This window comes from Chenopodium album, chromosome 13 (assembly GCF_948465745.1).
Source record: "Chenopodium album chromosome 13, dcCheAlbu1.1, whole genome shotgun sequence".
Classification (NCBI taxonomy): Eukaryota; Viridiplantae; Streptophyta; class Magnoliopsida; order Caryophyllales; family Amaranthaceae; genus Chenopodium; species Chenopodium album.
Window position 1 is genome coordinate 51,436,416 of NC_137846.1, and position 72,089 is coordinate 51,508,504.

Consider the following 72,089-nt stretch of genomic DNA (forward strand, 5'->3'; position numbering starts at 1 on the left):
TTATCCCTACGTTCCCACTTCTGGTGGGAATGTGAATTGTGAAATGACCTCCACGACCTCTACCATATCCGCCGCGTCATTGGCCACGACCGCGACCGCGACCTCTACCTCGACCACTACTGCTGGAATGGTCTTTGTTTTTTAATTTCTTTTCCGTTATGGGTTGTCACAATCGCTTCAGGGAATGGAGTAGAGCCAGTAGGACTTGATTGATGATTTTTCATTAACAGCTCGTTATTTTGCTCAACCACAAGAAGACAAGATATTAATTCAGAATATTTTTGAAAACCTTTTTCTCTATATTGTGTCTGCAGGACAATATTATTAGCATGGAAAGTGGAGTATGTCTTTTCAAGCATTTCTGCGTTAGTAACATTTTCTCCACATAATTTTAATTGAGAATTATTTTAAACATAGTTGAGTTATATTCACTAACAGATTTAAAATCTTGCAATCTCAAATTCAACCATTCATAACGAGTTCTAGGGAGTATCACTATTTTTTGGTGGTCATACCTTTCCTCTATATTACTCCAAAGGATTTGTGGGTCTTTCACAGTTAAATATTTATTTTTTAGCCCTTCATGGAGGTGATGGCGAAGGAATATCATGGCCTTTGCCTTATCTTGAGGTGTTGCTTTATTAGCCTCTTTGATTGTTTCACCAAACCCTTTAGCATCTAGGTGTATTTCAGTATCTAACACCCATGATAAATAATTCTTTCCGGTAATATCAAGGGCCACAAATTTAAGCTTGGCAAGGTTCGACATTTTCACTATATAAAATAATATTCAAAATTAGATCCCATAAAATATCAAACATATACATATCAAAACATAATGGTTGATAATAAAAGTGTAATGGCAAGATAAATAAATAAAATTAAGCATTGCTATTATAACCGAATGATGCATAACATAAAAGCTTTAATAATATTAAGATCCCATATTATTGTTAATTTAACTATGCAAGATAATAAACATATAATTAGAGACCGAAACACTTATTATGAGCAATTCACGAATCAAAAGAAAAATGTTGCAACACCACTAAACATAAGCCATGATAGTAAATTAAATCAATAGTAATCATGATAATATATAGTAGAAAATGCTAGTGTACTCACGATCAGTAATCAAATTATGAATTACAATACGGTCATAGTATTATGAATATGCGAAATGATTACAAGTGCGCATATATATGGACTAAGAAAATAAAATAACAGATCACAAATATGATTTAGTAAATGGAATTGCAACATCAATACAAGGCTAATAAAATTTCAATATCACATGATAGCAATTAGCAAACAAGTAACAAACAAAGATGTTGTAATTTGGCAGTTGGACACTAACGAACAAAAGGACCAATTCTTCTTTTTTTTTTTTTTTTTTTTTTTTTTTTTTTTTTTGTGATTGTAATCAAAACAAAGTGGAGGTAATTACACTTACCTCAACGGGACAAAAACTATTGTGTACCTGCAACAAATTAGCTAGCAATAATGTTTCCTCTGATTCCCGATAACTAAAGCGATGGTGCTGATAACGTATTATAAAATAAGGGCAAAGGGAGATTATTAAAGAGAGAAGTAGATAGGTAATTGTGTTGTCTTTATTCATCCATTTCATGGGCCATCTATATATATACATGATGTGAACAATGTAACCTATGTGGACAATGAAGAGTCCATTCATGAAGAGTTACAATGTGAACTAAAGGAATATGGAGGTTACAAAGGAAGTTATAAAGACACTTAAGATAGTCATATTAAAGAGATAGTTACAAGCTATAATGGGCATACATTATTATTTGTAACAATTTCCTTATCTAAATTCTAGGGAAATTACTTTATTTTGTTTCATTTAGTATTAAAAAAAAAATATAATTCTACTTCATCTGTTTCTAAAAGTTTTTCTCATTTACTCCGTATAATCTAGATACTATTCATATGATAGTATATCTTCTAAATTACTCTTGTTCTATACATATTCATGTTGAGTCCTATTTGATTCGTATAGTATATCTTCTAAATTATTCTTATTCTATAAATATTCATGGTGTGTCTTATTTGATTCGTCTCAACGAGTAAATTTTTAATATTTAAGTGTTATATTTTATTTATACAATATGCAACTAATTAGAAATAGACAATGTGAATTATATAGATGGAGTAGGTAAATTAATTACTCCCATACGAGTATCAATAAATTTCTCAACATGATGAGATGGGTTGGTGCTTGGATAATGATGACCCGTTGGATGATTGACTCATTGGAGGAAGCAACTTCTGGGTTGGTACTTCTCCTTTACATGCGGAGGCTTTGGCGTGCTTGTACGGGCTACAATGGGCTTTTGATCTACGGTTTCATTCTGTCACGGTTTTTACTGATTCATATAATCTTGTTACCCTTATACGGGGGGATGGGCGAGGTGATGTGGCTTACCTTTGGCTCATCTACAAGATTCAACAACTTGGCTTAACCTTTCAGTATTGTTGTGTACATAAGGCGGATCGTCAGTGTTCATCGAGCTCATCAAATTGCGGGAGAAGCGGCGGTTAATTTTATTTGTTTTAGTATTAGTAAGTAATCTGTTTGTATCCTTTGTAAAAAAAAAAAAAAAAAAATTTTTTTTTTTTTAACCCAAACATTCAAGCAACATATCTCTAGTTTAAAAGGCACTCCCTATAATTTTTTATAAAATCATGGAAAAACAATTGTAGAAATAAACTCATTAGTCAACGAAATCAACCCTTGGCAGAGTTGGCACTGTAGCAAGGCTTAAAGAAGGAAAAGATACGGGAAAAATGGGTAAGCAACACGTGTACCAATACATTTCTTTTTCATCATTTAGCCTACTTTTCCCCTTCCTCCTCTACACTGTCTAAAAGTAAGGCGGCATAATTTTTCAGTTTCTACATTTTTTTTCTTCCTTTTTTTTTTTTTTTTGGAACCGCCATTTCTTAAATTAAATAAAAAAATAATTAAAATCTGTTCACATTCACTCTACAGTCAAGACTGCTGCACTGCGTAAGTATTGACATTTGACAAGATTGACATCCCTTTTCTTTATCTTTTCAACTTCTATTTTCTTCTTTTCTTTTTTTACTCGTATCAAAAAAAGTAATCTTTTCAACTTTCTTCCAATCTCAACATTTTCTGCACTACTTTCTAAGAAAATAAATAAAACAGTCAAATTCTTCTATTTTTTCTTTTACGGGAAAGATTTAGTTGAAGAATTGTTCAATATTGTAAGTTCCTTTTGATTAATTCTATATCCTTTCTTTTTTATTTTTTATTTTTTTGTTAATTTTGCAATGATAATTTGATAGAAAATGTTAATTTGCTTTTGATTTATGTTCAAACCCTTTATTTTTTTTTTCAATTTTTTTTTTTGATAAACAGAGAAGATGATTTGATGGTATGATTTGTATTTTTTACCCCATTTAGTTAAGAGAGGTGTGTTAGCTTTTTGCCTATTTTAGTTAATTAATTGATGCATATACTATATTGATGGAGTATATATGACCAAGAAATTGTCTTTTTTCACTGCAATTTGCATATTTGACAAACATTGATAGTGTCATAGTGTCCATCATACACCCGGGTGTAATTTTACATTGTTTCACATTCTCGATGTACCATGGAAACATGTAAGACTTTGAATTATCATGTTTATAAACGTGAATTGTGTTTGACATTCAGGGTTTGATGAATACTGCCTAAAGGCTAAAGGAAACATGGGTGAAAGTACAAGAAAGTGTAAAACTCGTAGAAATTCGAGGGATTCATCCGAAAGCAAAGACATAATCAGCAGTTTACCTGATGAAATATTAGGTCGAATTCTATCTTTACTTCCTACAAATCATGCTGTTGCTACTACTGTTCTTTCATCTAGATGGAAGAACATTTACAAACTGATTAGTGTTCTTGATTTTGATGATTCGGTTTCTTTAAATCTTCGAGATGATTTGGGGAATGAAAGAAGTGATAATGCTAAGTTTAAGGAGTTTGTGAAACAGATTTTGTCCCAATTTGAGAGGTCACACATTAGTAAGTTTCGGCTTAAATGTGGGAAGAATATCGAGTATTATCTGTTATATGAATGGATAATTGCTGCCTTTTGTCACGAGGTTGATGAATTTGAGTTATCAATTGATATGCCAATACCTTGTGTGCTACAACTTCCTCAGTTGTTCTGTGAGAATTTGGTGGTGTTGAAGTTGGATGGTAAATTTATACTGCGCGTCTCAACATCTGTAACATTCCCTAGACTCAGAGTACTCTTCTTTAAAGAAGTTACATTCCATGGATATAGCTCAATTCGTTTCAGTGCATACTATGAGTCTAGTCCGAATTACCATGACTTAAATGGGATGTTGTCGCGTTGTCCATTGCTTGAAGAATTGGTGATAGATGGGTGTGATTGGAATGGTTTAGATCTCTACTTCACTAATCCCTTACTTAAAAGATTGACACTAATTGATGGTTTGAGTGGACCTATTGATCAGCTTAATGGCTCTATAGTTCACATTGACTTGCCGAATTTGATTTACTTTAATTACTCTCAATGCCTAGCTGAACGGTATAGTATCAGGAATCTAAACTCTGTAATGGAGGCTCATCTAGTGGTGTGTTTTAACGATGATGACTATGATGATGAACAAGATCTTTGCAATGCTATTCTTGATCTTATCACCGGGATTTGTAGTTGTCAATCCTTGTACTTGTCTTCGCAATGCTTAGAGGTATTATTTGGAATGTTACTCGTTACTTGTGATCAAGTAGCATTTGCATTACTAAATTTAACCTTTTCTTTTCTTGTTTGAAGGCTCTTACAAGTGGTGATTTCGAACTGCCTATCTTTCGCAATATGACTCTGTTAGACCTCACCCTTGGCCAAGATGTCAGTTGGAGTGAGGTGCTATTAGACTTTCTATATAGCTCGCCATGTCTGGAATCTCTTACCTTGGCGCAGGTTGTACAATTTACTGATATTTTCGTAATAAAAGTTCATATTTTTTCCTTGATTATTTACTAGAGATTCTGATTTATACTCACATACAGGGAGTTGGTAGATGGAACCCTAGTCTAATTGATGGAAAATTCTTGCTCAAAGCTAGAGCAGTGCCTTCTTGTGTTAAATCCCGACTGAAGTTCATTATCATCAATGATTTTAGAGGGTATAAAGAAGAGATACGAATGGTTAAGTATTTTCTCGATAATGCTCATGGTTTGAAGGGATTGGTGATATGCTGGGATCGGCGATCAAGGAAAGGAGACTTAATTTACAAAGCAAAGGAAATATTAGAGCTGCCGAAGTCCTCAAAATCCTGCTCAATTGCATTTGAATGATGCATACTTGGTGTTGAAATCGAGACAACACTAGATGAGGTACTTGGATTATGAGTCTGTATGTCATTATTTTACTACTTTTTGTTTGCTCTAATTTGATCTGTGCAAGTGGTTGCAATGTTTTGTCATGAAATCTGTGAATTAACATTGTAACAACTTACCATAATGTTGTGAGCTTAGAACTATCTACTATTCCTCCCTTTTGGCTAGTTATTCATCCGAAACATATGCTGTAGTGATCTTGGGGGCTGATAGTCGCAAGTATTGGTACCATGTTTTGATGTATACTGCACTAGAGTTGGATTTTCTCGAATTTTGGAAGTATTGGTACCATATTTTGATGTATACAACATTTTAATGTCCTAGTGAATTTGTTCGTTTCATCTTTGAGATCACTTTGGAATCAGTTGGTGTCTATATATGTACATATCTTGGTCTTATTACAGACTCGAGTGGTGGCTTTACGAGTGTTTGACTTGATGCTTCTGCTGCATGGCAGATCACATAATTTTCGTCAAAGTTTTGGATGGAAAATTTTGTTGTTGTTGTTGAGTCTTAAAGAAGTAAGCAACTACTGTATGTTTCCTGTAGTTTGTTCTCCCAAAACGGAATAGAAGTTATTTGTGAAATTGCTCTTTATATTAGTCTAACATAAAAAGAAAGTTTACACATCTAGGGGGGGCGTTTGGTAAGAAATACGGAAATGGAATGGAAAGGATTTTGATAAGAAGGGGAAATGGTAATAAAAAGTGTTACTCTTATTTATTGTTTGGTATTATTATTATTATTATTATTATTATTATTTATTTATTGGAGTAGGAGAGCTAGCTTTGTTGGAAACGGTAATTGTTTCCTTGGGTGTTTGAGTGGAAACGAATTGGAGTGATTTGTTACCACAAAGTAACAATATTTGTTTCCCCACATCACAAACCAAACAGCAAGTAACAACTACTGTTACATAAATTCGTTTCTTTGATTGTAAAATGCCATACCAAACATCCCCTGAGGGTGTTCAGATTCCTCGAATGCAGCTTCAAATGCTCCAACTATGGTCTCATTAGGTGTTTGGATAAGCTATTGCACCAACTTGCATATGCTAGTTTCAAAAGAGTGTAATTACCTGTTAATTTTGCTCATTTAATGATTAAATGAGGAAAAAATACCCTTAGATAGTTGGATGCACGTGAAGAATTTGAATCGTACTTGTAGTCAGGGGCGGAGGGAGGGGGGGGGGGTGTGTGGTGGAGGCCCCTCCTCGGCCCAGATTTGCAGTCCATGTTTTCAATGCTATGGTCCCCCTATAATTATTACATATACTATTAAAGAGACATAAATTTTAGTGTTGAATCTTTATTGATGATTTTGTTATTATGAAAAATCATAGAGTAAAATTTAACTCTTTTTTTTTAGTAACAATAAAATATTAGTACACTAGATTAGACCTGTGCGATGCACGGATTGAAAAAATTATTAGGATGCAATAAATTGTTTCTATTATTTTTCCGTACATACTTATAAATTAGATCATAAAAACATATCTTTCATCATAAATTATTTAGTAGCAAAATATAAATATGAAAGCCAATCTGATTTAATAAAACCATATTCATACGAATTATATATCTAAGAGTCCGAAATACAAATTAAAATACATGTAACTTAAATAAATTGAAGCGGTGTAATATTAAAAATAAATAAATAAATTAAAGCTCCTTGGAAATACTGCGAAACAATGGTAACATTTAACAATAACATTAGTTCATTTTTGTATAACAAACATCCATATTATTACATGACTTCATAGTTAGGTAGCTTGCACAAATGCACAATCCTTAGTTTACACACACATAAATAACAGTAAAACCTTTTAAAAAAAAAGTAAAAAAAAAAACGTCGTAATTACCTAAAATGTTTTAATTCAATATCAATTTTATTTTTCCAACCAAAAAAAAAAATTTATTTATTTATTGACACAGTCAAAGATTGAAATAAAAAATGATTAAAAATAACCAATTCCTTATTTCCAAAAAAAAAAAAAAAAAAAAAAAATTAAAAAAAAAACAAAAATATGTATGACATCATAAGTGCATTAGGCGGGGATTTTTTTTATGAGAGAGCGACACGTATTCACTTTGAGGAAAAGATGATGTCAGCAATTTTCTGTTTTAGTAATAGTTAATAGATATTAATTTTTTCAATTATCTATTAACAGTCCGACCCTCATGACTTGAAAATCCTGGCTTCGCCCCTGCTTGTAATGTAATTTTGTTAAACTTTCTAGCCACCTACCAATTAAGTAAAATTTGCCTCTTTAAATTGTACCATACTTGTACCTCTCTTTTGGCTAGTTGTTCACCAGTTATCACAAGGACCTACCTGTTAAGTAGCCTCTTAAAATTTTTCGATAAGCTTGAGTAATTCAGTAACGAGGACAGCTTGGAGCACTTATAATAGTGGCTCTATTTATAATGGCTATTCCAGAAAGAAAACCATCATGTTTGAGCAGATTAGTCATTGTTCATTGTCTCGAGACGAAGGTGAGGCAGTGTTGACTCATTAATTTCTTACGCCGCACTTAAAAATTTGTTCTAGTCTGGTTGAATAGATTAATAACACAACTTGTAAGATGGATACACAGTGATTTTATAGGGTTACATCAATGACAAGCACCACCAGCGGCCATACCTATAGAAAGCGGGCCTCGTGTAGTCGTGTGTGACACCGTTTGGCATCTGCTACTAACTCTGCATTCTTGTATTGGAATAATGGACTAGGCTACATATGCAGATGACTCATAAAGGATAACTTGGATGTGAATCGCGAGCCCCTTCAAAAGATACACCATAAACGTTTCAAGAAGGAAGTAAGTCCAATGTTTACTCCCAAGATGTAGAAGTAGCCATTTTGGCAAATACATTTACAAAATTATGTGAGAAGCAAAACACTGTTTTTCTGTAATGCCTGCTGCTGAACCTGCAGACAAGATGGGAAGGTCGGAAGAAGTCGAGAATTTTAGATACATATTTGGACGAACATGGTAAATGTGAGAGCTATTTCACCCAGCCCTTGGATTTCCTTCACAAATTACCTCCAAAAAATAAACATGCCCATTACTAAGATACCCACACCACCGAATCACCCAATCATTAGACCATACTAGCAACGCTATGAACCGATAATAAACATTTCTCTAAAAACCAAACAGATCACCCCCAGCCCTTGGATCAACAAATAACAAATGACAATCATATTCAAAAGCAAACGTACTCTTCCATACATGCTCACCAAGCATGTGATTCGCATGAATCCATTCCCATTTCCAAGTTTCAGACTGAAAACACCGTAAAGTCCCATGAGTAAACACAACAAGAGGCTGATAATCCACAAGTAAAAACCTCTCCAAAACACCAGTAGGTCCAAGCTGTGTCACAAACCCAACAGTACTTTTTCATGTTTATCGGAACTGGGGCTATTGGTATTGAAACCCAGTCATGTGTAACCGGATTAACCACATTCAAACTCTGGTTTTTATCAATCATACCCACATTATTCTCTTAACTGGCTTATTCCAAAGGCTCGATTAAGATAGGGTAAGAGTTAATGCTCTATTTAAACCAAATTTGATCGACATGTATAGATAATAGATTGACATGAAATGACTGAAATATAACATCAATTAACTATCCAGGACTCATTCTGAACAAACATCAACCACCCTGGAACCCAAGAAGTAGTAGACATTAGACAATGGCTTACCAGTTACCACCTTATTTAACAACAAACATCAACCATCCTGGAACCCGAGACCCTGGTTTGGAAGTTCGACGGTATAATCATTTTGCCATCTGAAAGGTGGTTTCATTCATATCGACTCAACTAAAATTATCTTTCTACAAAAGAAATATAGAAAGAAGCATGATACTAAGAAGGGGATTCAATTTACATAAGCTCAATTCAATTCTAAGAGCTGAGGAGAACACCAACATTGTGGGTTTTTAAACAGTAGTAGTACAGACAGAACTCTTCTTTATATGGGTAATTCACTGCATTCTCTTACAGCATTGGTAAACCTTTTAGGATGGAACTCTAAACACAAACTAATTTGGTTTAGTTTCATGGAATTTGTCTTAACATGAGAAAACTGAAAAATCGAGCTACTGTAATACCAGATGTCAACATCTTCCACAGCAAATCAATCTGCAGCATCCTTAACTCATGTGCTATGCGGCACCTACATTGTAAGCAAAATCACCTTCTGAGCCTGTATGATGGATGGATCATCTTGAGCTGGTGGAGCAGTTGTCACGGGGTAAGGACAATTTGAGCTGCATTATAATCCAGAACAAAGAGATAACATCAGCCAAATTACTCTCCATACATAGATCTATGACAATCTTAGTCATTCAGTAAAAAAGGTTATAATCGACTTTTTTGATTCAAACTCTAAAGCAGTAAGAAATTTTTTCAAAGGCAATATGAGATGAGAGAAATAATCTGAACAGCAGTTAGTACCTTCTTAACTTCAGCATATAGCTTCTTGATTTCTTCATCATCAGGCTTCAACTTCAACACACATTCTGCATCTTCAACATAGCCTTTAAGATCACCAAGTTCCTTCCTGGCTGCTGCTCGGCGCATATATGCTTTTAAGTATTTGCCATCTAGTTTCAAGGCCTCAGTACAATCAACCTCTGCTTCACGGTATCTACCAACCTTGAGATGCGTCATAGCCCTATTTGCATAGGCTAGTGCATTTGGTGACAGCGCAATGCTTTTTGAATAATAATCCAAAGCTTTATTGAAGATCTCGGCCATGAAATGACAATTGCCCTGCTCTTTCAGCAAAGTAGCCTCTGTAGATAGAGCGAGATAGACAGAGTTTATACTGTGGGGTAAACATGAACAAGTAAAATGAAATAAAAGAAAATCCTAAAAGTTCACCGCTTTAAATGCAACATAAAGAATGGCCTTAGGTCTTAAAATAAGAAAATGAAAGTAAGACATAGTACCGAAGAGGCTAATCACACAAAATGGGTTTAGAAAAGACATACACAAGGGTGAAAAGAGCTTATTATCAGCGATTATGGCAACACATACTAACACGATGAAAAAGATATATTTTTCCCTAACGAAAATCTTCTAAGAAATATAGATCAAATGCAAACACTTAGTCAAGAGAGCACACCGAAGAATTACAAACCTTTTGTCATTTGGGGGGTGGGGAAGGGGAGAAGTGTTGGTATAAGCCTAGTTTACTACTAATTATAAAATCAAGGAGTCATGAGTTCATGACTCAAAAGTGAGAAGGACTGATAACAATAGCCATAAGAAATGAGAGAAAGACCTTCCGTAAATACATCAACAGCAAGATAACGAGGAATTGATTAAGTTTTAACCAGGACAGCAAATTCTTCTTGATAGTCCAATAGAAGATTCCACACAAGCTATTAAGAAAAGCTAATTGTGTTCATTTTTTAAAATAATGGAGTAAATGCCATTTTCATAAAGAGATAAGTTGCAATGGGTAGAGTGGCGCAGAAATATGTATGACAACAATACAAATTTCCAGAGCAAAAATGATTTTAAACACATAATCAATTGAGTTGAAAGTAATTATGTCTATAACCCTTCCAAAAAATCACAAGATTATGAAAGACAAACCATTAACACAATCATAGAGCACCAAACATACTGGATTTTAGCATTTTAAATCTGATTTTATCATCATTTCAATGCTTAGGCAAACAGAAAAGAAGCTGCAAACTCCCAAACTTGATCTCAACAACTCTTGTGCTAAATAACCATAAACTGCACAAAATCCCAAATAATTCTAAAAGAGTTGCCTCCAGTTAGAGTACTTCATGACCATTAAAATCAGATTTCTCAAATGGAACATATAATAATCAAGTAAACCACACACATGTTATAGGAGATTAGGAGTATAGATACGATGAACACTAACATCAGATAGATCACGATTTAATGTGATATTACGAAAGTGCCAGCTATCACACATTACTTAATTAAACAAAAACTTGTATGACAATACGACATTATAGAACTATTGGATACAATCATACAATGCAATCATATAGTTAAAATGGTTGAAAACTTACTCAAGATTGGAGGAAAAGAAGTTGGCCAACTTGGGAGAGTAACTTTTGCAAGAATCATGAATGTATCCAACGCTTTAGTCATGCTAGAGAAACTACTACAGCAACTCTTTACCTTTCCACTCCGAACATCCAAAGAAAAAATACAGGTTCCCACAGCAAAAAAGGCGATATGAGCTTCAAAAGGGTGCATCAGATGAGGCATTGGCATCACTTTTTTCAATCTTAAAGCCAAGTAGCTACTATCAGACCACAAATCATTGAAACTCAACTGATGCACCAAATTCCATTCACCAGCTTGATAATCTCTCAACCTCCACAAATTCAACTTATGACCTCCATCATAACACACCTCCAAATATTGAATATACCCTTCACTAACATCAATACCCCGGTAATTCACCCAATCTCGACACTGTCTTGGAAGCCCTATAAACCGTAAACAAACCATTTTCTTCCTAGCAAACGGGTCATCCCAAGTAATAATCCCGACCCTCGGGTCTACCAAGAGCAAATGCCCATCAACCACATGAGCCACCTGACCCTTCCATATATGCTCACCAAGCATATAATTCGCCTGAATCCGTTTCCATTTCCCGGTTTCGGACCGAAAACACATCAAAGAACCATAATCAGTCGCAATAAAAGGCTGATAATCCACAATCATAAACCTCTCCAAAACCCCAGTATCTCCAACCCGTGTCACAAACCCAAGACTACCCTGTCTAATTATCGGAACCGGGGCAATCGGTATCGAAACCCAGTCATTTGTAATCGGATTAACTACAAACAAACTATCATCTGTATCAATCACATCTACATTATTTGGACTATTCATTTCCCAGAAAGGTTCTCGTTTAATCTTGATCGAAATTAACAACAACCCGTTACTCGAATTCAATAATAATGCAGAAGGAGCAAGACCATCGAGAGAAAATTCTTTAGTATCATCACCAATTTTGTTAGGGTTTACAGTAAGAGTACTCACATTTGGGGGTTTCTGCCATTGAAGCTTGAACTCGGGTACTGAATCCTTTGCATCTTGGATAACTCTGATGAATCTGTCGAAGATTGACCATGATGAAGAAGATGAAGAGATGTAGGTGGAGATGAAATTGGGGTTGCAGATCATTGAATTCCATCGTTTCGAAACGGATTTGAAACGGCAAATTGATTTTGCGGGTAATCGGGTTAGGATCTTGGATATGATTTGATCTGGGAATATGCCCGAATTATCATCTTGATCAAACGACATTTTGGATGATTTTTTTATGGAAAGATTTTGAGTTCGGGAGATTTTGTTTACAAGTGGAATAGAAGAGAGAAAATGAGAAGAGGTTAACCTAGGTCGCTCAAACATGGATATATGGTTGTATACTTGTATGAGTAATATGTATGAATATCTTAGTTGATTAAACCAAGGCATTGATTAGGTCTAGTAATTGATCGGAAAACTGTTTAGTGAGAAGTAATTGATCGGCGAATTGACGAGCCTTATACATACGTTAACTTAATAACACATCCAAACCCTTAAATTATAACTAGTTTTTGGCTCGGGTGATGCTCGGATCATTGATTGTATGCTTATTATATGTAGTTATTTTTTTAAAAAAAATTCAATATTGAATGTTTAATTTGTCAACTTGATTAAACATTTAAGGGAGGAAACTACAAATTTTACAGTTGGAATATTTGATGCCCATCAACGGTTACAAACTTACAAATTTTCAATAGTGAACTGAAGTTGTAATTAAAAAAAAAAAATTTGCTCCAATCACTGTGATTGAAAGAGAAGACCAACATGTCTAATAAACACAACAGCCTTGACTCGAATGATCATAGTATACCATCCCGCGGTTGAACAAGCACTACTTAGGGCCTATTCTAATTGACTGAAGTGAAGTGAAGTGAACTGAACTGAACTTATTAGAGCTAAACTGAACTGAACTTATTAGAGCTGAACTGAGCTGAAAATACCTGATGAGAACAGGGCCTTAGTATAGCATAGTGTCATCCGCCCACTCATCCTTGCTATGCAACTAGCTAGCCGTTACCAAGCTAAATTTGGTCACTAGGTAAGGTTTGTGGGATCAAATCCCATTAGAGCAAGTTGGGGTGGGGATTTTCTTACCCTTCCCCCTACTCTCAAATTGTCTAGCCCGTTAACCCAGGTCGGGTTGGACCTGTAAGAGGTTCCGACCCGGTAAGACCCTTCTCTTTACCTTTAAAAAAAGAAAAAAAAAAAAACTAGCTAGCCGCTAAAATTAGTTGCGTCATTTAGGTATTTAGGCAATGGTGGCATAGAAAGCGTTAACGAACATATTATTGACTTATTGTAACGTATTGTTTTTATAATCTTCATGGATTAACAGAACCTTTTGTGCCTTTAACCAACATAAGCCTACTAGTTTTCTCCGCCTAACAGGAAAACCAAAACTTAGTTTCCTCCGCCTAAGTTTTCCAGTTTAATTCATCGGTACGCCGGGCGATCGGAGTGGGTGGCACTTCTCCTCGATCGTCGGTGTACCCCCCCTCTCTAGCTCCACTCTAGCGCTGTTCTCCGATCGCCAGCGAAGAGCTATTCGTATTTCGGTCTCAGTGAGGTCCCTCTTTTGAGGTCGAAGTGGGTTTGCTTGGACGGTGGTTCTCCGACAAAAACCTGGTCACCGTTCTTTTAAGGTGTTCCCCGTTGTCATGGCAGTGTCCTCTCCTTTGCTGTGGCTGAGTCAACCGGGTCTCGTGACATCTCACCACCATCGTTCCTATCCGCTTCTATACCTTGTCTCGGTAGTCTATGTAAGGCTCCCGTTGCTTTGTCTTAGTTGCTTTTTTTTTCTTGTTTTCTTCAGTTTATCAATGGAGTGTCAATCCTTAATAAATGATCTCATGATCATTCACCTAAATGATGACTATGATGATAGTATTGTTGAATTTGCTTCCAATAATTGTTCCTGTAATATCCTTCACCATGTCAAGTTCCTGAAAGAGGAAGGTAATGCCTACTTCAAAAAGGGTAAGGTTATTGATGCGGGAGCAAGGTATGACAAAGGTCTAAAATTCCTTTGCTTTGTTTCTCCTAGAAATGGGGAGGACAATAGTTTATTTGGAATCTTGCAATTACTTTGGAATTAAACCTTGCAGCTTGTGCTTTTAAGGTGCATGATCATGAACAAACTAAGGAACTCTTCTCCTTAGTCATTAAGTATGATGGTTGTAATGCAAAAGCTTTCTATAGAAGGGCCTTAGCAGAGGCTAAGCTCTTCCAGGTTGAAGAAGCATATAAGGACCTTAGTAAGGCAGCTAAGGTTGAACCTAACAATCATGATATTCTTCGGGAATTGGAGAATATTAAGGGGTTACTCCGAGAGATTAGAAAAATAAAAAGTGGGAGGGAAGTCCAGGAAATTGATGAGGATCTTGGCAAGGTTGCCAGGTTAGAGCCTAAGAAGGCTCATGGAAAGAGGAGTGACATGTCTACCCCCCCGACCCATCCTACCCACATTAAGAAAGGTAAGGTCAGTGAGGTTTCTATTTCGGGGATCGGTAGTGTGTCGATGGGAAATGGTGAACGGAGCGGGCTGACTAACATGACTGTCACTGACCTCGTCATTGAAAGGGAAGTGGAGAGCTCAGTTATTACCAACAATTCCTTCTTCCCATTGGCCTCCGGGGAGGAAGCTTCAAGTTACTCCAAGAACAATCAAGGATCTAGTCATGCATCGGATCATGAAGTTGGAACTACTTACTCTTTTTCCAACAGTAGGAGGACAAACCAATCCCTCAAGATCCCCTACTTGTCTTTTTTCAAGCTTCAACAAGCAAAAACAATGAGCTTCTTCAACACATCAACCGACTCGTGGATGACCCTATGCGTGAAGAAATCGACTGCCCCGAATAGGCACCCTTCAAAATTCACTAACATGGATAGCACAAGTCCAGATGTTGTGTCAATGCCTAGGAAAATGGTATGTTCGGTAGAAAAAAAACGCAGCAGGAAAAATCGCAGGAGGAAGAAGAAGAAGGTCTCCCCCCTACTAGATGTTGACCAGTTTGTGGGCAGTGGCACTCCTTCCACTATTGATTTTGAAAAATCAGGTGATCACATACACTCAAGCACCACTAACTATAGCAATGCATCCACATGCATCGAGAATAGTAACGAAACGCCTATAAGCGACTTTCACATTACTGATCAAGCTAAAGTGGAGTCGGTAGGATCTAATAAGGATGATCCCATGGGTTTAGAAGTGGAACTGGAGGAGCCACTCATCCCTACCCCCGTTACCTTCATTTTTAACTCCAACAATTTGAAGAATAGAAGGTTGGGTAGGTCGCATGTGAAGAAGAGGAAGAGGAAGAAGCCATCTGTTTCTCATCATAGGAACCAGTTTTGCAGGACAAGAAAACGTAAAGGATCAAGCCTCGAGTATCTCATGTCTAACATCCATACTGGAATTAGTCAATCTCATTGTATCCCCCTCTTAGATGATCATGTTAGTAGTCCCCCTATTTCTTGGATGTTTTCTGTTTTTACTAACTCTGTGAATAGGTCTAAGTCTGTTTGTAGTTTTAATTCTTACGTCGAGTCTGTTGGGAGCTAGTCTCCTTTTACCCGTTGTCAAAAAAAAAAAAAAAAAAAAACCTTTTGTGCCTTCAAAAACCCATTCATGCTTGCATATATTCTGATGTTTAATCTTCGATATAGATATTGGCAACTTGGCAAGTATTGAAAACTTTGCATCACGTTCACAGTGCATCAGTGCATGCATGGCTGATAATATCGATCTCGGAAGTACTAATAGTCAAAGAGAGCCAACGCTTCTAGCTAGACAACTTTACATTGATGAACTTTTCGTGTCGAAATTCGAATCAATATCCTAACAACATATCATAATTTTTGGATTCGAAACCTTTGATGAAAGGTACACCTAGAAATAAAATGTCTTGGAGTTTTTTTTTTTTTTTTTTTTTTTTTGAGGTAAAGGTTGTATTGGAATTGTAATTAGTTTTTTAGGATTACTCGGTCAAAGTTATGAATATTATTTGTTATTTTAGAAAAATGTGACTAGTAATAGTATACAAAACATGCTGATGTTTGATTCATCTTATTTAGTTAATAATTTTATCATTATTGTGAAAAAATAAATTTAGATAATTTTAGACATAAAATAAGTTTTTCTTCCAATAAAAATATAATATTAGTCGGACAATAATTTTTGAAAAATAAAATAAGTTCACATAAAATACTCTATATAACACGGAGTAAATGAGTAATAAGTTCACACTCGTATAAAATAAATTTAGACAAAATCAGATTAACTAAACATAACCTTAGTATTTAAGTTTTCAAATGATCTAATGCAAAATTTGTAAAGCCAACCACTTTTTAAATTTTGGTGTAGTTCGTACACATTATACTTCGTTCCTAAGCCACCAAGGAAGACTTTAACTTTCTTTTCTCAAAAGCTATTCTCATCAATTATTTCTTCACTTTAATTAGCTTTTTAAATGTATTTGCATTTTGTCGTACCTCTTGCCTCTTCTATTCTTTTTCCTTTTCATTTTTTTTTCCATCTAGCTTAGTACAACGGAGTTTTTTTAAATTTTATTTTTTAAAAACGGTTATTAATACGCATATTTGAGACTTTCAGTTTTAATACTGCGTACTCCCTGTGCTTATGTAAAAGGGTTACATTTGTCAATTTAGGTGTTTTCCTTAAAGGTTAGTTTTAATTATTTTCATATTAATATAATTATTATCGTTTATAATTTCATCACCATTTTTTGTAATTTAAAGTACAACTAGTTATGTCTTAGAAAGGGAAATTTATTTAAATGTTATGAAGTTTAATACTGTAAGAAGTAATTTATTTTATTTTAATATTATATGAGATATAAATCATATAGAGTAATTTTTATAATGCTAATTTGAGATTAATACATAGTACTCCGTATGTTATATCATTACTTAAATTATAAAAAAAAAATGAACTAGTACTTTAAATTTATTAATTTTTAAACATGCAACGAATAATATTATTGGAAACAAAGTAAACTAGCGAGTCTTTTTTTTTTTTTTTTTCACTTTCTTTTGATAACAAACAAGCTAGTTTTTATTGTTCACTTTCTGACTATTCAATTAAAAAAATTATCTTAAGCAAATAAAATATGTATAAAAAAAATAAAGTATTGAGTGGGTAATTAGGTGCCAATCAAAATTCAGATGAAGTCAATGAAGTCGTCAACTTACTATCAATGCAGCTAATTAAATTGTAATCCGATTTACTCTGTCCAATTGATAGATTAAGCTCGTTTTACTATACATTCTATAATAGCGGTACTCTTTTTTTCATAAAAAGGAAATCAATGGAACTATGAAAGTTCATTGTAAATTTATAACAATTCTAGTCATACATACAGAATTATAGCTAGTCCAAAAAATGGGTCAAATATTTTCCAACTTATGGAATTGGATTTGCCCAAAATCAAGAAATGAAACACAAAAAAAAGATCTTCATTCCAATAATTACCAAACTTATTATGTTGATTATATTGATGATGTTGATCAGAATAATCAGCTAGAAAGCCACTATTACATCAACATATCCGATCATTATAAGCCGGTTTCCGATTGGAACACCGGTATTCCATGGAATAATCACGACGACAACAACTTGGATACTACGTCGTCAGCTCCTCACATTGTGCTCGATTTGATCAGTGAAAGTAATAATGAAGAATTGGTCTTGGACTATGGTGATGATCGAGTTATAGCGGAAGTAGTGTTAGAAAAAAATGTTACAACCGCGGTAAATTATGTGTTATCTAATGATTCAAGTGTTGGTAAAATAGGGCCGTACACAAGGGATCAGAGGGTGCTACTCGTTGGTGAAGGCGACTTCTCTTTCTCGGCTAGTTTGGCTGTTGCTTTTGGTATATCGGCTTCTAATATTATTGCAACTTCTCTCAACCTTGGAGGTAACTAACTGTACTTAATTAGCTCGTTCAACTATGTTTTTTTGAGCTTGAAATTGTGTACGCGATGTTATAAGATCGAGTTTGTAGCTAGATTGGAAAAAAAAAGGTGTCTTGTAGTAACAACAATATAACGTTGTGAAAGTATTGAATTGGCAGACTTTTTAATCAAAAACTACCGGAAGTTCCCCAACAATAAGGCGGAGTTGGAGACTAGAGGTGGTGTGGTCCTTCATGGTGTTGACGCCACGAAAATGGTGAAGCATCCCTTCGTTGGAAGCATGACGTACGATCGTGTGATTTTCAATTTTCCTCACGCTGGGAAATTTGTTGAAGGTGATTTAGAATTACGGTAAGAATTAAGTTTTTTTTCTATCATATACTTTCTCCGTTTTATTAATATTGCAACAATGGACTTTTTGCACTATTCATCACTCTTGTTTGACCATATAATATGATTTATACGTTAAACAAAATATAGTCACGTGAGATCTTGTTGGATTCATCTCATAAAATACTTTCACAATATTAATTTTTTATAATTTTTACTCTTGTACAATAATAGATATATAACTCTTATACAATAATAGATATTTAGCATATAAAATGATTTTTGAAATGCGTAATTTCATCTTTGTTGCAATATTAATAGAATGGAGGAAGTATATTCTATCCGTATCCGTACCATAAATTTATTTGAAAATAGATAAAGCAATATACTACTTGTTAGTGTAATTATTAATTTCAAAAGTTTTTGCATAAATTTAATGTATATTTGGTTATTGTATACGGAGTATCAAAAGTTATCCATACCCTTAGTCCTGTAAAAGTTACCCTTATTATACTACTTGTATTTTCAAAAAATTACTATTAAACTATCAAAAGTTACTCATATTACTCATTTATTTTTATTTTCACAAAATTATCTCTAAATTATTCAAAGTTACCTTTAGTATCACAAAAATTACCCACAGTATCACAAAATTTACCTATATTTCTTTCCTTTTTTTCCACTACACATTAAAGTACACCCAATTTTAAAATATATTTAAAGATAAAAAGAAGCCTAGTCCCCAAGTGGACCAACTCGGGTTTTATAAAAAAAAAAAAAAATTGATGTTGTTATTTTGTCAAGAATTGAATATACTTGTACTCCGTAGTAAACATTGGACGATTTTTCTTTTTTTTTTTGGTTTGTTTTTGTGTTTTATCCAATGTTTGAAGACCTTATAAAGTAAAATATTTTAAACAATAAGTGAAAAGAATTTTTAAAAAGAGTAAAGATTAAGGGCCTGTTCTCATACGCTGAACTGAACTGAATTGAACTGAAAATGAACTGAATTGAACTGAAAATGAACTGAACTGAACTGGACTTATTAATTAGTGTTTTTAACTACGGATTAGTGAATTTTGATTATTTATATTATACATATGTGTATATACAAATATACATATTAAAATATTTAAGAAAAACATACTATATAATTATAATATTTATGGAAAATATATTAAAAACATGAAACCCCAAAACATTTTAAAAACATATACTATTTAATTAAAAATTAAAATATTATTATGACAAAAGAACACAAAACACTTTGTAAAAAATTAACACAATTAAAAAAAAAAAAAAAAAAAAGAAAAAAAAAGTAAAAGCTGGAACGAAATTATTATTATTAAAGATTAATTTATTATTATTATTATTATTATTATTATTATTGTCGTTGTAATAAGAGCTTAAAAGAATGAAATTTGGCTTTATATCATTAGCAATATCATTAGACATAAACTGAACTGAACTGAACTGGAAATAAACTGAACTGAAATTCAACGTTTGAGAACAGGTCCTAAGATTAAGTTTAAAGGACTTTTATATTTAATGCAAAGGTTGAAGGACCTAAAGTGCAGACTATTGAAATCCATTGTAGCCCACTTGTGAGTGTCTCACGTTGGAGAAAGAGAAGAGACAGTTCCACTTGATAAGGTAGAGGAGTTACTCCTATTATTGCCAATTGGTTTTATTATAGAAGGCTAGAAGCTCTTAAAGTCCTAAGTCTTGCTTGTGGACCAAACTTTCCTTCTTATTCGGGTTACCCAGACACATTTTATATTGTTTGTGAATGTTTTGCAGTTTGCATCAAAAGCTGATAAGTGGTTTCTTACAAAACGCGAAGAAGATGATCGGAAAAGATGGTGAAATACACATCACATCGAAATGTAATGGATTTTTTCGTCGATGGGATATACCAAAATTAGGATGTGATCAAGGGCTATATCTAATTCAAGCAGTCAAGTTTAAACGTCTCGAATATCCTGGTTATCAGACCAAGTATGGGTTTGGAGGAGATGGGAACTTTCATTGCAACCCTAGTAAAACCTACAAATTTGGATTATCCTCTAAATAAGAGTTTAAATTACTTATTGATGTTGTTTGTTTAACTTAGTGCTAGTCTAACATTGATCTTAAATGAACTCTGTATCTCAAATTATATGGTTTAGATTAAAAGCTTATAGTGGCATGGTTACGAAGTTTTAGCTAGCCACTGTAACTATTTATCTGTTAATGCTCTTAAATCTTAATAGTACATATTAGGGCAGCTAATACGTACAATGCATACGTCATAGCTAGTTATTTCCCAATGAACTCTTTCGATTTGGATCGTCACAACTCTATTTGTTGGTTATTAATGAGGAAAGATGTGTAAACAAATATTTTTAGTGGCAAATATCCGCACACTATTCATAAAAGTTTAAAAAAGAGGCAATTAGCGTCAATGAAGACAAATAAATAAATAAACATTTTAGAAAAGAAGTATTCAAACACTATTTTAAAAAGAATTGACTTAAATAGATAGATTTTTTTTATTTTTAGAAAAGCCGCAAAGACGACTAATTATTATTATTGCTCAAGCAAAAATCAGTAGCAACTACATCCTCTATCGTGCTTGGACAACCCCCTACCCACACTCTCGTTGAATACATGAGTGGGCTTAGGTAAGCCATAGCATGATCTACACAATTTGCTTCTCTAAATACATGGACAAAATCAATACTCTCAAAAAAATTAGCAATGTTCTTAATCTCCCTGACAAGCATCCCCAAGAAAGATCCATCACTTTGCTTACCCTGTAACAACCGAATCAATTGCTCACAATCACTCTCCATAATTACATGCTTAACATCCATTGTATTGCCATTTTAAGCCCAATAATCATAGCTTTTGCCTCAGCTACCCTTGCTTCCCATTTGCTATTAACCTGCTGACATATAACTCTCACAACCTTCCCTTTGCTGTCCCTTATAACCGCCCCAAGACCTGTACCGGCTTCACCAAGGATTGCCCCATCAGAATTAATTTTTAAAATGCCTTGCAAAGGTGGGCACCATATCGCATTCTCCCTACTCCGCCTACTGCTACTCCGATTTTAGGAAAAAGATAGATTCAGCCCTAAAAGTAGAAAAAAGTGATAATAAATAAGCATTTATCACACCGATTTACTCGTGACTTGTCGATAAATTCCCAACTTAATACTAAAAAAGAAAGTATATTAAATGCTTATATATGCATAGCCTAAAGTAATAAAACAATCCATTTCATACTTGTATGTTAAAATATGTTGTTGGTAAAGTTGTTATGTTATTTTTAAATATAGAAAACATATGGGCAGATAAAACCACATGCTTTTGGGATAAAAATAGAAAAAACATTAAAATTGCCTAAAATGTTGTTTTTGATGTAGTTTTAACAGGGGTGTACAATGAGGATGGTGGGGGTAGGGTCGTCCATAGTCTACGAGATATCAACAATTGTGTTGATAATTTTTTTTTTTTTTTTTACTATAGCAAAGGCGCAAAACAGACTAAGTATAATTAGACAAAGTAAAACGACATCTTCTTGCTATGTCGTTTGCCCGTTGTACCTGTTCTCTTGGAATCTTCAGAATTGCACATCGAATAAAGGTGGCACCAACTTCCCTAATTTCCTCGATCAACCAAGTTATCGAAACATCCTTACCAAGTTTATCTTGCAGGTTGTTAAGGAGGGAAATAGAATCCGAAAGCAGGAGGATCCCCTGCTTTCCTTGATCTTTGGCCCATTTCATCGCTTCGAGGCATGCCCAAGCTTCACATTGGATCACTGACGAGGCTGCTCCGCATTTTCAACCTTCCTCCCTCGTATCGCCCAGGTTGTTTCTCGATACTGCCCAACCAACCCCTGCCCTCGAGGTCTTTTTATCCCACGACCCATCTGCTTCCATAATGAAATTATCAAAACCATTCTTATCCCTTCCTAGGTGAACATGATTGAAGCTTGGGGGGTGATTGGGTTATCCCTGATTGGAGCCGTGCTGGTACTGGCTTGATTACCATTTTGGGTGAATACCTCATGGTCTTGCATTGCTTGATTTATGAATTCTGCAACTAGCCCTGCGTTCCCATTCGCACCTTTGAAGCATCTTGTATTTCTAGATTTCCACAAGCTCCATAACGTTGCTATGAACAAGGCGATACGAGTACCATGCTTACCATTCTCGCTATAAAAGAGCAGAATATAACTCTGGATCCATTTCCTTAGGGAGCTGGAGCCAGGAAGGTCAAGGCAGATAGGGAGGGAGGAGTTCCCCCAAACCTCTATTGCCAGAGAACAAAAACGAAAAAGGTGTTGGCTATCTTCCAACTCTGAGCCACAAAAGTCACATATTGCATCTACTAGAATCCCTCTTCATGCTAGGTTAACCTTAACAGCAACGCCATCATGAAAGAGTCTCCACAGAAAAAGTTTCCATTTTGGTTGGATATCTATTCTCCAAATTAGCTTCACAAACTCTTGGTCCCTAGCAGAAAAGGAGAAGCGCCCTAACCCCACATCTTTCGAGAGATAGTAGTACCCTGTTTTGACAGTATACCTCCCCGACAGATCAAATTTCCAATAGGTGAAGTCATCCTCACCTTTATGAGGAAGTTCCATGGCCAAAATTGCCTTTGCACTATTCCAATCAAAACAACGCCCTACCTTTCCTGCGTCCCACGTGCCTGTGTCCTGGTCAATGAAATCTTCCACCTTCCACCCTAGAGCGACTCCCAAAGTTTGATCCGAATTTGCTGTTGGAATTTCTCCCTTCACCCAAGGCATACTAATAGCTTTCACCTCTTTCCCATTACCAATTTTCCACGCGAATCCTCCCTTGAAAACCTGCACCACTTTTTGAAGGCTTGTCCTTCCCATGGAAGGGTTCCCCATCCTCTCATAAGGTCTGGCCATGTTGCACACCCCACATGGTTGTAACCCTCCATGGACTCTTGAGAGCAAAAGTTGCGGGTTGAGATGCATCCTTGTTGATTGCAATTGTGTTGATAATTGTAGAAAGTGTTTCAAACATCAAGAAGAACAATTTTTTTAGAGGTGTAGTTGCCCCATTCATCCATCCTATATATAAGTGTAGTTGCCCCATTTTATCCATCCGCAAACTTAAGTAATCCATAAAAACCACATTAAAACATAATTCTTCTTCTGACCAAAACATTTCCTTACTCAAATTTCCCTATTATTACTCACCCTGATTGTACTCTCATTAATTTTAATCTAGTGGAATTATTTTTCAATAGCTCATGTGTTTTATACATACGCTTTCGCTTGTGCTCATACCCTAACATACAGCAACACCATCATATGATCATCATAGTTTTATGGGATAGTTTTCACTACACTTTCTTAAAAAAATAAATATAATAAAATAAATTTGAGTCCATTGGATAGTTATATTTAGTTGGTGGAAAGCTTATGAAAAATTTGAAAAAAAACAGAAATATTTGGATGGATACAAAGAGCATAAGCTAGTATGTTCTATTTAATTAACGTTTACAGAGTATTGCTTGGCATTTTATATGGAATATCAAAATTAATAAAACTTGTTTATAAATTGAAACAAAATTAAAAACCCTAGCTTTCTAGAGGGGAAATTCCCTGTTTCTCATGGTGAGAAACGAAATTTGTTTCTCATGGGGGCATTTTCGTGAATAAATCAACAACTTTTTCAATATTGTGGGCTCCACAGTTGAATAAAGTTGAAAAAGTTGTTGATTTATTCACAAAAATACCACCATGATAAACGAATTCGTTTCTCACCGTGAGAAACTGGGGCATCCTCTTTCTAGAGGAGTACGTAGCCTATTCAACATTAAAATTAGCAACTAAACTATAATCTATCACTTACAGTACAATTTCAGCGTGTGATGAATCTAGGCTTATTCGAACGTAAAGCTCTGAATTGGAGATTAGATCAAAGGTGCAACAAGCTAAGAACTCTCAAATTTCATAGAAATTAATGAAATAACTCCTTTTACTTTTCAAATCCCAAATTTTTTTTTCCGTTCCTTCTTTCAATGACCCACTTGCATAGCTTCTTATGCATACAGGCCACTCTTTAAATGATGGAACTTGCCACAAAGTCGATTTTTTTTTTTTTTTTTCTCAAAATTTGCATGTAGAGATACTTTTGAAAATATACACAAGTATTTTAGAATGAAGTAATTGTTTTTTATATTATTTACGGAGTGTTTTTTATTTTCTAATCCAACAATAATATATACTTTACTTAATTTAAATATATATTCCAAGATAAATTTAAATATTCTACTTTTTTTAACGAAGATATTCATTTTTATAACTTAATGGTGAAATTACTTTTTACTTTAGAAAACTGCGAAAAAGATTTTTAAAAAATCTATAATAAATATTATTATCAATGAAACTACACAAACTTTTATATGTGCCTGACCACACCGTGTGACCAACCATTACGGAGTTACTTTGTTAGTGCTATAGGTGTTATTCACTTGGTCAGGGATTACTTGGTCGATTAGGGGTTACTTGGTTAGTCAGAGGTTACTAAGTCAGTTAGGGGTTACTCGTTCAGGGGTTACTCACTCAGTTTGAGAGTTACTAAGTCAGCCAGAGGTTACTTGGTTGATCAGATTGAGGTGTGTCAGCTAGCCACATTGAGGTGTGTCAGCTAGCCACACGGTGTGGCTAGCCGCACACAAAGGTGGCTGGTGAAATAAATATTAATAAATATATATAGGGGAGGGATCCGGTAAAAACACTTTCTCTCTATGACAACACATTCCTACGTGGGAACACTCTATGTTTTAATTTTTTTTTTTCTAAATTCTAAAATTTTCAACCCCATATTCTAAATTTTTCCTTATGTTCTAGATTTTTTTTCTTATGTTCTAAATTTTTCTACATATGTTTAAAATTTTTTCTTTATGTTTTAAATTTTTTCTTCTTATGTTTTAATTTTTCTACATGTGTTTTTTTTTTTATTTTTTTTTAATGTTCAAAATTTTTTCTTGCCTTTGTTTTAAATTTTATTTGTCTTATTTGTTATGTTCTAAATTTTTTCAACCTATTTTCTTAAATTTTCCTATATGTTCTAAATTTTTTTACCTTAGTTTTAATTTATGTCAGTAAAAAATGAGTGCACTATACTGCTCAGTCTCAGTTTAAGAGTTTGGCTACTAAACCTTTACCTGTTCATGGCCTTCATTTTTGGATTAGGCCATTTCAATTCTAAACATCTACTATCATGTGCCAACAACATTATAAGGTTTAACCTTATAACATGACTTGTACATGATCTGATAGTAAACAATTTGAATCAACAATTGAACCAGACATAAAATATATAGTACATAACCTCCTTTGACAAATTTGCAATGAAAAGTGGAGAATATTAGACAATCAAGCATCATATGCATCACCTTATCACTGTGTCTCTCAAAATTTGCCAAATTATCCAAAATTTGAATAATATTCACTGAATTAAACATGACAATCTTTCTAAAAAAACACAGACACTAAATGGTCATAAAAAGTTCTCGCTCTAGAATTAGCTTAAATTCAATTATATTTGTTTATTAAATTTTGCAAGAAGATCGCAATAAACAAATTTGATCGCAATAAACATACGAAATTCTCACAAGTATTAGCTTAAATAATTCAATTGTAAGAAATTCTTGCAAGAAGATCCCAATTAACAAACTTGATCAATGAAATACCTTTAATTTAAGACAGAAAAATCGAGATCAATGAAACCATAATTAATAATACCTTTAATTTCTCGCAACTTCAAGTCCTTGGAACATCTAAAATTTTATCGAAATTCAACCTAGAAACAATAAAAACAAGTTAGTATTTGAATAAAATACAATCCAAACACAATAAGCTTCAAAGATCATCACGAACTTTATAAATGGGAAATTTCTCATAATAAATTAAAACTAGAAACTTGTACCTAACTTTTGAACTTTTTTGACTAATTTATTTCAAAATAAATAACCTTCAAAGAATTTTCATTTTAAAAAAAATATTTGTAATTTTTGAGGTGAAATTCAACCTAAAAACAAGCTCTTTTGTTGCTGCAGCAAAGACATATAATTTCTGAGAATTTGGAACTTCTTATAATGCTGATCATGTTAATAACCAGATTTGGACAGTGAAAAGCAAATGGGGAATCATATCAAAAGCTCGAGGGAACTTTGGATTTGGATAGAATGACAACATGAAGATGGTAACGACACCTCCTAATGCTTATAATGCTGTATTGATCAGGTAAACATTCTAGCTTAATTTTGTAATTTTACAATTTTGTTGTGCGATGGTTTCCTTTTCTACCCATCACAACTCAAACATATATAGAACAATGTAGTATATATGCTTAGTTATATTGAGTAGTTTTACTCTGTTGTAACATTGATGAAGCTTAAATTGATACAATTGAAATTTTGTTGCGAACTCTTGTATTTAAAGCAAAAATATGAGATTTGTTTGAGACTACAAGTCTTAGGGCCTGTTCTGATTTACTGAACTGAACTGAGCTGAACTGAATTATTTATGAGAGAAGGAAATTAGGAACTAAATTAAATTGATCTAAATTAAACTGATCTGAATTGAACCGAACTGAAATTAAGCTGAAGAGAACAGGCCGTTATTCTTTCAATTTCTCTTTTTTTTTTTTTAAAAAAATGCCTACAATCTACTGCTTTCTTATTTATATACTCAAGGTTATAAAAATACCTAATAATTAATATATTTCGATATATACTCAAGGTTATAAAAATACCTAAGAACTAATATGTTTTTTCCTATAACAAAAGAGAAATCAGGAAAATAAAGGAAAGACAAAGAAAAAAATTGGTTAATAAGTGAAGTAGTTGATTTTTAATCGAACCAACAGATGAAAAAAAGTTTACAATGGAAAATCATTTTACATAGAACAAAAATATCAAGGAAATAACATTTTATTATGGAAAATAAATTTTTTTTTTGCATACAACAAAAATGTTTAGAAAAATTGCATTTTAAAATGAAAAGTAATTTTTCATTAAATTTTTTTTAAATCAAATCAAATAGGGCCTAAAAGAGAGAAAAACCAGATCATTTTTTCATACATATAACATACGGGAAAGAGAAAAGAATAAAGTGTTTTGAGCTAATATGGTTGCTATTTGCTACAGTGGGAGCAAAATTGAACACCTTCAGTGAAAATTTTCCACTATGTTCAAATTATTTTATATAATGTATATACAAAATTTAAGCTTATGTAACATATCAGTATTATAGTTTAAATAAAATTATTTAATAAGATATGAAAAATCCTAAAAATACCTCACAAACAACCTACACTCAATTAAAGACTATCCACCACCTGTAACAATTACACAAGAAAGAGTACGTGAAATTTAGTCGATACTAAATTTCGAAATACAGACAACTTTTCAACAATTAAAATACAAATTATGGCAATATCAGTTGATTGTACTTTGACGATAATGGAAATTTAATTGTATGAATTTGGTTTAATCAGCTAGCATCCTCCAAAACCTCTCCATACAAGTTAAGACATTTTCTGTCGACAACTACGCGTCTAATAAAACAAGAATTACCCTCTTTAATCATAACTCTAATAAAAAGAAAGATCAACAAAAGAGGTTTGTCAATTTATTAATTCTTAGGGGTGTGGTCTTTATTTTTATTGTTAAACTCGTAATAAATATCTCTAATTAATCTAGGAAAGAATGTTAAGTTAACACATCTATATGTCTAAATTTAGTGTACAAAAAACGGATTTAAATTCAATATAATTGATTACACTTGTTATTAATAAAAAATTTATTATTAAATTAATATGAAAAATCAATGATTTATTTAATGTTGAATTATTTAACATGGAAATGATAATTATGAAAATCTTAAGTAATCTATCAATGTACATAATAATATGTAATAACTATGTGCAATATATATATATATATATATATATATATATATATATATATATATATGTTGATCTTATGTTTTGATGATGACTCAAGGAACCTAAGCAAACCCATAAGGGCTTTAACATTTGTCTATTAGCTTTGATGTGTTGACAGGTTTTATATGCAACGATATTCTAGAGACAGAATGGAGCATGGAACAAGGTCAAAGGAAAAGCTTTGGATGAGCATAGAAGACAATCAGAAGCCAAGTTCCTTGAGTGAGGAACTGAAGCTCCAGAGTCGAAGCTTCACTGAGTTTCAAGAAGTCTATTGTAACTTTATTATTTATTTTAGACTTCTTGTATATATGTTAAGTACTTTGATTATTGATAGGATTTTAAGTGGATTTAATTTCTGTTTATAAAGATTTTATTTTCCTTGTTTAAAAAGATTCTATTTTATTTTCGGAAAATTATCTTTTAAACTATTCTATTTTCTTAAAGATTTTCTGTTTTAATTATCCTAATATTTTGGAAAATCTGACTTGGTAAAATCTCCTTTGAAAACTCTTTTTAAACGGATCTTTTACTTGGTCAAGGAGGTTGAGAAATTTAAGGAAGCAGTAAACCACTTCCTCAAGTATACTTCAGCTTGTTGCCCAAGCCTCCACGAACTGCACTTCCTAGTTTCATGGGAGTTGTGGTGAAGTGGAAGTCAAGGCAGACGTGGGAGTTTTCAACTGATGTCCTCTAGTATAAATAGAATTAGTTTTCTATTTTGAAGAGTACACTTGAGCATTACAATCTTCTAAGCTTTTCGAAAAGAGTCAAAATCCACTTAAGTCCTTGAGTGTCTTTGTACTTAGCATCTTAGAGTTTTAATTCGAGTTGTATTGGGGAAGAGTTTGGGTAAACTCTAGAGTGTGTAGATTGCTTTGAGTGAAGCAAGGAGAAAGAGAGAGATTTGAGAGCTCAACTGATTGAGGGATCAGTTGAAGGGGAACTTAAGTTCGTAGAGGAACTTGAGTTTAGAGTCTTAATTTGTAATAGGTTGTTTGCCCTATTATTATTAAGAATTGAGTTTAAAATCCCTTGTGGTCGTGGTTTTTCTTCTTGATTAGGGCCAAGAAGTTTTCCACGTAAAATCTCTCTTGCACTTTAAAGTTTTGTTTGAGTTTCTTTTAGAACCACGCAAAAATTACCCCAGTTCCTCCACAATACAATTCACCCCCCTCTTGTATTGTTCATTCGAGTCAACAATATATATATATACTAGGGCAGCCAACGCGCGCGATGCGCGCGGAGTGGCTTGTCCTTTCTTGATGTTTATATTATGTTGTGTTTAAACTTTCCACAACATTGGGGTTTTAGAGAAAATAATTTGATAAATTAATGGAATGTGTATATTGGATTGTGTTTAAACTTTTTGTTTTTCCAGCACAATTTTTCCACTTGTTTACAACTTTTCCTCAAAAAATATTTATACAATTATTCAACAGTGCAATATTGCAAAAACATCTACAAACTTAATTAAGAATAAATTATATATAATTAAAAAATCATAGAGCACATATTACATACAAACAGAAGTAATTTAACATTGCATATGCATATAATAATGAAAAAGTTTTTCGGAGCATTTGCTATTTGCAAGTATATACTCTCACCTAACCTAGTAATTACTCTACATAAATTATATAGGATTAATTATATGAAACTAAAAAAGAGAAACAGTTACACCCAACTCTCATAAACATGAACATTTAGGCAATCAGGGAAAATATAGTATCAGCTTGCATTTGCAACTTTCTTCCAAAAACGTGAATTTGGTTATGCAATAGAAAAAGTTTTATGCAGCCCTAATTATAGCCTTAAACCCTTGATGATTCCCTTGACTTCCTTCTTGCTTTTTTTCCTTTTCACCATAGTCAGTTAGGTTTCCTTTCTTCTTAGTACATCTACTTCGGCAAAATCATAGGATTAATTTCATTGGTCTCAATGTCATTTATACACAATTATGCGTAAGTTGTTAATTTTGACCTTCGATCACAAAGAAGAAACAACTTTTAGCTTGTCCGGTTGGTAAAGTTGTCATGCAATTAAACTATAACCTCCATTAAATATCAAAATTTTAAATTTTTATGATTTCATTTTCCATTTAATTTAATTAATTAAGTAAAAAGATTTTTCAAACTCATCCATCTTTTAGAGGCATCTTTTTAATTTCAATCATAAGAGATGAACTTTAAAATTTACCTATAACATAAATAAATAAATAAATAAATAAATAAATAAATAAATAAAAGTGCATAAATGTAAGGAGATAGAAAGCTCAACACTCATTATTACATTTGTACATGTGGAAGGACATAAATGTAAGAAATAACATATGGGGGTAAGAACGTAAATAAACATTTTGAAGGGCATATAGGTCCGTGCACTATTCATAAGCGCAATCTTCTACTTTTTATAAGGTAGGGTTTGTACATGTGGAAGGACATAAATGTAAGAAATAACATATTGGGGTAAGAACGTAAATAAACATTTTGAAGGGCATATAGGTCCGTGCACTATTCATAAAGCGCAATCTTCTACTTTTTATAAGGTAGGGATCTTAACTCTATCTCTTCTTCTTTCTTAATTAGCTCTATTAATATTCTCTCTCTTTTGTTCTCTTCACAATTCAAAATTTTCTCTCTTTTGTTTTTTTCTCAATTCAAAATTTTTTCTCTCCTATTTTTTCCTTTCCTTCTAGATTTACTTCACTTCCTTCAATTTTTAAACTTATTTTTCCTAATTCGGATATTCACCAATTCGTCATCACTGTAGCATTCTTCGTCATCTTCGTCGCAGTCATGAATCTTTGGGTTTTTGTGTGTGTGTGTGTGTGTGTTTATAATATGTGAATGTTGTAATATTGTTTTTGCATTTGTGATTCCAAATCTATCATGTTATTGATCGATAATTAGTGGTTCTATGATGAACCGAGATTAGATTTAAGATGGATGTTCAAATTTTTAGAGTTAAAAAAATTACAATCGAACTTGTGTATAATTTCTATAAAAAAATTGAACATTTAGTACATAAAAAATGAACATATGTTAACGATTAATTTTAACTTTATTTTTCTTGAATTATTATTTACAATGAATTTGAACCTATATGAAAATCATTTTCATTTTTAATTAATATACGAAATGTTCATAACTTTTTCAACGTGTTCATTTTTTTACGTGTTTTTTTTATATATACTAAATGTTCATTTATTTACTGTGTTCATATATTTTTATGAAATGTTCATTTTATTTGGTATTGTCTAGCTATTTTATGGTTGTGTGATAAATGTTCTTTTTTTTTTGGATGTGTTCACTTTTTATTACTAAATGTTCATTTTTTTACGTGTTTATTTTTTATACTGAATATATTTTTTTACGTGTTCGTGTTTTTTTTTACTAAATGTTCATTTTTATGGTCATAATATAGCAAATTTATGATTATATGATAATCATGTTCATTTTTAATAAATGGTCATTTTTTATAAGATGTTCATTTATTTACGTGCTCATTTTTTATTATTAAATGTTTTTTTTTTCATTTTCATATTTTTTTAACCAAATGTTCATATTGATTGGGTTGTGTTTAAACTTTTCGTTTTTTCCTGCACAACTTTTCTAGTTGTTTACAACTTTTTCTCGAGAAACATCTATGCAATTGTTCAACAGTGCAATATTGTTAAAACATCTACGAACTTAATTATGAATAGATTAAATATAATTTAAAAATCATAGAGCACATATATTATATATTAACAAAAGTAATTTAACATGTCATATGCATATAATAATGGAAAATTTTTTTTGGAGCATTTACTATTTGCATGTGTATACTCTCATCCAACCTAGTAATTACTCTACATAAATTTTATGGGATTAAGTATATGAAACTAAAAAAGAGAAACAATTACACCCAACTCGCCAAAACATTAACATTTAGGGGATCATAGAAAATATCAGTTTGCATTGACAATTTTCTTCCAAAAACGTTGGTTATGAAGTCGAAAAAGCTTTATGCAGCCCCAATTGTAGCCTTTAAACCCTTATAATTCCCTTGACTTCCTTCTTGCTTTTTTTCCTCTTTTCACCGTAGTCAGTTTGGCTTCCTTTCTTCCTAGTACATCTACTTCAATTCGGCACAATCATCAGATTCATTTCATTGATCTCAATGTCATTTATTAAACACAATTATATGTGTAAAATTTTAACTTCACAAAAAATCAACATTTTGCTTGTCTAGTTCATAAAGTTGTCATGCAATTAAACTATAACCCCAATAAATTATCAAACATTTTAAATTTAATTATTTCATTTCATTTTCCATTTAATTTAATTAATTGATTAGAATTGAAAGATCTTTCAAATTTATTTATCTAATGAAGTTATTTTATTAGTTTCGATCATGAGAGGTGAACTTTAAATTTACCTATAATATATTTACCTATATCATAAATAAATAATATAAAAGTGCATAAATGTAAGGAGGGAGAAAGCTCAATAATCATTATATATGTACATGTGGAAGGACATAAATGTAAGAAATTATCTATGTGGGTAAAAACGTATACATACATTTTGAAGGGCATATAGGTTCGTGCACTATTCATAAGCGCAATCTCCCACTTTTTATAAGGTAGGGATATATATATATATATATATATATATATATATATATATATATATATATATATATATATATATATATATGTATATATATATATATATATATATATGTATACATATATATATGTATATATATATGTATATATATGTATATGTATATGTATATATATATGTATACATATATATATGTATATATATATGTATATATATGTATATGTATATGTATATGTATATGTATATGTATATATATATGTATATGTATGTATATATATATATATATATATATATATATATATATATATATATATATGTATATGTATATGTATACATATATATACATATATATACATATATATTGTTGCCTAAATGAAGCATTGCATCGAAGTGTATCCTTTCGACATTCATATCAAGATTATTGTCCTTGTCCTTAAAGCACGAATTCCATCAGACTTTCAACCGTTTTTTCTTGGCTATATGATAAGTGCAAAGAAGAGATTGGAATTTATGGCAGTGAAAGTATATCACGCCATTAACAACAACGGCAGAGTCAGCCCAAACTTGGAAATCAGGGGCGAGACATTTCCACTTCCCAATACCAATACCATCAACATCATTAAGAGTGAAAGCATACAGGGACGGCAGTGAGAGGGGACTACCATAAGAATGCGTTTGTTGGAAGGGTCAGGAAGTACAGGAACAGACACACTACAACCGGCAAGGGTTGGATGGATAGGGATAGGGCTGATTGGCTTATTACAGTGGCCGACGGCAGCAGGGTCAAGAACCTTGGGCACAAGGTGATCAGATCCAAAGTTGTAAATCTTGCCAAGAAAGCTAACATAGTTGGAAGTAGTGGGATCGTCATTCCTCAATGAAGACAGGAGCTGGGCACCACATTACAGCCTCATGAGACATGTCAAGACTAGAACCACCAAAGTAGTGTGTACGATTGGATAAGGGAGATGCAAGTTGGAGTTGTTGGAAGACAGGTGATCGTGCCATAGGAGGTGTCACACCTCCTACTATGTAGAGGAATTTATCATTCAACGACATCATGGCATCTGTAAACTCAACCATGATCAGTGAAGGAAAGAAACAATGAGTTAATTTATTATTCTGTTCAGATCCACCGAGTGAAAATCTACAAGTCCAAACGAAAGCCTTTTAGTTCCATCTTCTAGTCTATCATCCACCCTTTCAGAGTTCAGTGCCAGCATTAATATCCTTTTTTCCTCTCCTTGGCCTCTTCGGGATTCGCTACTCTACTCTTTTTGTTGAATAATTTTGAGAATTGTAGACAAATTTTCAAGTTAATAATTAAATTACTTAGGCAATGGTGTTGTAATTTAATTAAATAAGAAAATTAAAGCAAAAGAAATAAAATAACAATGGTGGTAAGTGCAGCTCACGGTTTTGAGAAAGCTGAAATTGCAAACCACCCAACGCCCAGTCTGCCGCCCGGTCTGGGTGTTGCACGCCCGACCGGGCGCGAGGGTGGAATGGGAAAGCATCTCCGCCGCCCGATCGTGCAGCCAACGCCCTATCGGGCGCGAGAACAAAGAGTTAAATTCTCCGTGATTTTGCCCGATCGGGCCACCACCGCATGACCGGGCGCGAGGCTGGTGTTTCTATGGTGGAGGTTGACCGCCCGATCGAGCGGCCGTGGCCCGATCGGGCGCGTGTGTGGGCTGGATGTTCTGTGACGGTTTTCATAATCGTTAATGGCAGTTTTTCTTCAAAGTTGTTGGTTTCTTTTTGATTTAATATAAATATGTTCAAAGGAACATATGTGTCAGTACCTTTTTCAAGAAGAAAAACTTGTTTCCTTATTTTCTTTCTTGAGAAAAACGATTACAATATTAATTTTATCATCATCATAAATCCAAAAGCTTAATTACATTGTTTTGTAATCATCCTACTTGTGATTGAAATTGTTTTTCGTTGTATTCTCTGAGTAAATTTTCGTGATACCAGGTTGTAATATAAGGTCGGAATTATACTTTTGGGAAAGTGATTCCGTTCACGTCTCGAAGATTTTCCGGTTTATTTGCTTTCTTTGTGACCCTTGTTTAAACACAAATTCCCTAACAATCCAAAAGTATAATCTCAACAAAGATGGCAACTGTGAAGGAGTTGATGACCAATTTTCAGAAGTTGGAAAAATTCGAGGGAGTTGATTTTCAAAGATGGTAGAAGAAGATGCATTTCTTCTTGACTTCAATTGGGGTGGCTTATGTTCTCACAACTCCAAAGCCGACGAAGAAGGAGGATAATTCATTGGATGAAACTAGGAAACGCACTAGTGGGAGAATGACAATTACATTTGTTGTGGCCACATTCTCAATGGTATGTTTAAGGAACTCTTTGATGTTTATCAATTTAATGATTCTGCTAAGTCTCTATGGGAGAATTAGAGGCTAAATATATGGCTAAAGATGCTTCTAGCAAGAAATTTCTTGTTAGTAAATTTAACAATTACAAGTTTATTGAAAGTAGGCCAATTATGGAACAGTTTTATGAGATTCAAAGAATATTAGGAAGTCTTAGGCAACATGACATAATTCTTGATGAGACCTTTATAGTGTCATCTATAGTAGACAAATTGCCTTTTTCTTGGAAAGACTTTAAAAGTGGTTTAAAGCATAGAAAGGATGATGTAAATCTTGAGGATTTGGCTTCTCACATCTGGATTTAGGAAGAAATCCGAGTGCAAGAGGGAAATAAGGATGCAAATCCTAGTTCCACTACGGTAAATGTAGTGGAGGATGCCAAGCCAAATGAGAGAAAGAGGGGTAATGACTCGAACAAAAATAAGGGCAAGAAGCCTAAATTTAGCGATGATGGTGCAAAGTCACGTGCTTGTTGGGTTTGTGGAAAACCAGGACATTTCAAGAAAGATTGCACAATCTAGAAGAAAAAATAAGAAGAAGGCTCAAGGTGGGAAAGGCAATACTAGCCAATCCCAAGACAAACAAGGTAAATCTTGTGCACAAATTTCATTTAATTCATTTATGGATTAAGTGTGTATGATTTCTGAAATCAATTGTATTCAGGCTTATTGTTCGTGGTATATCGATTCGGGTGCATCAAGGCATGTGTGTAAGGATAGATCGTTGTTTAAGACCTTTTTAGAGGTTGATGATGGAGAAATTATCTATGTGGGCAATGACTCTATGGCTAAGGTGCTTGGCAAAGGACAAGTGAAACTAGTCTTTAGTTCGGAAAAGTCTCTTATTTTAAGAGATGTGTTGTTTGCTCCCAAACTTAGGAGAAATCTTATATCTAGTGCAATCTTGAATCGATTAGGTTTTAGAATGGTGTTTGAGTCAGATAAGTTTAGTTTGTCTAAAGGAGGTCAATTTGTAGGACTTGGTTATTTGTGTAATGGTATGTTTAAGTTAAGTATTTCTAATACTTTGAATGATGTTGTGTATGCTGTTAATGATGATTCATCTCTATGGCATTTGCGACTTGGTCATGTTAATTATAAAAAGTTAGATTTTATGTCTAAGCGTGATTTGATACCCATGTTTGATCAAAGAATAGAGAAGTGTAAGACATGCATGTTAACCAAAATCACAAGGAAACCATTTCTTAAAGTTGTTTAGAAAAATACTTCATTGCTTGATTTAGTGCATAGTGATTTGTGTGATTTTCACAACACACCTTCTTTAGGGAATAAGAAATATTTGGTAACATTTATTGATGATTTTTCAATGTTTTGTTATATTTATTTGTTATTCTAAAGATGAAGCTCTTGACAAATTTAAAATCTACAAAAGTGAAGTAGAATGGCAAACTAATGGAAAGATTAAAAAGCTAAGAACCGATAAAGGTGGTGAATACTATGACCCGAGTTATTTCCAATCTTTAGGTTTAGTACATGAAACAACTGCGGCATATACACCACAACAAAATGGTGCAGCAGAAAGAAAGAATAGGACATTAGAAGAAATGATAAAGTCTATGTTGTCATATTCAGGTTTAAGTGATGGATTTTGGGGTGAAGCCGTTTTAACGGCTTGTTATGTGTTAAATCGTGTTCCCATGAAAGGGAAAGATGTTACCCCATATGAGCTATGGTGTAAAAGGAAATCAAACTTGAGTCATCTCAAAGTTTAGGCTTGTAGGGCAATTGTAAAAGTGCCAGAACCTAAACATAAAAAGTTAGATGAAAGAGGAGTTGAATGCATTTTTATAGGATATGCGGATCATAGAAAATCCTATAGGTTTTATGTAATAGAGCAAAATGACTTTTGGTCGATTCACACCATTGAGTCAAGGGATGCATTGTTTGATGAAAATTGATTTTCTTCAATTCCTAGACCAAAGGATATAACTCCAAATACCAATGCTCAAAGTTTTGATCAAGTTGTCATTGATCAAGAGGTGGATGACCAAACTCAACCTGATGAGGAGGATTACCAGAGCTTATATGAGTTTAAGATAGCAAAGAATAAAAAGCATAAGATAAAAACCTCAACCCGATGAGGAGGATTACCTCAACCTGATGAGGAGGATTACCAAAGCTTATATGAGTTTAAGACAGCAAAGAATAAAAGCATAAGATAAAAACCTACAATAGAATTTTCCACGAGTATACTCTTATTGAATTTCCAGATGAAGATGATCTTGAATGGCTACAACCACCACTTGAAGATCCAGATGCTGGGAAGAGAGCTACTAGAAACCCAAATCCGCTTTACAAGGCAATAATTATTGAATACCCAGATGATGAAAATGATCTTGATTTTGATGTTAATACTTATAGTGAGGAGAAAGACAAAAATTGCAATTTGATTCCTTGAGGATTATATTTGTTAGGGTGGAGTTAGTATGAATAAGGCATCTGCCATTAATAATGGTTATTAGAACCTCATTATAGTTTGACTTAGATTATTGAATCTTAATAAGTAGCTAGAGCTACAGAATATTATTTGGGATTAATATCTTTATTTAAGTTATAAAAAGAGTTGTTATTTTATTTTAAGAGCTTCATTTTACTTTTATTCGTGAGTAAGAACAAGTTAAATTTTCGTGATCATATAATCTTGGGAAGAATTTCTTTGTCTATGACTAAATTTAGTAAGAGTGGAAAGTCATATCTATTTTTATAGAATCATATATATCAAAGACATTTAGAAAGACATTCTATAGGTCTTAGAAAGAACAAATTAGCTATTTTCATGCAAAAAGTATCTTATTTTTAGTTAGGGTTTTAAAATCATTTAAGAATCAACTTTCCTTGTAAACCTAGTAACATTCAATAATACTATTTTCTAGTTAATTACGTACTGGTAATAAAATCAACCATGACTAAGAGAAATTATAAGTTAATTAAATTTGGAATTGAGAATCAAATAACACATCAATTCATATTGGGGTTCAACCTAACCCTAGATTGTGAAACTACTCACATATGACATAACTGACAAAACAGATAACTAAAGAATACATAATAATGGTAGAAGATTAAAGAGATTCAAGATGAAAGAGAAATACTTAAAATTGAATTAATTTGAATGCTTCAATGGAGTCTATGTGTTCTCTCCCAAAACAACGTAGAATTGGAAAAAGCTATAATAAAATTTCGATGTTTTAAATAGGGTTAAAACCCCCTATTTATACTTTACAATTATTTTCTGCGTACACATACATGACTGTGTGCTGATAGGTACACGACCATGTAGTTAGTCTCTACTCGATCTCAAATTCCATCATGTAGGTGCACGGCCATGTAGTTAAGGGGATACATGACCGTGTAGGCAGAGTTCATATGAAGAGATCATCACACGACTGTGTAGCTTATGGTACATGATAGTGTACCAAATAAGTCATACATGGAAAATATCACATGACTGTGTAGTTAGGGGTACACAACCATGTTGTAGAAAGACGTGTATGGAAGAGTCACACGACCATGTAGCACATTTTTCACGACCATGTAGTATTTTCATCATCTTGCACTCCAAGTCTCCAACTCTCATGATTTGCAAATCATCTTATGAAGTTCATCAATTCATCTCAAAATGTCATAGCATGTTCATCATCATTCCAAATGCTCTACTTCATCTTGAAATCAAAATATAACAACCAAATAACCAGAATAGAAGAAATTGAGTCCACCTTGGATAAAACCTACAGAGCCACAAACTATATGTTGAAATTGTATAGTAAAAGCACGCATCCCAAATAGCCCAAGAATAATGGTATAATATCCACTTATCACGACTCATGGATGATGGTAAAAAAAACACATCCACCCCGAAGGTTGGTCAAGAATGACAAAATTTATGAGGTTGTGCTCGTTAGGGCTGAGCATGGATCGGATATCCTATCCGAAAATTTCTATATTTGATATCCGTATCCGATTCAAAAATGTTCGGATATTCGAAAATTTCGGATCGGATAGCTCGGATATCCAATATCCAACCCTATTGTATATTTTTTTAATAATGTTGTACAAATACTAATTTAATGGGGAAAAAAAATTAAAGGCAAATTGATACTTCGTATATACGCTAAATTGAACTTGCAAAAACAATTTTTATACTATATTTTTTTAACAAACTTGAACAAGCAAAAATTCTACAACAATCCTTTAAAAAAAAACAAAAATTCTTGAACAAGAAGAAGATCATAGACTAGAAATATAAAAAATCCAACAAATAACTTTCATAAATTACAAAACATATAAATTTTACAGAAACCAATTACAAAACAAAGAAATATCAATTAAAGAAGTTGTCGTTGCTTGTTGGTGTTCCGGTTGTTTTCGTCGGACGGTGGCTGGAGGAGGGTGGTCATGGGCCGTGAGAATTGAATTGAAGGAGTGAAGCCAGTGAACTATGGAACGAATAAAAGATAAAGAAAAAATGTAGAGAAGGGTATTAGAAGAATGAGGAGAGAGAATATAGAGAAAAGAGAGGAGAGAGAATCAGAGAAGATAGAAAAAGAGGCGGTGAGGTAAGGGTTGGAATTTGAGGGAATCATTTAGGATTTTTTGGTTTGGGTAGTTAGGTCTTTGGGGATATTTCGTATTTGGGCCTTTGGACGGAGGTATTAGCCTATTAGGGTTTGTTTGTTTGGGTAATGTTGAGTGATTAGGTTTTGATGATTGTAAACTAATGATGATTATCTATCTAACGTGTTTATTAAGTTGTGCATAGAAAGAACAAGTTATGCTTGGAACAGGATATAAGGAACCTGAGCAATATATGATAAGCAATAGAGAAACAAGAACAATGATGAGTGTCATGGTTGATAAGCATGATGATGGCTAAAGAACCATGAAGTTAACTATGTAAATAGGTGTTTGCATATGCTAGCTTCATGAGGTAAGTACACTATGCATACATGAGCTGTATATATGTAGGAGTATTTACGTAGCTTTAAGTTTAATTAGTTCTCTCACTTGAAGTTTGTTTATGACAAACAAACTTCAATCTAATGTTTCTCTTAAGTGTTTATGTGAAGATAGGAACTGACTTAGGTGAAGTCAATGGGTTGGAACATAGAAGAATTCAAGAGGAACAAGAGAGAATGAATGAACCTAAAGCAGGTTCTTCCACGAGAACTAAACCACGAAGGAACCTGAAGGTATTCTCTAACAAGATCCAGAAAGAACTTTCGGCAGGCTTTCCCACGAAAGCCAGAGCATGTTCCCTAACAGGTACATGAAGAGTTCCCTAACAGGAACTTAGTTCTCTAACAAGAACTATCTAACTTCCCTAATAGGAACTTGAAGACAACAAGTTAAGGAGTTGACTTGGTCTGCGTTGAAGACATCAAGTTCTGGAGGAACTTGGCCTGCGGTTCCAGAAGTGGAACGTTGCCCCGAGATCTAGAATACATCAATATTACAAGATTCCAGAACAAGAGTTTCAAAGAAACAACATGAAGACGGAGAAATCGAAGCATATCGCTCTAGGATTCATGTAAGTATGTTGGACATAAAAGTCAGTCTGGAACAAGTCTAAAGAACCAAGGTGAACTCATGATAGTAAATGAAATTAGAGTTACTGACTTGTCAGGAACTCAGAGACTGTCAGAGTTCCAGAACCTAATCGGAACTTAAGTCTGCACATCGTTAAAGATCGGTTTAATGATATATATATATATATATTTACTTAATACGTGTATATCTTTTAGGGATCTGGTTTTACAGAATAAAGATATTTATTTTCTAATAAATCCCTTTTGGAAAAAGATAAGTTATTTTTGAAAAGTATTTTAAGCAAAAATAAGTTTGGAATAAAATCTGATTTTATGATAAGTATATCTTTTGAAAAAGATATGCTAGTATATTTGGAAAATATAAGATTTAAATAAAATCTGATTTTATAGTAAATATATCTTATTATTATTGACAGAATATGTTCTTAACAAGAAGATATATTTTTGGAAAACTTATTTTTGGAAAATATCTTTTAAACATATCTTTTACGAAAAGAATAATTTGGGTGTACTATAAATATGCTCATATGTATTCATTCAAAGTCGAGGCTGACGAAACTTAGTGGTCGTGCTTAATGGTTTTATCCTTCACCACGAAGCTAAGTCAAGCCTCCAGGTCAAAGTTCCAGTCAGGTTTGATTTCAGTTCGTCCAGTAAAATCTAGACAGATCTTGAGTGTCCAGCATATTAGTTTTATCTCTTTATTCATTGATATGTATTTAGAGTTATTCTTTGAGATCTTGTAATTGGGAAAAAGGATTTTGAGTGTTTTATGTATTGGGGTGTGAGAGTTCGTGAGGATTCTCGTTATTATAATTGTAAGAGTGCAATGTGTGAGCTTCTAGGGTGAAGCCGAGTGTAGGCACTTCGGGAGTGCTGAGTGAATCTAAGTGTGGGGCTTAGGTTGGGTAGGATAGGGTCCTATCGAGTAGCAAGTGTCCTTGGTGGAACTTGTGAGAAAGGTCCATATATAATAGGATGTAACTAGGTGTTTCGCCCTATTATAGTGAAATGGTTGTGTTGAAATCCCTTGGAGGGTCGAGGTTTTACTTCCAGTTGGGCCCTGGATGGTTTCCTCGTAAAATCCCTTTGTATTGTCTAAGTTCCTAACAATAATCAATTTTATATTCCGCGAAAAGTAGGCACTAGGAACATATTACACTTCACCCCCTTCTTGTAGTATATCATCCGAAATAACAGGTAATATTTCGGATATCCGATCCGATATTCGACTTTCGGATATTCGGATATCCGAAATCTAAAATTTCGATATCCAAAATTTTCGGATCGGATATTCGATCCGAAAATATTTTCGAATCGGTTATTCTAAATTTTCGGATTGGATGCGGATCGGAATTTCGGATTATCAGATAGTTTTGCTTAGCCCTAGTACTCGTAGGCTCAACCATGGGACCAAAACAAGGGAATGGCCAACCCGGCTTTGACCCAAAAGTCAACTTCAGATGATCATGTTTTTCAATTTTGGGAGCGCATGATTAAGAGGAAGCCGTAACTTTGGGAGAAAATTCTGCTACTATGGTATGTAATTTAGTCTCCCTCACCCATGTATGTCTCTAACACACCCACAATTGACCATACTTCGGATTCCCCTAGAAAAGATATTATGTGTAAGCACCCCAATGATGGAACCTTACCTGGCATTGTAAAGCCCCTGATCCATAAGATGGAAATGGAGATACGCTCATGGTCGACATCTAGGGACATCATGATGCTGGAACTAATGGTAACAATGAAATTGCCAAGGAATGTTAATCAAGCTCCGCGTTTAATTTCCTCTCAAATGCATTCAAATTAAAATTCCCAAACTCCTGAAGGTAGGTACGAATAGATTGAAAAAGATTGTAATCGAGAGGACGGTTGATGAAATGAAAAATGACTTAGAATCGTTCTTGAAGTTGCTTGTTCATGTGCCCTGGACCGGTCGATGCAAATAAGTTTTCTAAGCTGTCTTATCTTTGTAACAAAGCTTATTCAATTCCAGACATTATGGTAAGCATTTGCTTTGGATATGTTCTCACTTGAAATTTGCTTATTCTATACTTCTTAGTAATAATATTAATATTGGAACTCATCATATGGACTAGTAAAATCTTCTCTAATTTGTGAATTGGACTCGATGAGTAATAACCCATTTTTTTTGAAGGAAAGTACGTAATAACCCATATTTCAATTTATTGGACATTGTTTCTTAAAACTTATATTATGAAGTTCGAAAAAAAAAGTAGTGTACAAAATAAATTGGGTGTAATGAGATCAACAACAAAAAGATTGATTTTTTACCTTTCAAAAGCACATAGGCAATAGAAGAGAATTAAGAGAATATGGTAACATGTAAGGTATAGGACTATAGGTATAGACGTACCTAATTGTATTTACAACGTAAAAGTTTATGGATATGCATGTATCAATGATGTACTCCCTCTCTTCCCGAAAAAAGGTTACGTTCGGTGGTTTTTCATGGTTAATAAGGAAAATGAGATAGTGAAAAACAAGCATTAAATTAATGTTAAAAGACAAAAGCTAATAAGTGTCTCTGAGGCGTTAGATTAGAGAATTAAAAGTGGAAATATTAGACTAAAACTAATATTAATTACACCGAACGACGCGTAATTTTGTCATGCATTCCGAACTTAATACTATTTCAACCAATATAATTATTTTTCCTTATCTAACGCCCCGGGGCGCTCGTTAGCAAAATCCATGTTAAAAATAGGAATATATTTGCATTTGGAGTAGCTAAATATTTTTGTAGTTGTATTGGAAAGATATGAATATTTTGATAAATGAGGACAATTACATGAAAACAGGTATGTATGTGTAAAAAGATTATTTTAATTAAAAAAATAATTAAAATGTAGCCATTAATTTAAAAGGAAACTAATTGATACACAGTATTATTTTTATTTTAGTTACAGTTTTACTAATTTTGTGTGGTTCGTACACAATATACTTTGTTCCTAAGCCACCAAGTAAGTCTAATTGGTTCCGTTATCACGCACTTTAACTTTCTTTTTTCAGAAGCTATTCTCATAATTTATTTTTCACTTTATTTATTGGCTTTTAAACTGATTAATAGTACTTGCAATATTTCGTAGCTCTTCCATTTCTCTTTTCCTTCTCATAAGAGACTTATAGATTTTTTTATAGAAAAAACTTCGAGTTTTAGTAATATACAGTGGAATAAACATGGAAAAAGCATAATGACAAATGAGTGGAATGCTAATTATTACAATAATTACAATCATTACTCTCTGTCTCCCTCTGTTCCTTATTGATAGTCTTTTATGGGTAATTTTCACGGGAATTAATAAACGTAAATAAAAGTAGTAAAAGTACATTGAAAAGGTAAATTAACATTAGGTATGTGGTAGAGGGATAATCGGTCGTTGGACGATCACCCTCAAGCCAAACACTATTTCTACCTAAACTAACCTAAGACAAGTCTAGGGCAAGTAGAGGATCGTATCCACAGGGAATGGGTATGAGTACACCGAGAGTATGAAACGGTTGCAATCTAGTTCGGTCACAAATTGGAGGTTTGATTAAATAACTACTATATGGAGACAAACACTAGGGGGGAAATGGGAATAGACACCAACCAAACCAATGGATCAAAACAATAGGCAAGCATGTACACAAATTGGATGATAGAGAGGGCACTCAACATTGTCTTCTTTTGAAGTCACCACACTAAGCATTCTTAAACCAAACTCAACTAGCAAGATAGGCCAACCAAGTCTTAACAATAGGAAGTAGACTACTAACTCGGGTTTGTCTTTCGATCGGTTCGAGATAGTACTAAGGCACAAATAATTGGGATTTCTCACCTAATTACCGCAACTAAGACTACTACATCATCCAAACGAGGTACCGTAATCAAGATAGAAATTCGGTCTAATCATACAAGAAAAGGGTCACTTCTCTCGAAACTACAACACTAAGCATTCCTAAACTAAACTCGACTAACAAGATAGGCCAACCAAGTTTTAACGATGGGAAGTAGACTACTAACTCGGGTTTGTCTTTCGATCGGTTCGAGATAGCTTAGTACTAAGGCACAAATAATTGGGATTTCTCTCCTAATTACCGCAACTAAGACTATTACATCATCCAAACGAGGTACCGTAATCAAGAGGAATTTAGCATAATCATACAAGAAATGGCTCACAACTAGACCTCATCTTTCAATGCAAGCATAGAAGTGAATACATGAGCAATAAGTGGCCATCCAATTACACATGCAATTAACCAATTCTTTAACAATCAATCATCAACCCAAAATGAACATGCAAACACAAACATCAATTAACCCATGGCTTGGTTGGGTCTTCACCCAACCCCTAGCTAATTAACTACTCACTAAACATGGTGAGGGACATCAAAACAACAAGTTCTAATCCAAACATTAAGTTAACAAGTTAAGAGGAGTAGTAGGAAATAAGTAGATTGGACATGCAACAACAATTAAGCAAGATTAAGAGAGAAATTAACAATTCAAAGTAAATAAAAACTGAAATTAAAGAGTAAGGGATAGAGGAAAGAGATTACTAATGAAGCTTCAAGGTTGAGAAAATGTTGAAAGGAAGAATACAAACTTCAATTAATCTACTTCAATGATAGAGTTTGAGAGAAACTAAGCTAATTAATAAGAGTTTAGAGAGTTAAGGGCCTAAGAAGACTAAAGGGAAGAAGGTGATCTTCTCCAAGGAAGAAGATGCAGAAAACTGAAGCCAAGGGTCGTATTTATACACCCCGAAATAACATTGTAAAATCCGCCCAAAAAGTCGGGTCTGCATGTAGGAGCGCCCTCTCCTGGATCTTGCGCGCCCTCTCCTCCTGCAGCAATTTGAGGCAGTTTGTAGGAAAACAGGGAGGAGCGCCCGCTCCTATATAGGTGCACGCCCGCTCCTAAAAGTGCAGGGGAGGCAGAATGTGGCAGTTCAGGCAGGAGCGCCCGCTCCTAACAGGCTGCACGCCCTCTCCTCTTGTGCTTTGCTTCCAATATAGTTCTTCATGTTCATGCTATGTGACCAATTTCTCCTTGCATCTACAAACACGAACACACACATAAAAAGGAACGGGGAAGCCAAAAGTTGTAATCATACACAAAAAGGAGTCGGAAAGGGGGATAAAGAGGGGAAAATGACAACAAAATTGTGCTAAAAATACCATGATAAGTGGACAAATAAAACACTTATCAGTATGCAAAAAGGTAGAGAGAAAAAGTAATAAAAGTACATGAAAAAACAAAATTTACATGAAAAAGTTAAATTTGCACAAATATTGTTGTAAATTGAAGGGAATTTTGGTAAAAATTTGATATTAATGGTACTCCCTCCGTCCCTTTATTAGATTCCTATTTTTAGCATTTATTTCTCACATAATAGAGAAAAGTAGAAATCTAATTAAGGGACGGAGGAAGTACTTGTAAAATGCAAATGAGACTATCAATTTGAGATTAAAAGTTGGCTATAAGGGACTATTAATAAGGCATGGAGGGAATATGTTTTTAATTACGGAGTATTTCATACCACTAAAGGTCTAAAGTACTAAGCCATAGTATCAAAGCTAAAAAAAACAAGGCTATGTCCAATACGGAAATAATAAATGAAAAAGATAGATAGAAATCTCCTAAGAGTAGTATATACTATAACTATATAGGGTTGGTATGGGGACATGGGGTTTTTATTTTTTTATGAATTTTGGTTTTTTTTTTTTTTTTTTTTTTTTTTTTTTTTTTTTTTTTTTAAATAGTACTCATACTTTTTAAAACTTTGATATGCTTAACTCCATGAGTGGGTTTTCCGTTGTCAGTCCCAAGCCTGGATAAAGGAGAAGAGTTACAGTTAACGTATCCAATTGTATTTAATTGTATCCATTGTTACTATCAACATAAAAGTTTAAGGTATCCAATTGTATTTAATTGTATCCATTGTTACTATCAACATAAAAGTTTAAGGTTACGCTTGTATCAATGTATATGTAATACACGAAATAAGCTACTCGTAAGTCGTAACAGGGAACTCCGTACCTATTAAACTACTCGGTATGCTTTACATGGAATGTCTTCAACTCTTGAAGCTTTCCTTAGCTTGAAGTTTGATAGTATGTGTCAAAAAAAAAAAAAAAAAAAAAAAAAGTTTGATAGTAGCTTAGCAAGCCTTTATTGTTCCTTATTGTTCACTTTATATCTATTCAATAAAAAAAATTCTTTTACTTTATCAAATGGAATATTGAGTGGGTAATTAGGTGCCAATCAAAATTCATGTGAAGTCGATCAAGTCGTCAACTTACAGTTTATTTCCAATTGTTAGATTAAGTTCTTTTAATTATTATACAGTATACACTCTATATATGAAAGTTCATAATATAGATTCTAGTCGTACAGTATTATAGCTAGCTAGTCCAAAAAATGGGTCAAATATCTTCCAACTTATGTAGTTGGATTTGCCCAAAATCAAGAAATGAAACACAAAAAAAAAATGTTCAGTCCAATAATCACCAAGCTTATTATGTTGATCATAATAATCAGCTAGAAAGCCAGTACTACGTCAACATATCCGACCATTTTCAGCCGGTTTACGAATCAAGAACCGGTATTCCATGGAATAATGATGATGATGACGACGACAACTTAGATTCATCACCAGCACCCCATGTTGTGCTCGATTTGATCAGTGAAAATAACGAGGAATCTATCCTAGATTATGTTTATGATCAAGTTATAGCAGAAGTTGCGCGGAGAGTGTTGAGTAAAATAGGTATTGGTAAAATAGGGCCGTACACAAGGGATCAGAGGGTGCTACTCGTTGGTGAAGGCGACTTCTCTTTCTCGGCTAGTTTGGCTGTTGCTTTTGGTATATCGGCTTCTAATATTATTGCAACTTCTCTCAACCATGAAGGTAACGCGATTTTTTTTTTTTTTTTTTTTTGGAGTTTGTAATTGTTTACGCGATGTTATAAGATCAAGTTTGTAACTATATTGAAAAAAAAATGTGTATCTTTGTAACAATGTACGGGTAAGTAATGTTGCAGACTTTTTAATCAAAAACTACCGTAAGTTCCCCAACAATAAGGTGGAGTTGGAGACTAGAGGTAGTGTGGTCCTTCATGGTGTCAACGCCACGAAAATGGTGAAGCCCCCTTCGTCGGTAGCATGATGTTCGATCGTGTGATTTTCAATTTTCCTCATGCTGGGAAATTTGGTAAAGGTGATTATGAATTACGGTAAGAATAAGCCTTTTCTCTATCATATTCTATCGGTACCATAAAGTTATTTGAAGATAGATGAAGCAATGTTAGTGGGTTACATTTTTTTTTTTTCCTTTTCTATATTATTACACTCTCAAAAAAAAAAAAAAAAAAAAAAAAAACCGCGGTAGTGGGTCAATTTGGAGTAATAAATTCAAATTTGTTATTTCAACAAAATTAGAGTAAAGAATTAGTTTGAAGAACTTGAAATTATAGTAAAAATACTGAGTATAAAAAAAAATTAAAATAAAATAAAATACTTGAGTAACACCCTCTTACCATCACAATTCATAAGACCACTTTCATTAGTTGTTGCAAACCTCCAACCCTATAATATTTGAAAACAAAAAAGTAGTGAAAATGTTACTCCAGCAAGATTAGTATGTTTCGTCTTAAGATTTTTTTCACATGCCACATTTTATATTAATAATTTTTAATATTTTATAATTATGTTAAGACTCTTTAAGATTCAACTAAATTTAGATCTTTATTCCTCAGACTTATTTAAGATTGCTTAAATTTACATACTATTTTTATTTTCTTTTTTATATACGATATTTTAATAGTATAATTTGCAATCGTGTCGTAAGTTACATATCTTACATAGCTGAAAAATAATATCAAACCACTAGATACAAAATTGTAAATAATAATGAAATAACATGAATATTGCATTGTGATATATATACATAATACCATAGGCGTAAAATTTACATGGTATTTGATTAAAATACAACAAAAAATAGCAAATAAAGGAATACTTTGTATTAAAATACAACAAACAATTTTATCAATAAATGTATATACAATAGTCAATATCAATTAAATTTACACTTTACATATTTTTTTCAATAAAATTAAATCAAATTATTGTTAACGATAATATTTTTTAGGGGGGGAGGGGAAATGTGCTTTCGTATACGTACATAGGCAAAATACAGTGTATAAAGTATTAAAATGAGTCTTAAGTTGGGTCTTGAATTTTCAAGACTCCATTTAAGACTTTGCTTCATAAATGCAGAAATTTTGTGAAGTCTTGTCTTAAAACAGTTTAAAAGTGATTTGTTGATGTCATATATAGTCTTAAGACATCATCATTTTGAGTTTTAAGACTTATACTTAAGACTTTTCCCATTTTTCTTCAAAAATCTCAAGCAAGTCTCAAGTCGAATCTTGAAATTCCAAGACTCAACTTAAGACTTGAGATTGAGACCCACCTCACTTTTATTTTTATCATCCCCCCTCCCCTTTTTTTTTTTTACACTTTTCTACATATAATATGTCAAATATTTAAGTCTTAGGGCTAAAGTGATCAATTTTGTAAGAGCAAGTTTAGCCCCAAATCTTAAGACTTGGATGTGACATCATTTTTGGTGATCCCCATTGAAAATGATGTCATCAAATTCTTGTTAAGACTCACTAAGACTTGCACAAATTTATCACTTTAGCCTTAAGACTTCAATATATGACATATTATATGTAGAAAAGTGTAAAAAAAAGGATAATAAAAATAATAGTGAGGTGGGTCCCAATCTCAAGTCTTAAGTTAAGTCTTGAAATTTCAAGACCCAACTTGAAACTTGCTTGAGATTTAAGAAGAAAAATGGAAAAAGTCTTAAGCATAAGTCTTAAGACTCAAAATGATGATGTCACCCCAAGTTTTGAGACTTGGGGCTAAACTTGCTCTAAGTTTTAGTAAGTCTTAACAAGAATTTGATGACATCATTTTTAATGAGGACCACCAAAAATGATGTTACATCCAAGTCTTAAGACTAGTATGAGTCTGAAATGTTACTCCGTATTTTTTTTTTTTTCAAGGGGATTAGTCTAGAAGCATCTCAATGTGCATCTTAGAACTTATTCAATGCTTTGCAGTATGCATCAAAAGCTGATAAGTGGTTTTTTACAAAACGCAAAGAAGATGATCGGAGAAGATGGTGAAATACACATCACTTCGAAATCTAGTAGATTTTATCGTCGATGGGATATACCAAAACTAGGAAGTGATCAAGGGTTATATCTAATTCAAGCAGTCAAGTTTAAACGTCTCGAGTATCCTGGATATAAGACCAAGTATGGGTTTGGAGGAGATAGGAACTTCTGTTGCAATCCTAGTAAAACCTACAAATTTGGATTGTCCTCTAAATAAAAGGTGGATCCAATAAGTTGAAATTGCTTGTTGATGTTATTATTGTTGTTGCTTGCCTATCTTATTGCAAGTCTAACATTGATCTTAAATTAAGCTTAGCTTGTGTTGAATCTCGAATGTATATTATGGTATATTTGGATTAAAAACTTTTATATATAATTTATATCTGGTAATGTAGTTCAATTGTACACTTCTTGTACATCAACGATAATTGAATAAAGAATAAAGGGAAGTCAATGATCTACGGAGTAGTTTCTAATGGAGTAGTAATAAAAATGGTAACAATGAAAAAAAAAAAAAAAAAAAAGGGTAATCTATACATGTTACGTATGGTGTACAAAAATTACACAACTGGTCTTATAATCCGATCTAAACCTCTATGACACGCCTGGATGACAAACTCTAATCTTACATAATTAAGAAGGATTATGCTCCAAAAATAATTCTAAAGTCCGATCCTAATTAATAAAGGTTTATCATACGAATGGATAATATATACATATGTATCAAATCATCATGCAATGCATGCTTTATTGAACAAAAACTTTGAGCTTTATTAGTGAATCTCAAAGGTTAGTACCGGTAATTTATTAAAGTAAAATGTCTTCCTGTCTTTGCACTTTGCATGTAACTTAGATAAATTCACCTTCGTAATTACTCTCTTATCGTAATTCTATATACTCTTTTCTCTAGTAAATCCAACCTTGTTCCGGAATTACTCCAGTAACCCGTATCCAGGATCAATGAAGAACCTATCGTCCAGTTAAGGGCCTGTTCTCTTCAGATTATTTTCAGTTCACTTTAGTTCAGTTCCAATAAGTTCAGTTCAGTTCAGTTCTTAATTTCCTTCTCCCATAAAATATTCAGTTCAGTTCAATTCAGCTCTAATAAGTTCAATTCAGTTCAGCTCAATTCAGCTCAGTTCAGTCAATCAGACATGGCCGTAGAAGAGCAAGTGCAACAAGCCCTCTTGCACAGGACCCTAATTTCAAGAGGGCCCATTTTCATTTTATTTTTCTTATTTTCTTTTTTAAGTTGTAAAAATTCTACTTGTTTCTAACACTAACCAATCCAACATATTAACAATTGTCAATTTTTCAGCCTTAATTCTAGCTTTCATATTAATTTCCACAACTTTCTATATCCTTCCATCTATTCAAATTACTATTATCATAATTACATCAATTTAATTTCACGAAAAATTATACTCGTATTGCTTATTTCTCCATTCAAGAATTTTCAATGGAAAAAAAAAATATTTGTAGTCGTTGTAGCCAAATTCCCAATAGATACACAATCAAACAAAAATTAATTGGGAATTAGTGAATTACTGATTTGAATTATTCCTTCTTTGCCCATCCTTTGTTTGATTTTAGTATTTTATTGTTTTTTATTATTATTATTATTATTATTTTTATTTTTAATTTTTCTAGTTTTGATGATGTCAAATACGAAGTATTTTCTTTAACTGATGCATTTTTTTTTTTGTGAAGGTTAAAATTTTCTGAATCAAATTAGAGAGACGAGTATTAGAATAAGTTCATTAGATTGAGTTAAGTTGATATATATAAGTTTTGAGTTGTATTTAGTTGCTATTATCAACTTAAATAAAATATCCGAATTTGGTTTGCGTAATTAAATAATTCGTATATATATATATATATATATATATATATATATATATATATATATATATATATATATATATATATATATATATATATATATATATTTGGTGTTTAGAGAGCTGCAGGGGGGTGATAATCAATCCCAAGATCCCCTGAAATCGGGAGGAAAACTCTAACCACTTGAGCTAATTCTCACTCTCTAAATACTTCATATATTTTTTTTGGTGAAATAAATACTTCGTATGTAATTGCTATAGGAACACATTTTCATTTTGTAATGTATAAAAAAATTGTGCATCACCTAAATAGTAGATAAAAAAAATTGTATGAAGTATAATTTTATAATGATTAAGGGCCCCTTTTTTAATTTAGAACAGGGCCCCTAAAATCATTGCAACGCCCCTGTAATCAGAATAGGCCCCAAGTACCTACACAATCAATGCAAGTTAGCTAACCCGAAGTGAGTTCGGGAATAACCACTCCGATCATAAAGTTACTGATGGATTTAAGAAGAAGATAAGAGAAAAGAGCGAGAAAGAGAGAGAGAGAGAGAGTGTAATTGTAATTACCTCCAAATGAAGAACCAAGTGGCTATTTATAGGAAAATGGTGACAGCATGCCATGCAAATGAGAAAGGTGCCACGTGTTGGTAGCTGTCCGACATGTGGTCAGTAGTAAGGAGAAAGTATAAATGTAGGGTTGTGAGACAAATAAAAATGTCTCATAACATAAAATAATATAACAAATGTACTAGGAAGAGGGAGAAAGGAAGAGAGATATAGAGAGAGTGAAAAAAAGGTTGGGGTGGAGCCCACCTAAAAGGTCAGAAATGGTTTCACGTGCAAAAAAGACAAAAAAAAGTATTGAGACCACAACTACTGAGAGTATATTTTGTACCACTGAGGATTTTTGTAAGTATCATTGAAATTGTATTGTGTACCACTGAGAGTATATTTTGTACCAGTGAAGCTCCAATGAAATTAATTGATAGCTTAATAGGACATTTGAACCTTTTTTGAAATACCACTGAAATTATATTTTGTACCACTAAGAGTATATTTTGTACCACTAAATCTATAATGACAAAATTTAAATCCCGTGTGAAATGACCAACCTGCTCCTGTGAGATACTTCTAAATCTCACTCACCCCTCCGTTTAGAATACCTCTAGTAGTAAGCGGGCATATCCTATACCGATATGACATGTAAGACGTTGCATAATCTACTAAAAATAGCACGAGAGTTGAACATTTTGAGATAAAAAACAACAATATTTCTTTGCCTTCAAATATGCTAGAATGCTATTGTAAAAGTCTTTTTCCAATGACTATCATAATTCAAAAGCAAGGTTGAAGCTAAGCCATTCATGCCATTCCAAACTAAAAAAACTTTGAAAGTAAACATTTGTTGGAAGATGAATTTTGGTGAAAATGTCCTTCCAATGGATGGAAGAAGAGAAACAATCCCTAAAGAGATGGAGGTGAGATTCATTATATATATTACATCTTGCACAAATAGGAGAAATTATAAGGGTCATCAAAACAGCCAATTTTTCTGGAGACAAGCTAAAATACGGTCCCTCAACTTTGCCATTAGTTGCACATTTGGTCCTTCATCTTTCAAATGAGGCAAATTAATACCTCTGCCACCCTTGCCTCACCATTTCTGGTGGGGAACTTATGAGTCAGCAGTTTAAGGATGTATGTTGCCAACTAAGCAAAAGTTCAGGGATTTATCCTAGTTAGCATCTGTTTAGGGACTATAAATCATTAAATTATTATTATTATTTTTTGTTAGCTATCAAAATTTATTATTTATCATGTACAAAGCTACAAACTTTGATTAAAATGAACGAAAACATACCCAAACTTTTTGCTTTTTAAAAAAATTAAATATGACTGTTTTTTAGAATATGACTTAAAAATTAATGAAGAAAATTAAATATGACTTAAAAAATTAAATAATTCTACTTAAAGAAGTAGGAAAAAAAATAAAGAAAGGATATAGGAAAAGGAAAAATAAAGAAGAAAATTAAATAAATAAAAAAACAAAAACAAAAGGTCAATCCTCTCTTCTTCTCTTTCAGTTTGGCTGCTCTAATAGGGGAAACAATCCCCTACTTTGCACCTCAACAACAATCATCAACAATCACCATCTTTTAATTCCAACCTTTGATTTATCTTGTGATTTAATTTTGGCCTCCTGATTTTATTGATTCTACACAAGCTCATGCGCAATATAGTTCGACAAACCGAGGGTAGATTCGCTCGAACTTTTGGACAGGTTCTTTGGAGGAATTTGGATTTTCTTGGGTCGGTTGAACCCATTAAAAAATTCTTGTTTTGTTTTGATTTTGTTTTTGGGCATAAATTGCTGCTGCTACTTGTGCGAATCGCTAGCTGGGATTTCGTGCGGCAGAGGTGGTGGCAACCACTAATTGTTGCTTCTAGTGCGAGGGAGGGAAGGTAGGCGGAGGTTTGGGTTTCGTGGTTGATTAATGACGGTGGTGAAGCAGCAGACTGGTGGAGATGGGGCTGTGTATTTGTGGCAGGTTGTTGTTGGTGATGTGGGGTAAGAGAAGGTGAAAATAGGTGAAAAATTCTATTGTTTTATTGATGCAAATCATAATAAAAATATTAATGTTGATGAAAAAAAAATAATGCCAGTTAAAAGATTCAATTTTAAATAAAAATTTGACAAAAAAAAATATAAAATAAAAATATAATGAATCATGGTCCCTAAACTTTTGCTAATTAGGATAGGTCCCTAAACTTTCTTTAAAATATTATTTTATTTTTTGACACATGGGCACTTTGGTCCCTAAAATTTGGTGACTCATCTTTTTTCCACCGGAAAAGTAAGTTATGGGTGGTTAAGGGACCAATTTACTTCATTTGAAAGGCAAGGGCCCAAAATGCTACAAATACAAAAGTTGAGGGACCGTATTTTAGCTTAACTCATTTTTCCAAGGGTTTGATTTTCAATTACAGTTTCGATTTTCAATATAATTCATTAAAGTGTTTTTATTATGCTCTTTATTTTTCAAATACATCGTTAAATTTATGAAGAACAAACTTGAATTGCTACCTAATTGTTAAAAAAAAATAACACACACACACGAATCCATGAAGGAATTGGATTGATCGTACAGATAAACAAGATGATAAATGAATTGGTGTAGATTTTATTGTCGAATTAGAGATGGTGGGTGGTTATTTTGGGTCATGGTTGAACAATGAAGAACAAAATTTTGTAAAATTTATGATTTTAATGTTTAATTTTAATAATAATTAAAACTGAATTTCATAAAATAACTTTATAAAATAAGGGTTCGAAAATCAGAATTAGTTTTTGAAAATTAAATATTATAATTTTTTTTTTGAACTGATATTTTTTTTTTGAAGTGATTTTAAATTTATATTAACATTTAAAAATAATTCAAAAATCAATATTAACCGTGGAATTAATGAATCACACAATAATGGTGATATAATATTTTATTTTACAATTATAATTATTAAGTGGTCATTAATTCATGAGTTGCAAATTGGAATAATATAGATAATGACGTACCAATATCGATGACTACTATACGTGCATAAATATGACATATATGATGAGAGAGAGAGGCTCATATAAGAACCCTCCTCTATATAAGAACCCAATCTTATATAAGAACCAATCTTTACCCTTTATTAGTTTTGATCTAACCATCTAAAATTATTCTTTAATAATGGCATTTTTGTAATTCAAAGTGTTTATACAATATTTTTTATCCTTTTATTCATAATTTCATGTCTCTCAATTACCTTTCTCTCTCTAAATTCTCAGCTTTTTCTCTCTCTTACTGTAGTTTAATATTGGCGAAAAATTGTCAGATTCTTCATGAAATTTTCTCAACTTTTACGTAATTGTTGTACGATTATTAATTTTATGAACAAATTTCTACTTCAGTATTTTCGATTATTATTTATTTCATTAATTTCGACTTCGATTTTTCGATTTTGTTGTTTTTTATTTTCAATTTTGTTCGTTTTTAATTTTCGATTTCATCTTATCGTTTATCATGCGTTTTGTTTAATTTCTAAATATTGTGTTTGTGATTGGTTTTTCGAATGATATTATGCTAAATATATATTATGTATTTTCATTTAGTTTTGGCGGAAATAATCACCAAATTATTGTAAGTGTATCGATTAATTTGATCATTTTTTTTTGTGTTATTTGATTGCTTTGGATATATGATGTTTAAACTCTGATTTGTTTAGTTTTCAAATTTCGATTATATTTGTTTTTGGATATATTCGATTATATATGCTAAATTTGTGTCCTCACTGAATATTCAAAGTTATTCTTCTATGAGGCTGAATTTCCAAAACTAGGTTTATACAAATTACGTACAGTTAGGGGGCATGAATTTTGAACCGTTAAACTAAGAATTTTGGTCCTGAAGTGGTAATAATGATATGAACTTGCTGTAAGTTGTTCCTAATTATGTAAATTTTATAAGTTTTGGTTGATCATTTGACTTAGTGGCCCATGTCATAGTTTGGAAGTTCCATTGTGGCAGGATGTTTGGTCAATCACTTATTGTTAATCAATCAAAAGTTTCTATTAAGAGTTTGGCCTCTCTCAACAAGCCTAAAATCCCCAAATTTGTCTTAGGAAGTCTACCTGCAGCTGTAAGTGGTGCTGTACCTCCAAGTATTTAGTATAATATTAGCTAGTGTGATTTAAATGTTTAACAAATGACTTGATATCTTGAGATAAGATTCAAGGTTTTAGGCCCTCGTGTTTGTAGTCATTGGCATACGAGCTCTAATATCATATCGACGCTCCATCTAGAACTTATTTATATGTTGTAGCTAAAATAAGAACATTATGCTTCAAGAGAGGAGTGATGTAGAGAATTCAAGTGGTACCATAAGTGCAACTCTACAAACGCTGCAACTATGTGTGCTTTAGTAAGAGACACATTGGGTTTACTTTTTCAATATTTTTCTTGAGCTTTATCAGGTTTGCTAATTGGTTTTCTTCCAAACTAGATACTTCAATTATTGTCCTTTTCTTTATCCCTTTCATTGGACTAAGTGGTTATCTTCAACTAAAGTTTATGCAAGAATGTAATGCTAATGCTAAGGTTGGACACTCTTCATTCTTCCTCTGTTGAATAGAAAATTTAACCATGTAGGATAATAGCTAGATTGTTTGGGTCCCATTTTTTAATCCTACAAAGTAAGTATGAGGAGAAGATAATTTGATTATATGAAAAGAACGATATTGTTGGTTTTTAACTTGCTTAGTATGTGTGATGAGAAGAGAAAAATTATTTAGAACAAAGCAATGGTGGATTTAATACTTATGTTCTAAAGTTTCCTTATATGTTCTAAAGTTTTTCAATCTATGTTCTAAAGTTATCTTACTATGTTCTAAAGTTTATCTTATATGTTCGAAAGTTTACTTGCAGCTAGTGCAAAGATTTGGTAACATCAATGTATGAAAGTCGCGCTGGAGGTTGTTCAAGCCATCAACAAGCATGTTAATGTTAAACCTTTTACTTATATTAGGAGAGCGGGCAATATCGTTGCTCATTTTGTTTTGAGATGGGATTCAAACGAGAGTTCGGAGTTAGTTTGTATGAACACTTTCCCTCAAAGTAGTCAAAACTTTGGTAGACTTTGAGTTGCAATAAAATTGCCTTTTTAATTTTTCCTTAAAAAATACACATTAGCCTACTAGCTCAACTGGTAGAGCATTGTGGCAATGCACAAAAGATGTGGGTTCAAATCCCGCGTAGGTTCATTTGTATAATGTGGAGACGAGAGTTTGTATGAGAGTATAATTGTGACAATTTTTTTTTTTAATAATCGTTAATCATTTCAAGCCAATTTTTTGTTCGTATAGCTTAGTGCTAATTTGATTTATTTTCATGTTTTACTTTTAAGTAATTATGGTTTACTTTCGAAAGTTTTTTAGTATTTTATAGAGATAACTTATGTAGGAATCGAACCTACATCCCCTATGCATTTGCATAGTGATCTACCAGTTGAGCTAATAGGTTTAAGCACATCCATCAATTAAATATATAAAGTGTAATCAAACCTGAAATTTAACCATTACAATAACCCCGTGTTCTAATTTTTTTTTACTTATGTTCTAAGTTTTTTCATCCTATGTTCCACATATTTTCATATGTTCTAAACTTATATTCTAATTTGTTTTCCCTTTTTCCCTATGTTTAAAACATTTGTTCTGTTTTTTTCCCCTATGTTCTAATTTTTTTTAGCCAATACTCTAAACTTTTTTTTTTCCTATGTTCTAACTTCTAAAGCTATAATCATTTTCTTTTCTTATGTTCTAACTTTTTCGGCCTATGTTCTAAATTTTTTTTGTATGTTCTAAATTTTTTCGTATTTCTATGTTCTAAATTTTTTTGTTATGTTCTAAACCTTTTTGTATATTCTAAATTTTTTCTAATGTCCTAATTTTTTTTTCTATGTTCTAATTTTTTTACAAATTCTTAAATAGACCTGGTTCACACTAATTTATTGTGGACCACTAACATTAGGGAAACTATGGTTGTTTTATTAGTAAAAAAAAAAAAGGGTCACTATAATAGAAAAAAGGTCTTTATGTTGAAATAAAAGTCATTTTGGTAATATATAGGCTATAAGAGGTTGATTTTTTTAATGAAATATTTTATATACTGGTTAATATGAATAATAAAGGTCACTATGTTAAAATTAGGGTCATAACGTTGTACTTTAAGTTTACAATAATATTAAACATTATACTAGTTTTAATAAAGGTTACTACGTTTAAAATAAGGTTACTATGTCAAAATTAAGGGTCACTATGTTCAATATAATGTCAGTTGCATGTGTATAAACCTCGGGTCCACAATAACATTATTGTGGACCAGGTCCACGCAAGTCTTTCTACTAATTTTTTTTCCTATGATCTAAATTTTTTATTATGTTCTAAAATTTTTCTGCCTTATTCTAAATATTTCTACCTATGTTCTAAAATTTAGGCTATGTTCTAAATTTTTCCGCCTATGTTCTAAATTTTAGTCTATGTTCAAATTTTTTTCTTATGTTCTAAATTTATTTCTTATGTTCTAATTTTTTTTATTATGTTCTAAATTTTAGTCAATGTTTTATTTTTTTTTTATTATGTTCTAAACTTTTTTTTTAATGTTCTAATTTTTTTTTCATCCTATGTTCTAAATTTTCTATCTATGTTCTAATTTTTTTTCTATGTTCTACTTCCTATGTTCTAATTTTTTTTTTTTATTATGTTCTAAATTTTTGTTTTATTATGTTCTAAACTTTTTTTTCTATGTTCTAATTTTTTTAGCCTATGTTCTAAATTTTCTGTCCATGTTCTAATTTTTTTCTACGTTCTACTTCCTATGTGCCAAATTTTATCTATATGTTCTAAATTTTTTCCCTATGTTTTAACTTTTTTCCTCTAAACATATGTTCTAAAATTTTTAATGTTCTAAATTTTTTCCCTATGTACTAAATTTTTTTCCTATGCTAGAATTTTTTCCGTGTGAAGTTTTAAAGTACAGCTAATATAGGTGAAGCCATATATACCTTGTTGCTGATTTTCAATTTGAATATATATATTAAAAATCAATTCCACTTTTAGCTTACAATAGTTTTGTAGATGCCATATATTTGTTCTAAATGACTGTCAACTGCCAAGCTTATGTAACAAATAACAAGTCTCAAAATTCCAGAGCTTAGAGAAGACTTTTATATCTTGTTCTCATGGCAATGCAAAATAGTGCAAGCTTTAAAAAAACAATAAGCTTCATCAACCAAGCAAGCTTATTACGAAGTAATATACAAACATCAACTATGGTAGTTAAAAGGGGCATCCAACCAATGCTTACATGTCGATCTATTAGCTTCAATATGTCAAATTTGAGCCATTTCATCAACCAACCAGAAGCAAGCTTATTAGCACAATTCCAATTGTAAGCTTTTTTATGACCCTGATGTTATTCTTATCACAAGAATCCTTCTTGCAAAATAGTAAACATGAGCCCTAGACACAATTCAATTCAAAGCATGTCAAGCAAACAAAAAATTTTAATTCGAATAGATACAATACAATGAGACTAGTAGCAGTAGCATGGGATACTAACAATGCAAACATGTGCACATAGATACACAAAAATCTTCTATTGAGCACCCATTTATTAGACACAATCATAAATTATTAGATCTATGCATACTTTAGATTGTAAGTTTAGAACATTACAAGCATAGTAAATAATCAATTAAAAACAAGCTTAGAACATAAAGCCAAAAGTTGAAGACAAATTCTTAGGAAATGGTAGCAGGCAAATAATTCAAGAAACTTTATTATCTTATTCATTCTAACCTTGCAACAACTTGAATAATAAATACGAAGTACAGAAAATATTAGTCAAAAATTGCCCAAAAGATCATTAAATTCTTCGAAAATTTTGGAGTATAAGTTACCTTTGCATTTGAGACCTAATTTTTATACGAATTTATTGTTCTTTGCCTCATTCCATTCAAATTTTTCTTCAATTTGTTCTTCCGTCAAAATAGGGTTCGGATTTGCAAAAATTCTAATTAAATTGCTCACTTCAACTTGTTATATGTAAGTTTATGACTAAAGTTCGTTGAATTTGAGCAAAAATTAAAACAAAATCGATGTGATTTGCTTCGATTTTGGAGTAGTTACAGTGGACGTTAAAGAAAAATTGGTGGTTTTAAGAGAGAGAAGATGATGGGAGTGTGAAAAGTGCTTGAGAAGAGAGAAAATCAAATATTTTGGGTAAAATATTAAATTGGCCAGCTTCATTATTTACACTAATGCCATTAGCTGGTCTCCGTTAATCTTAACCGTTTATTTTGATCTAATCCAACGGTTTAAATTGGTTCTTATATAAATGAGTGTTCTTATGTAAGGAGGGGTTCTTACCGAATCGCTCCCCTATATATATAAAAACCGTAATAGTTGGATACACTAAAACATTCACTCAAGTTTAAGATTACAACTCGCACTTGAGAGGCCACTCGTAGCATACAAATGTGGCTTATTGGAAATAGAAAGTCTCCACATAGATCATCGTGGAAGCAACTTAATTATTTGTATGCATTACATGATCGACCACCGCATCTTCGTTTAACCCTGATTATGACATGGAATAAACAAAACATATTAGCATAATACAGTACTTATTTCGTTTTCATTTCATTTAATTATAACTATTTAACTTTTACACTATTTACATACTAAATTTTAACTAGCTTTGGTGATTATAATTAAGGAAAAATATAGTCATGTGCGTGGGGTCTTGTTAGATTTATCTTGATTTTTACTTTATAAATAATTGACACATTTGACTTTTTTCATTATTCATATATACTAATTTTAGTGTTGTAAAAATAATTTCATTTCAGTAAAAATAAAATAGGTGGACAAAGAAATGAATATTTCGAATAGTATCATACCTGTATCACTGTATGTAGATAGCTCCAAGTGACTCGAGGTATTGGCCTGCCCTTCCGAAAACACCTACGAAATCAGCCCTGGCAGGGGACGTAAAGAAAGTAACATTACTTACGCCTTTTTGCTCTCCATATGGTCCGTACCCCTCGGGACATAAGTTGGTGTGTATCTTGAGACTGGCAATAACACACATATTTCCCGAGTCTTGCTTGTTTCCATATGTTCCACTAAATCCAGCTACAGTCTCACCGGATTTGAGAGCAATCTGCACAAAATTATCACAAGTACTCTAAATAAACTTAACTTACTTATCCATGACTTGCAATTTAATTTGATTTAAAGGTTTATGTTAATTGACCTTGGACATAGTTTGGCCACCTTCACCAGTCATTTCAAGGACCACGCTTTGGTCAGGCCTCTCTATCAAGAACCCAATTGCATCCACATTCCATCCATGCTTAACTATTACCTCTTTTATACGTTCACCCTCTTCAAGCTGTATGCGATAGTTTGTAGGGGATTGCGAACCATACGGTCCGTATTCCACGATCTTTTCATTCGCGCTCTGTCAAAATAAATAAAACAAAACTTATTTACATCATATATACATCTACTTCGTATTAAATTCTCAATCAATAAACCATGCAATATAATATTTGATGTTAAGTTGATATTTTATTAGAGTACTAAAATATAAATAAATGAATACATATTCAAGCAACAAGTCCACACCTTGGCGTTAAGTTGAGCCATAATCTTTGCTTTGGAAGGTGAGCGAACGGTAAAAGCTTGGAAAGAACTAAAGTTTTTGTAGTAGGTGTGCTGTGATTTATGGGGAGGGTATCCATATATTTATATACACGTGATACTCTTCCCGTTGAAGGAACAACCGAATAACGCAACCAAAATATTAAGTTGATGGTTAATACCTACGAATATGTTTTATACTCCATCACGCCTTCTCATACGAGAGCCCATTGGGCTTGAAGTGTAGAAACGACATGGACTCTCCTCACAACCTGCGCTTAATATCCCAATTTGAAAGGAGGGGTGGATGAGATTCAGACCCGTGACCCTTTGTGTCATCACGCTGGCTCTTGCTATCATGTTAGAGGAATAACTCAACCAAAAGCTTAGGTTGATAGTTGGGGTCCAGGAATATATTTTATACTATATCACTGCATTTCTTTTTTACATGGGATCATTGGATCAACGGTGAAATTCAATACTAAACCCGATCTTCTGATTCAAATTATTTGCGACAAATGAACTTGTATGAACTCGTCGATCCCTCCGTATTTTATTACTTTCTCTATTACTCTTGGACACGTTTGTCGATGCAAATCTTTGATTAATAATATCTTTAATTATCAATAAAATATAATAAATTCTAATAATTGAGAATTAATAATCTACTCCCTCCGTTTTTAAATACTTGCTCCACTTTTGTTTTTCGGTCGTTTTTAAATACTTGCTCCATTTCCTTATTTGGGGAAAGCATTTACAATATTTAATTAATTTCTATCACCTATTAGACCCACCATTAATCATGTTTTATTAATTTCATGTTCTCTCTCCTCCAATTCTCTCCATTACTTTTGCTTTTACAAGTTTTTATTCTTCCACCTAGCTCACTACCTCCATATTTTATTAGTTACTCCAATTTCTACTAAAACTCCGCGCATGGAGAAATGGAGCAAATATTTAAAAACGGAGGGAGTATTAATTAAGACGATTCCAGCAAGTACTCACAAGACTATATATTTTCTTATGTATAAATCACAAATATTAGTCAAAGTAGGTTAAATAAATAGTGATGCAAAATGTAGAAAAGGAGTAACATATATTTTCTTATGTATGATTCAAAGAAGGTCCAATGAATAGTGATACAAAAAGTAGAAATGGAGTAAGTAACATATACTGTATTTCTTATGTGTAAATCAAAGTAGGTCAAATAAATAGTGTAAAAAGTAAAATGCAAAAAGTAATAAAATACGAAGGGAGTACAAATTACGGTGAAATTTTTTTTTTGTTATAATGGCTACAACTATTTAAAACTGTCCAAGAAAACATTTGTTCAACATATATATCTGTATACAGTATATAGTGGGAATTTTTTTATTTTTTTATTTTTTTATTTTTTTTGAGAAAAGTGTATACGGTATATAGTTTTGCGTGCTTTGGGCGCACGCAGCGTATCACAGAATAAATTGACTTGTGAATTGAGATGATGAAGAATTTATCAGTGCCAACAAAATTCTATTATTCTATCATCACTAAATATACTTTGACTTAGGAATTGTGATGCATGATGGAAAAATCAGTATCAACAATTCTATTATTCTATCATCACTATCTAACAGAATATATATATATATATATATATATATATATATATATATATATATATATATATATATGTCCACGTGCTTAATTTAACCAAACATAATGCATAAATTCATTTGGGGACATATTCGCAAATAATCTCTCAAAAAAAAAATCGCAAATAAACTATCATCAGTTCAAGTTTATCTCCGCGATTAACAACTTTCGTTTAGCACAGTGACAAAAATTGTACTTTTTGCGGTAAAATGAGTAAAACCGCTACTTGAGGTAGCATACCTAAAATCCGGCTGACAACCCAAAGTCAACCTGTCCAAAATAAATTCGATTTAAACTTAAACTTGATTATGTTGAACCTAACCCAAAATTGACCTATTCCAAATCTAATATGTATCCAACAAACCAGACTATGATCTGATCCGAATTTAAATGAACCCAACTAATTTCATTGACCATAATGACTTGTCGTAACCAAACCCAAATTTGAGTGACACCACTATGATACCACTAATGGAGGTGTCAAAAGCACACCCGACCCGACCCGATCCGAAAAATATCCGATTCAGATTTGGACTCGCGTGGACATGACAATTTAGTATGACATAACTTTAAAATTTGACCCAACCCGACCCGACTATATCAGACCCGATCCGATTATCCGAATTGACACCCCTAACCACTAAGATTGTCACAACACATAATTCTGTAAAGTAAATGATAACTTTGCAAACCAACATATAGGTGTCAAATCACGCAGGGTCATTCTTACAAATATTACTGGATTAATATGTAACATTTCATCTCTACAGTTTCTTGGATATCTCTAAACAAACCAGCAAGAACACAACATTCTCCAAGATGGCATTGGCATTAGGAGGCGGGTTAAAGTGGAAGCTAAACGCCATCCATCTCTAACAGTTTCTTGGATAGTATATTTTCAGAGGGCCACTAGGCTGGAACATTACACACTTTTGATTCGCTTTGAAGAGCTCCAATTCTCTAACCCACGCTTGGTTCCTACTGAAGTGCGGATTCCATTGGATCTTGGACAGGATATTATCAAAGTCACGTGGCCGGGGCAAGACCAGACCATCAAAGACATCAGCAGGAAAGCGTTCAAGGTCCGAAGGCCTTAATCCAAGCCACTTGATGTCCAAACGCTCAATATAATTAACACAAAAATCCTCAGCTTCGTCGAGTATATCCCAACCATAAAGGTATTTCACATGAAGCTGAGGAGTGTCCAGGAAGGTTAGCAGGTCAAGCTGGTGGGGGGTAAGATCAGTGACAGCAACAAAAGGCATGTCAGGGTAGAATAACTTAATAACTCGGAGAAACAGAAAAGACAGTCTATCCAGCTGATGTGAACGACAAGGTATCTATAGTCATTTAAGGCTGACAGAACGCCCTAAATCCGAACACTGGGACTCAAAAGGACATGGGAAGCGGAGGTGTAAAGAGATCCAAAATCTTGGAGGTCGTCAATAGAAAGGGGACGACCGCCACAGGTCTTGAGCTCCAAAGGGCCATCAAAGATAGGGAGTGAAGTTGCAGCACGGAAAGGTAGCATCTCTGTTCTAGGTCTCTTAGTGAAATAATCAAAAACATGGTAGTCCCCGACATCTGAATCAGGCAAGTCAGGTGGCCTGGTCTCGGGCCGGGGTATAAGAGCAAAGGGGTGTTATACTAATAAGCAATAAACAGAAATAACTTATCTCTTGATGCGTGAACCAAACTGACAATAGCCGCGTCGTGGAGAACCACTGACCTAAAAGACGATTCCGCGCTACCTCCCGGTGCAGTAGACAATTGCGGTCGCCCTCCAGGATAAGCACGGCGCCGGAGTTTATGTGCACTCACAAACCCGACTGGAACTCAGAATACTTGCCCAGAAAACAGAACAGGAAGAACATGTGTTTAAATAATTTTAGAGAAGAGAGAAGACTGATTGTGTGTTGTATTTTGGCTGAGAAAACCACCGAATATTTATAGGGTGAAGAGGAAAAACGGGAAGCATAAAAGGTGGGAAGAACCTGGCCAAGAAGATGACCAGATTAATCTAGTCAGTCAACAAACGAGGCAAGAAACAAGGGAGTGAATTAATCAGCTAAAATCAAGGGATTAATGGCTGATTAATTCTCCCACAACAGTCAGAAAATCCCAACAGTCAAAAACGGATACTTGGAATATTCTGTTAACAAGAAAAAGGAAATAAAATTTCTCCAAAAAGATAACAAGGACCCACGCCCGCGCATCGCATTCCCCAAGTCCCGAGGCCCGAGCCCGACCCGGCTCGGCGCGCGCGCGCGCGTGTGGAGTAACACACACCTCCAACTTACTCAACTAAGTAGTGCTAAAGCACTACATTATAAAAACAAGGAAAAACCTTCCTCCCCAATCAATGTGGGACTTTTCCCCTTCCATTGTTTTTCTCTCTCTCTCTCTCTTATTTTTTCCTAACACTCTAGCATTATATCAAGAACTTCCAACAAGGGGGACGATGGCTATGGTAATATCGGTAGGACAACAGCTCTCATATACAGATGCTATAGTCCAATCATCCTCCAATACACCGAAATCACCGGGAATCTCCAGGAAGTCTGTTTTAGGGTCATTAAATTCATAGAGGTCATGATCAGGCCTTAATTCACGAACAATGGCAGCCCTGATGTCACCAAAGGTATTAGACGGACGGAACTTGCAGCCCTCCAGAGTAAATGGACGGGCCAAAAAGGGTTTTATGAAGAACTGAAAAGGAAAACAAATCAGTTATTAACATAAACAAATAGAAAACCATCAGAAGAACATTAGAATAACTGATATCAGTTAGTTCATCAAGTCATTTTTTACAGTATAACCAACGAACAAAAGATGAAGCCTGACAGAAAATAAATCACCGAATAGCAAATTTTCAACTATCAGAAAATCCATACATCCTATCTATATAATAACAATGTTAGTTTCAACTTGCCGAAATCAGCGATTTCTCATCCCCTTCCGCTATCGAATCACCACTACTGCTGCTACTATGATCATTATCCATCGAAACGCTTCGCCCAATTTTTGGTTCCTATACATTTTTTCAAAAGAAGTACTCTGTTATTCTTATTTACGAGTAAACGCATGGTGGTGCACCACCCAACAATCAATCGCCAAAACAAAAGCACTTCGCTTAAGCCATTTAAAGTATTTGTTCATTTGGAAACAACAAAACTCAATGTACAACTTATACTACTATTAACTTTCACACAAAATTCTGTTCACAGTAATAGTAATCACACAAAATTCTGTTTTTAAAAAAATCAAATCAAGCATAAATTTCAGGATATTCAAGAACCTTCATTGAAATTATAAACAGAATGGAAAAGTTGGATTCAAAACAGCCACATTCATTCAATTCACACACCAGAATATACAAACAATCGAATAACTACCCTTCAATGATTCGAAATTTTGCACAATAAATCATGATAATTCACCAACATTAATCGATTAAATAAGAGGTTAAGCATAACAATTTTTAATCCATAAAATTCCAAAAGGATAAAAAAAATAAAAAAATAAAATAAAATTAAGACCTGAAATCTTCAGGTATGCACGAATAAAGTGATTGTAGGAGATAACGAGGAAGTTTTGAGACCCCACTTTAAGGAGGGCACCCCAGTTCCTCGTGATGCAAAACACTGGCGTTTCTCATAATGGCATTTTGGAAAATAATGCCAAGTTTTTCACTTCCTGAGCTGCTGAGTCGGATTTCGTGGGGACAAGTTATGTGTCAAGCTGTTTGAGTAAATTTGGATGGTGTTACTTTAGTAAACGATTCCCTGTTTGAGCAAATGTTAAAAAAATTACACATGTTTTCTTCTCTCTCTCCTCTCTATCAATGGCGGTCTCTCTAAACTAGTAGAGATTCTAGACAATTCCAGACTAGATGAAATAATCGGCTATTGAATTTGTCTAATTCCATTAAAGTGTAATAGGTTAGTGAAGTTGTCTATTTTTTTTCATCGCTTCAATCAATTCCTAAGTTCTGTTCTAGGGTTTTCCAATAACATTCATTCAATACCAGACAACAATTTACCCTTAAATCGATTTAGTTTGTCAATTAATCCAAATTCAAAAACAAACCAAGGAATTCGTACCAACATGAAATATAAAAGTGATTAATGGCTCCCAAAGATCTCACTTACCTCCGTTTGAACGAATTGATGTAGTCTTCTTGGGGTTGAATCGCAGACCTCCATTTGTTCTAGTTCGAATCACAAACCTCCGCTATAAATTCAGTTTATTCAACTTTTTCGAGTTGCATGTTTTTACCTCGACAAATTCAGTTGGACCTTCCGACCTGACTTTCGCCCAGAAATCAATTTGGGTGAATCAAAGCTTGGTTCGTGGAGGCGGATGCACGATTCGCATGGTGCATCCGCTCCAAAGTACAAAAAGGCGGAATGAATATGCAGGTATATACTAATGTACATGGGTATATAAAAGAACGTAGTATTCATTTATAATGTACATGGACATATACATAAAAAAACATAATGTTCATTTATAATGTACATTAGATTTTTGTGCAACAATTTTGTACATTATTTTTGTATAATAATATAATTATTTCTTTTGTATAATGAAATAGATAAATAGTACTATAATTAATTTTTTTTTACCATACATTAATTACAAATCATTTCAATTTTTTTTACCAAAAGTTTACTTTCTCTCTCCAAACAAAACTTCAAACCCATTTAAATTCCTCAACCTCAAACAAAATTTCAAGAAATTCGAAATTTTGAGTCCAAAATTGTTCAAGATGACAAATAAAAACGAAAGGTAAGACCAAATTCGACATTCATACTTGTTTATTTGACATTCATACTTGTTTATTTTGAGTTTGAGAGTTTGTCTTTTATAAATTTGATTGAAAATTGTAATATTTGATTTTATTGGGAATTAATTGCGATTTTGATGTTATTTTGTTGTTGCAATGAGAAATAAAATGAAGTTTCCTGAAAAAGATCGACCGATTAATACATTTTGGAAGAAGGAAGCAAGCAAATAGACAATTTTAGAAAAAGTTGTAGATTCAAATAATACAATGTACATTAAAATACAGTAAAATGTTCTTTTTTCATATACTTACATGATGCAAATAATACAATGTACATTAAACATGTAATCAACATTATAACATATATGTTCATTAGAATATAATACAATATACATTATAATACAGTAAAATGTACTTTTTATATATATATACATGATCATTTATACCAAATGTACATTTACTATATGAATAATGTTCTTTAATATTATCATGTTCTTTACTAATATCACAAATGTTCTTTAGATTTACAAAAAAAGCATATAAAACTAGATGTTCTTTATAAAAGAGCTATATGTTCTTTACAAATCAACTATATGTTCTTTACTGAACAACTAAATGTTCATTCTGCCTTTTTTTTAAAGAAAACCGGATGCACCAAGCATGGTGCATCCGCCTCCGCAGAAAAAATTTCATGGGTGAATTCTAGCTCCTCTATTTTTTTCAACCTTCAAAACCCAATTCTTCTATTTTTTTAAAAAAAAAATTAAGAATGCATAAACGTTGTAGTTTATTTTTATGGTGGAGGCGGATGCACCATGCTCCGTGCATCCGATTTTCTTTAAAAAAAGGCGGAATGAACATATAGTTGTTCAATAAAGAACATATAGTTATTTTGTAAAGAACATTACATATGGTTGTTTTGTAATAAACATATAGTTGTTTTGTAAAAGAACATATAACTATTTTGTTAAAAAACATCCAGCTTTACGTTCTTTGTTTATATTTAAAGAACATCCGTAATATTAATAAAGAGCATGATAATATAATGTAATGAATATTATTTTTATTCAACAAAAAAAAAAAAAAAAGAAAGAACATAACAGTATTTTTTTAAAGAACATCTAGCTTTTCAATCTTTAAATGAATTATTTGTTCCATAATTGAAGAGTTTTGGTAATTATTTCCCAATCTCAATTTATAAATTTGTATATTTCCTCATATTTAATTTCATTTTTTTGAATTTTTTAGGGAGAGGAATAAAAATCTTAGAGAGAGAAATAGGAAATTTATAGAGAAAAAGAAATTCTTCCGATAGAAGACGACGGCTGCACATTTAGATCGAGTTTCGTGGTGCTTTTAATCATTGTTTTGTTAATGGAGTGATTTTTAATGAAGGTGAATATGTGGATTTGTTAATCAAAGATCGAAGGTAAGTTTGAATGAAATTTTGTATTTATTTTTCTTTAATTGTGTTACTTTATATTTGAATTAGAATATTTTGTAATCATAAAATTCATTGTTTATTTTCCTTTTTAAAATTTGATGAATCTGGATATATATGTTGAATTTGAGAATAATGTGACAAAGGTTGAAGATGATGTTATTTACAAGATAGTGTTATGTTCATTTCTTTAATCTTTACAATTGTATAACATGTTCTTTTCACCTTAACTAAATGTTCTTTTCATTTTAGCTAAATGTTCTTTACATCTCTATACAATGTTCTTTCCATTTTTTTTGGAACGGATGCACCATACGCATGGTACATCCGCCTCCACGAACCAATAATTGGTAGTTTAACGCCGTCAAAAGTGATATGTAGCCCTGTAATACAACTGGCAATCCAAGTAATACATGGGAAATTCCAGCACATGACTTATACAGGGTAAATTTCCGTTATTGCCCTTATGAGAAACAAACTCTGTTTCTCATATCGAGAAACAGGGAATTTCCCCACTTTAAGGTTTCTGAAAAGTTTCGTGATAAATCTTATTCGAAAACACAACCGAAGTAGGGCGATTAAGTGAAAAATCTAGAGAAGAATTAAGGATAAATTAAGAGGAATTTGGGAAGAACCCTAATTTATTTTTGAGGAGAATTTTAATTTGGAAAAATTGAAATGACTAATCTTATTTTTGACACTTTTTTCAAAACAATTCCACATTTTGAAATTTTGAAATTTTTACCCTATTTTTAGCTATTGTGCTCAAAATAATCTGTTGACCGATTTATCAAATTGGTAACCGAATTTAAAAGGTAACTTACCACGTGTTACCTTTTAATTAGTGTTTATTTACTTTTAATAATTAAAAAAAACTTCCCCGTCAGAGAGCTGCCCCCACCCCTTACAGTAGGCCAATACCCCTTCCCTAAGGGTGTTCATAAATCGGTCCGGACTGAAAAAATGGATCAGACAACCCCGGACTGAATCAATCGGTCCAGTCTTTGGGTCTTGAAATTTATTTTTCAGGTCCGATTCAAAATCCTATAAAAACCGGTCTTGGACCGGACCAATTTTTTGATTAAAAATATGCGTGAAACCTTAAATAATGGTTAAGGTTATTGTTAATAAGTTTAGAATACTTTAATTTTATAAGCTTTTTTGTACTAAACATACAAAAAGAGACGTTAAAATATAGTTTTTCCTTTACTTTTTTCGTGTTTTTCATAACTTTATTAAAAATTTAGAATTCTTTTAAAAAAATTTCTTTGGTTCAAAACGGTCCGGTTCAGGTTTTAGACCGATTCTTTCGGTCCGGTCCGGTTCGGTCCCAGCTTAATCGGTCCAGTTTTCGGTTCTTAAAATTCTAATTCGTTCTTCGGTCCAATCCGGGTCGGTCCGGTCTTGGACCGATGAACAGCCCTACCCTTCCCCGCCGACGAAAAAGAACCCCCCACCATCGTCAGCTTAAATTCTCAGCTGAATTAGGGTGGTGGGGTTTGGGGTCAGTTGGGTTTTGGTGTGCAGTGAGGGGGTCAGGTGAGAGGGGATTGGCCGGTAGGGTTTGGTGTTTGAGGCTGCCGTTAACCCAA

General features: G+C 32.9%; 4 protein-coding genes and 2 pseudogenes across 6 annotated transcripts in view; 4 read left to right on the forward strand and 2 right to left on the reverse strand.

The window, feature by feature from the left end:
• Nucleotides 1-2,808: 2,808 nt before the first annotated feature.
• Nucleotides 2,809-5,356, forward strand: LOC145575698 (F-box/LRR-repeat protein At4g14103-like). Its single transcript, XM_081633521.1, has 4 exons — nt 2,809-2,812; nt 3,707-4,749; nt 4,833-4,975; nt 5,080-5,356. The coding sequence occupies exons 1-4, from the start codon at nt 2,809-2,811 to the stop codon at nt 5,354-5,356; spliced, it is 1,467 nt and encodes a 488-aa protein (XP_081489647.1).
• A 12,307-nt stretch (nt 5,357-17,663) lies between these two features.
• LOC145575699 (uncharacterized protein At4g26485 pseudogene) lies at nt 17,664-21,031 on the forward strand (annotated as a pseudogene). Its single transcript, XR_014098272.1, has 3 exons — nt 17,664-18,447; nt 18,604-18,796; nt 20,576-21,031. The product of XR_014098272.1 is annotated as an uncharacterized protein At4g26485 pseudogene (transcript).
• A 1,548-nt stretch (nt 21,032-22,579) lies between these two features.
• Nucleotides 22,580-23,707, reverse strand: LOC145575700 (uncharacterized). Its single transcript, XM_081633522.1, has 3 exons — nt 23,183-23,707; nt 22,829-23,074; nt 22,580-22,693 (listed from the first exon to the last, which is right to left on the reverse strand). Exons 1-3 carry the CDS (start codon nt 23,705-23,707, stop codon nt 22,580-22,582), a joined length of 885 nt encoding a protein of 294 aa, XP_081489648.1.
• Nucleotides 23,708-47,615: 23,908 nt separating this feature from the next.
• On the forward strand, nt 47,616-50,936 carry LOC145576858 (uncharacterized protein At4g26485-like; annotated as a pseudogene). Its single transcript, XR_014098566.1, has 3 exons — nt 47,616-48,261; nt 48,395-48,586; nt 50,486-50,936. The product of XR_014098566.1 is annotated as an uncharacterized protein At4g26485-like (transcript).
• A 10,393-nt stretch (nt 50,937-61,329) lies between these two features.
• LOC145574922 (protein GOS9-like) lies at nt 61,330-62,779 on the reverse strand. The gene is made up of 4 exons (XM_081632808.1): nt 62,618-62,779; nt 62,244-62,450; nt 61,888-62,150; nt 61,330-61,564 (listed from the first exon to the last, which is right to left on the reverse strand). The coding sequence occupies exons 1-3, from the start codon at nt 62,636-62,638 to the stop codon at nt 61,893-61,895; spliced, it is 486 nt and encodes a 161-aa protein (XP_081488934.1). The 5' UTR covers nt 62,639-62,779; the 3' UTR covers nt 61,330-61,564; nt 61,888-61,892.
• Nucleotides 62,780-68,704: 5,925 nt separating this feature from the next.
• LOC145575702 (uncharacterized protein At4g26485-like) overlaps nt 68,705-72,089 on the forward strand; it is a 7,315-nt gene continuing 3,930 nt past the window's right edge. The window contains exons 1-2 of the mRNA XM_081633523.1: nt 68,705-68,708; nt 70,452-70,485. Coding sequence (XP_081489649.1) covers nt 68,705-68,708; nt 70,452-70,485 — 38 coding nt within the window. The remainder of the gene's footprint in view (nt 68,709-70,451; nt 70,486-72,089) is intronic.

Excerpts from the sequence above, each read along its gene's own strand:
- LOC145575700 (XM_081633522.1), bottom strand. The coding sequence starts at position 23,707 with ATGGCCAGACCTTATGAGAGGATGGGGAACCCTTCCATGGGAAGGACA. Across the intron at positions 23,075-23,182 it reads ATGATGGCGTTGCTGTTAAG|GTTTGGGGGAACTCCTCCCT; the intron begins GTTAACCTAGCA and ends CTGGCAATAGAG. Across the intron at positions 22,694-22,828 it reads AAGCAATGCAAGACCATGAG|ATGGGTCGTGGGATAAAAAG; the intron begins GTATTCACCCAA and ends TTATGGAAGCAG.
- LOC145574922 (XM_081632808.1), bottom strand. The coding sequence starts at position 62,638 with ATGGCTCAACTTAACGCCAAG. Across the intron at positions 62,451-62,617 it reads TGGCTCAACTTAACGCCAAG|AGCGCGAATGAAAAGATCGT; the intron begins GTGTGGACTTGT and ends TTATTTTGACAG. Across the intron at positions 62,151-62,243 it reads GTGGCCAAACTATGTCCAAG|ATTGCTCTCAAATCCGGTGA; the intron begins GTCAATTAACAT and ends AATTTTGTGCAG.
- LOC145575698 (XM_081633521.1), top strand. Across the intron at positions 4,750-4,832 it reads TGTCTTCGCAATGCTTAGAG|GCTCTTACAAGTGGTGATTT; the intron begins GTATTATTTGGA and ends TCTTGTTTGAAG. Across the intron at positions 4,976-5,079 it reads CTGGAATCTCTTACCTTGGC|ATGGAACCCTAGTCTAATTG; the intron begins GCAGGTTGTACA and ends GGGAGTTGGTAG.